The 72,089-nt window shown below is 36.7% G+C and overlaps 1 long non-coding RNA gene across 1 annotated transcript; it reads right to left on the bottom strand.

The window, feature by feature from the left end:
• Positions 1-20,840: 20,840 nt before the first annotated feature.
• Positions 20,841-52,195, bottom strand: LOC143402468 (uncharacterized). The gene is made up of 2 exons (XR_013091717.2): positions 51,946-52,195; positions 20,841-21,389 (listed from the first exon to the last, which is right to left on the bottom strand). It is a non-coding gene; the product is annotated as an uncharacterized LOC143402468 (long non-coding RNA).
• Positions 52,196-72,089: the final 19,894 nt, after the last annotated feature.

The raw sequence follows: 72,089 nt of genomic DNA, 5'->3' as shown, positions 1-72,089 counted from the left end.
GCAAATGCTGGGGAAAGAATTCCATGAACCCTGGATATGCAGGACCTATTTCATAAACCTTCCATGAATCCAGAAGCCAATGAATTTTTAGAGGTACCCTCAGTGGGTTTAGGGCTCTGATGCGGAATGGCTCTGGAGCCCCCAGGTGGTCAGAGATGTAGTTTGATGGCACCAGTGATGAGATCTGAGAAGTGTGAAGGATTGGGGTAGCTGATGCTGGACCAGAAGTTAAGAGCTTCATGTTCTGGTTCTAGCCCTTCCCTTAAATTGATGCAGATTTGTACTTCTCAAACTCTCTTTAAAAGACTGTCTTTTAAAGATTTCCAGTCCATTTTGGACTGATAGGAGGTCCTAATATATATATATGATTTATTTTCTACATGGTCCAAAAGACTTACCAAGCAAATTAAGTAATATTCAAGCTGATCTACACCCCATTCAATGAGGTAAGTATACTAACCATGGGCTAGGAAGCCACAGAAATATAAAATTTCTGTGAAATTTTAAGTGTTTCTTCTCATTTTTTTCTTATCTCATTATGGACTGGTAACAGTTCATATACTTGTCCCTGAAGTAAGAGGTCCTTAAGTTGTTTTCTACTCAGATACTTTAAAATGCTTATGGGGGAGAGCTTCTTATCTTTCAGTAACAGGGAAGCTTCCCTTATGGACCAAGGTTGGGGAATGGGAAGGGGACTTCATATTAGGGAACACTTTAGAAAATGGAAGCTGAAGTACTGGATGCTGGTTGTCATACAGCCCCAACTCCTCCTTCTTCCTTAATATTAGAACACAAAGTGTCTAGCTGGACTCGTAACTCCCAGAATAGAAACTATGTTTCCAAGATTTCTCACATTTAAATATGATCATGTGCTAAATTCTGGACAATAGGATGTAAGAAGTGGTGTGATAACTCTGGGAAATCTCCTGAAAGGGAAAAAATGTGAAATACATTTGTATGTGTAGCTGTCTTGAGAATGAAGGCCATTGAAAGTCTGCAACAGGATAGATGGAGCCTCAGTTCCTTTCAATGTGGTCCCAGGGTCCACAGCAGGATAGGCTGCTGATCTGAATGTATATGTGGCAAAGAAATAACATTCCATTGTTTTTAAAACCAATATTATTTTGGCATCTCATTTATTTGCCAAACCAAATCCTAAGTGATATAAGTGCCAATTTTAAAATCTTGATATTTTAATTAAAATACTTATTTAACAAAACATGGCTTATTTCCCTAAGCCATAATTTGTGGTGATGCTTTTTATAAAAAGCTGCAATTATCTAGGGCCAACCAGCAGAAGCTCTGAATACACGGTGGCATGAAAGTTTGACTCCCTCCGACTGCTTGCTTGGAAGGATTGTGCTTATAAGGTGCTGCTTTCCTTATCAATCCTGCCTCTTCCTGTTGTCAGTGTGCCTGTGTCTAGAAGGTAAAGCTGTACTCCTTTGAATTTTCTGTGCTTCCAGATGATTTCAACCTTGAAAGAAAATGTATTAAAACTGGGTTAAATCCATTCAAATTCATTGTGCCAGGCACTGAGCTGGTTGCCAGGGGTGCACAGTTGAATCAATAAAGTCTTTGCTCTCAAGTTGTATAAAAACCAATGTGGGTATTGTTACTGACATTAACAAAATATTCTTGGAGTATCAAAGAGGAGGCTATTACTTTTTCTGGTACTGGAAAAGCATCAGGAGAGGTATGAACACATTCATTTCTCTGGAGTGGGACAGATGTGGGACATTTCCAGAGAAAGAAGTGCTGATGAAGTCACTCCTCACAGGGACAGTGCTCAGGAGAGCCATAGCAGATAGTGCATGGCATATTGGAAGAGGCCTTTGGAAGATGTGGCTGGAAAGGAATGTTGAGTTTAAAGCCACATTTAGGACTTTAAATGTTTTATGTAGGAGTCTGGTCTTTGAGAGCAATTGGGAGACATTAGAGTGTTCTACTTGTTTATTTGGGTGTTTTTAAGCAGGGTAATGATGTGACAATATCTAAGTTCTTAGGGAAATAATCTGGAAAATACCATGAAAGACATCTTCAATGGGAAAAAGAATGGAAAATGGGTAATAAGCTACTGCAGTAGGATATGTCTTAGCATCTACCAAAATAGATGAAAGGACCAATATAGATGAAAGCAAGAGGACTTGGGAATTGGTCTGATATGTGGGATGAGGAAATGGGAAGAGCTAGATAGTTTCCATGTGGATGACTATATTTTAACTGATATAGGACTCAAAAAAGATAACGTAAGTTCCGGGAGAAGGGTCATTTTTGTAAATTGGGGCATGGTAAGACAATACCCAGAGAATATGAAGGTAATATTCTACAAGCATCTGTAAATTCCTATTATTTGCTCCTGAGGACATGTTTATCTTTTTTTTTCTCCTCAGTGGTGTCCTTCTTCAATAAAGGGTGCTAAACTGTACTGGCTGCACAGAAACAGACACATATTGAGTTAATGATAGAGTAACTCACTAATTGAGAGGTCTGGGAGGGAGATAGGGATTTAGAAGTCAGTGGCATATATGTGATGCTTGTGTCTGTGGGCGTTCATGAAATGGACAACCAAAAAGCACAAACAGTAAAAAGAGAATCTAAGAACCTTAGGAAATCTCTGCATTTAAGAATAAGAGAACTACTGAGAATGTTGCAGAAACAATGATAAGATAAAAACATGTTCCAGAAACACAGAGTTTCATGAATGTTGGTGAACTCTATTAAATACCACCAAGGAGGCAAATTTCATGGGGACTAAGGTCAGTAAATTTGGAATTATAAGTTTTAAAGTGCTAATTTAGAGAACAATTTCTATGAAGTGGTGATCCTTAAACTTTAGTATCACCTGAAGAGTTTATTAAACATGGAATGCTGAGCCATATCTACCTCCCGTCCTCCATTCTGACTTGCAAAGTCTGGGATAACTGTAATTTTTACAAGTTCTCAGATAATTCTGCTATTGCTGGGCCAGGACCATACTAAGAGAATCACTGCTACACAGCATCAGGGACAAACAAACTTTGGATTATTTTGGCATTTAGGATACATATATTTCTACAGGAAGAGTTATTGGAAATATAAAAAGTGTCCCCTCTCCTTACAAATTAAGACTTTCTTACCTTTATAGGATGCAAGCAACAAAACAGATTTTTCTTAACTATTTGAAAGCTGAGAATTTTTTCAAGGTAATCTCTTTGGAATGCTGTTTTGTGCTCTGTGTAAAAAGGGATAATAATAAAACTTATCACTAAATATTGTTCTTAGGTGTAAATGAAAGAATGTAGCAGAGATGTGATAGTATTCACTTCACTTTTTGGTGCTCAAATAATCACTGAATCTGATCATATACATTATTTATCCAAAAGCAAAATATCCTTTGCAAAAATGATTATATTTGATAATAATATTAACTACCTATACAAACCCCTAGAGTCCTCCAAAATATGTTTTATTTTATCTTTATTTTTAATTAATTAATTAATTTTAATTATGTATATGATAGCAGAATGCATTTTGATTCATTGTACACAATTGCAGCATAATTTTTCATTTCTCTGGTTGTACATGATGTAGTGTTGCACCATGTATGCAGTCATACATGTACCTGGGATAATGAAGACATTATAATACCATGTATTAATTATAAATTGAGCAAATGTCAAAGGCTTGATGACTATTTTCAGAGACAGAGAAATATAATGTCATATACAACAAAAGTTTTCCTTCTTTTAAATACGTGCTGTTTAAAAAAAAATTGGTCTCTTGAAATATTTTCCTCTGGTAACTTTAAAAATAAACATTTTAATTAATCATTTAACATTTACTTCATTAATGTGATGACTGAATATAAATCACTTCAACATGTTTGGGGAAAGATTGTGGAAATCTATTCAATAAAAATGTGAATGTTTGCTAAAGAATTTAACTTCTAAAAGCCAAAATAAACATTGTCAGTATTCTCTATTAAACAAATTATTTCTTTAAGTTGTGCTATGTTTAAATAATTAAACTCCACAAGAATAGGTAAATAAACCAGGATTTTGAGAAATTAAATTGAGATTTTTTACAAATTCTAATAGTAATTAGGTGAGTAGTGGTTATTGATTGTGTTTTTTTATGGTTTTGCAAGAACAATAGTTTGAATATGTGTCTGTATCTCAAGAAAAGGAATTATCATCTATGATAATATCAACTTTAGATCATGGTTCTTAGGAATAGGTAACGTACATAAAATTTTTAGAATGCTTGGAACTGTGTACAAATAATAATAATAATAACTACTGCTCTTTTTATCTGAAATTAAGGTCAACTCATTACTCTATTTTCCAAGTTTAGTCTCTATTATGTTTTCACGTAGTAGATATTAACAGTAGTCCCATTCTACACATGAGGAAATTAAGCCTCAGTGAGGTGAAATAGCTTCCTAAGCAATACAACTAGTGAGTATTGAAGTCAGGGTTAGAACCCCGGTCACTAGCTCCAGAGTGCCCTCCCTACAACAGCTGCTATAATACACACACGCAACCTCCATGTGTGGTGTGTACAGTATGTATGAACTTAACAGAAGAGTTAATGAGGGAGAGGATTGCTAAATATGTATCCATTACATCTAATTCTAATTCTAAGGATTTAGATACAAAGCATGCTTGAAGTTTGTTTTAATAAAAGAAATGCACCTAAATGGAGACTAATCAGATGGGAGGTTAGTAAAACATGCCAAATAAAATGTTACACACATTATGCAAATTACAATGCTGATAAGAGGCTTGCATCTAAAATATATAAGGAACTTTTACAACTCAATAATAAAAAGACCCCAATACAAAGCTGAGAAAAGGACTTGAAATGCAGGCATACTTTTATTGTGCTTTGAAGTTACTGTGATTTACACATTGGAATTTGGCAATTCAAATGTGGCAGCCTTTCATGGAGCAAGCTTATTGGGATCATTTTTCTAAGAGTACGTGCTCATTCCATGTCTCTGGGTCACAATTCTTGCAGTACTTTGAGCTTCTTCGTTATTATTATATCTGTTATGGTGATTTGTGATCAGGGATCTTTGATGTTAGTATTGCGATTGTTTCGGGGAATCTGGTGAAAGATCCTGTGGATATTATTAAAATTACAGCAAGGGTTGAGGATTGACTTTAATTTTGAATGGAGTCCTGTTGTGATAAAATGCTGACCACAGCATTGCAGAAATCTTTCATGAAAGGAAGGATCAATAGATGTGACAAACATCACCAGTTGTCTTGTTTTAATAACTTGTCACAGTCATCTTTTGTAACTTCCACCCTGATCAGTGAGAAACCATGAACATGCAGGTAAGACTCTGCCTTGCTAAACACGTAGATGACTTTTAACATTTTTTTAGCAGTAAAGTGTTTTTTAATTAAGATAGGTACATTTTAGATATTATTATTTCAATATTATTTCACATTTAATGGGCTGCAGAATAGTATAAATATAACTTTAAAATGCACTATGAATTTAAAAAATCATGTGACTTTTGCTTTATTGCCATGGTTTGTAAATGCACTCATAAGATATCTCTGAATTATGCTGATGATATTTCTCCAATGATATACAAATGGCCAGTAATCACAGGAAAAGCTGCTTGACATTATTAGCCACCAGGGAAATGCAAATCAAAACCATAATAAGATAGCACTTCACACCCTCTATGACTAGAATCAAAAAGAAAGAAAATATCAAGTGCTGGTGATGATATCAAAAGTTGGAATTCTCATGAACTGCTCATGTGAGTATAAAATAATGTGCAGATCCTTTTCAAAACAGTCTGGCACTTCCTTAAATGATTAAACATAGAGTCACCATCTGACCCAACAATTCCACTCCTAAATATATACTCAAAAGAAATGAAAACATATGTCCACCCAGAAATGACGTGCATGTGAATATTTATACCAGCTTTATTCTTAAAAACCAAAAGGTGGAAATAAGTCAAATAGCCATCAATTGATGAATGGATGACCAAAATGTGGTATGTAAATACAATGGAACATTATTTGGTCATAAAAAGAAATGAAGTACTGATACATGCTATATCATGGATGAACCTCGAAAGCATCATGCTCAGGATGAAAACTAGTCATAAAGACCATATATTACATACATCCATTCAAATGAATGTCAAGGACAGGGATATCTGTAGAGAGAGGAAGTAGATTAGATGTTGCCTAAGGTTGGAGGAGGTCAGAACAAGCATGTAGGGTGATGGTAGCTAAAGTATGTATATTAGGTTTCTTTTGGGGATGACTAAAATATAAAATTTACTGCAGTTATGTTTGTTTGTATCTATGAATATTCTAAAAACCACTGAATTTTATACTTTTTATGGGTGAATTGTATGGTACTTGAACTATAGTTCAGTAAAGGTGTTTCTAAAAATTAAGTATTTTTGTGTGTGCTGGCACCTGTGTGTGGGTGTTTTAAAGATGATTAATGAAGGCGGCAAATCCAAACAGTGCAAAACATTTAATAGCAACATAATTAAAATGCTGAAGATTAACAATAAAATTATTTTCATATAAAACATGTTTTTTTAAAATTCTTAGTTTTTCATTTTTAAGGCATTAACTATTAACTTTCTAAGTAGAAGAGGAGAAATTAATTTTCTCTCCCAACTCTCCCTTTTCATATTTGCTACTGATGCATTTCCTCTCTCATCTCCTCAAAATATAGTTATACATAAGTTTAGTTAGACTATTATTCAGTGTTTACATGACTATGTAAATACCAGAACAAGTGAGTTAACCCATTAAATGTCAAACCTTCCCTTCAATATACTTAAACACATTACATTGTCTACCAGACCCACATCCCTGAGCCTTTGGCCTGCTCTCCTCTGTGCTAGTTATTCTCCAGCACAGCTCTGTTTTTGAGCTCAAAGGAGAGTCATCGGTGTTTCCTTTTCTTCACTCCATTCTTGGATCTTGTGTTATCTGGACTTGGTGTTCCTTTTTTCTTGGTGCATCTCCTTAATTTAGGGGAATTTCTCTGTTCATAGTGTCCTGATAAAGAACACATGCAAAGTAAAATTTTTCAGAGCTTAAGTATTTGAAAATGTATTATTTTATTTCTGCATTTCACTGAGTGTTGGACTAATAAAGATTTTCAGGTGGAAAACGAATTTTCCTCCAAATTATTATATTCATTTTTAGCTGTTATATTCATTACTTATATCTATATTTTTCTCATTTCCATGTGGCTCTGGATAAATCTGATTTTCTGATTCTTGATCTTTTGGATATAGCTTGTCTTCTACTGAAAATTCTCTGATTTCTTTGTTCCCAGTAAAATTTCAGGCTGATATGCCTTGGTGATCATTTTGTTATTTATTATACTAATCATCAAATGGGCTCTTTCAATCTAGAAACTTGAGGACTTTGGATGTGAAAAGTTTTCTTGAATCACGTTGTGGATTTCTCCATTACCTTCATATTTTTTTCTTCTTCTAAAACTCCTTTTGTTTTGTTTTTAGGCTCCCTGAACTGATCTTTTAATGTTTCTTAGTTTTCTCTCATATTTTAGTTCATTAGACCCCAATGCTTTTCTTTCTTGGAAACTTCCTCAATTTATATTCCATTTTTTTTCTATAATTTTTGTTTCTACTATCACGTTTTGTTTTGTTTTGTTTTGTTTTTTTTTGCCAAAAATACTTTCTTTTTTTTTCTCGATGTTCCTTTAAATATCCTTTTGTTTTGCTTCACAAATATGCCATCTCTCTTATCTCATTGAAGAATTATAGATTTTCATATTTCAAACTTAGACCTAATAACATTACAGAAGAGACTGATAAAACTTAAGCTGGAAGATATATGATTGGATTGCAGTTTCAATGGGAATATTTAATACTCTATAAATAACAAGCAATATCTTTTCACTTACCCTATCTTATCTGCGACTATTATAAATTTTTTTTTAAAAAGTTCTCATCTATTGTATTATTTCCTCTAGGATGCTCTTTTTTTTTAAATGTACTTTCCATTACATCTTTCATTTTAGAAGTTTTTCTTAAATGTCTAGAGACTCCAACACCCAGATATGGACTAATGGGACCCAAAGAAACTGGCTTCCCTGGTGGCTATGTGGAGGAACCAGATAATACATCCAGAGGTGCCGGGCAGTTAATACCCCTTGGGGGGTAATCTTTGACTATGGAGCAAAAAACAGATGAAATAGCAGATAAATTGCTCACTTCCCCTCCCTCTTTCTCCCAATATCAGACTTTTTCAAGTTGTTATGGCTCCGTGTGGTCTCTCTGGAGAAATATCATGTGACCAATATTTCAGCCTGTGTTCTTGAGAAGTTGCAGTGAATTGGCCAGGCATCATGCTTTTCTTTTTCTCTGCCCCAGCTTTGCCTTTCTCACTGGGAGTGCACTTTCTCCAAAAGTGGCACCATATTAGTTTGCTTCAGGATCTATTGTCTAGAGCAAAGCTCCTCAAGTATTGAGGATATTTACTCAGGAAATTCAATGTTTATGAGAGTTCTCTGGGAAATTCCATAAAGTACAGAATCTGATTCAGGGATCTTGAGCTAGGGTCTGAGATATTGCATTTCTAACAAGTTTTCAAGTGATGCTAGTGATGATAGTTCATAAATCACATCTTCTTGAGTCACAAAGGTACAGAAAACACAAGCTGAGGCACCTGGTATGAGAAGAGTTCCGGTGATAACCCTTTGGTATGCCTTGGGTATCACAGTTACTAAAGCTTTTACCTATGATTAATTTGGCTGGGAGGTAGAATATGTAGCAGTAGAACACTGGGTATAAGTATTGTTGTATTAGATGGCTGCTAATGTTGGAAGCCTTGCTCCCGTGCCCCAGACCGAAATAAATAAATAAATAAATAAACTATTATAGGTGGCTCATACAGCTGTTAACCCTGTGCCATGTGTCATGGAAGCTTTAAAGAAACTTTATCTTTTGAAGAAGCAGGACTGACTGGGCTGAAATTCAAACCCTTAATTTTATTATAAGATGTTAACCCCGAGAAAGCAAAACAAAACATAACTATTTAGGCTCAAAAATGCAATGTCTAAAAGAGGGTTCTGATAGAGACGTGGGAGCCTAAAACCTTGGATGAGAATATTTGGGTGAATGTACCTGACAACCACTAACCTTCAGTTTCTCTGAATTCCCTGGCCATCAGAAACAAGTCCTTATTTCCCTCACCTGAGGAGTATGCAATGACTTCATGATTGAAGAAAGAGGACTACAGAAAATTTAATGTGTGTGATGAGGCGCACTGGGGGCTTCAGTCTCAGCTGCCATGTCATCAGTGAGATTTTGACATTTGATATGCTGCTTTTAATTTGGTGACGGCTTTCCTTTGATCACCAGCAGGAGGAAGAACCAAAAGCAATTTCATTTACATAGAAATAATAGCATTATACCCTTTATGTTTCCTGTCACAGGTATCAGATCTACATTGTACCCTCTTCCCACATATCTATTCCTTTTCCCCTTCATATACCACAGGTATTTTCTTTAATAAATACTCGTACAGATAAAATCTATCTTGGAGGGGATGGAAGGTATTTCTTGAATGATACAAATATAATGTAGAAGTAGGATTGATCCTACTTGCCATCATTTCCAATGATCCACTTACAAATTTTTTGCTTCCCTTTCTTGTATCCTTAGGCTCTGATAACAGAGTTCCTAAGTCATAGATCATGGGATACTTCCTCCAGGAGACAATGAAAAGTCCATTGAACTAGAAGCTGTGATTATCAGATGACCATTTTGTATTAGGCATAATAGTGTACCAACATCTAGGATAATTAACCCTGCTTACAATAAGGATCCTGGGTTGTGGCTACAAAGATGAGGCATAGAATAATTATGTATGGTAGCAAAAGAAGTCATTGGTTTGTCTATTAATGGTTCTGTGATGAATGATAAGTGTGAGTGGTCAACTCCATCAACCATAGAAAGACAATTTAGGGCTTAGACCACTCAGAAATGACAGCCTATCTAATTCTACTAAGACAGCATAATGCTGTCCAAGGATGAGGAGACTCTAAACTGAGGTAGAGTAGGGAGAAAGTAACCATTAACTTTACCTCCAAGAGTAACTAAAGCATCAAGGCTCATGGCTTAGATTGATAATCCTACTGAATGAAGTCTTTTTAGAAGAGTGCAACTGGCCATTATTTTCAAGAATGATACTTAACACTTATACTCTCAGAGAGACAATAAGGACATTTTGTTCTCATGTGCAATCTGGTTTTTGTGAAAAAGTGAGAGTAGATCTGATAGTTGCAAGGGGTGAACTGTATTAGACTGGTTTATATCCCAGACCTGATTTGTTTGATATTTTCTTTCCCCTGGTCTCAGGTATTGTCTTGCTTCCCAACTTGAGCAGTCATAGGAATGGCTTACACCATTTCTGCCATTGTAAGAGCCCCTATTGCTGATGCTTTTTGTTTGTTTCCTAACCCTGATTACCTCAGTTTCTTCTAAGGTGTGAAGACTGTTCTGCGATTTAACTGTTACGAACAATTTCTCTGGAAAAATCCTGTGACCAATTTTGGCAATACACTCTTAATATTTACTTCCTCTTCTTCCCTGCCTATCTTTTCTTCTTGCCTTTGTTTGCCTGGGGTTGTACTTGCTAATAAAGCATTATTTATATAAACTTGGCTTCAAGTTTTACTTTAAAGTATCACAGGAAGATTTTTTGTTTTAATTTTTGTTTTCCTGTCTCTTCTGTTTTATATTAGTATTTTTGAGGTACCAAAAATCATGTCTTGAATCAGAGTTTGGCAAATTTATTCTGTGAAAGGTCCAGATAATAAATACTTTTGGTTTTGTAGATGATATGATGATATCTATCTATTATAATTGATCAACTCTGCTGTTGTAATGAGAAAGCGTTTCCCATAACACCTAAACTAAGGTGCATGGTTGTATTCTCATAAAACTTTACTTAAAAAAGCAGACTGCAGCCTGGATTTTGAACACAGACCATACTTTGCTGACTCCTATATTAAATTAAAAGCAGCATAATATGATGGAAATCACTAAAATTTTGCAGAAAATAGATCCGTATTTGATTTCTTATGTACTACTGTATAATCGTACAAGTTACTTTATCTCTCAGGCTTGGTTTCCTCATTTGTTAAAATGGACTTTATAACATTTTGTTGTAAGAATTAGATGAGACAAAAAGAGCATATTTGCAAAATGCTTGGCGGAGTACAAATGCTATATGCATTGAGGCAATTGTTTCATTTAATATTTTTTTCTGAATGACATCTGGCATGTAACCCATAACCTTTTAGGAATTCAATGAATGCTTGTTGATTAAATGAAAGATAGAAAATCAGCAAAGCTTCTATTCATAATGAGATTTCCCTAAGCAGATTTTCCTAAAGTCCTTTCTGTGCTTAGTGTAAATGCACTGATCACCTGTGCATAAGCTAAATACTACACCTCTAATAGTAAATCATTAATTTGGGATTTTTCTATTCAATCAGTCTCATTATCTCAGTCATGTAAGTAGGTTTTCTATAACTCTGATCATTAAAAAAGTTGCTCCATCACTGCTGTTCCAATATGAAGCTTTGACAGGTTAAATGTTCTAGAATATAAAGGCTAGTTAAAGATCTTTCTTTTCTAAGTCTTCCACAAGTTTGAGAAAGCCTGGGCTATTTTTAAGACTTGTGGTATGTTATAGAGAAATGCCAAATGTAGTTAAAATAATTGTGGTAAATTTAAAAGTTTACATGGAATAAAATAATGATTTTAATACTCAAAATAAAATTAATTATAATTTCCTTTTTAATATATATTATCAAAAATCTAAATATGTAGCCCATCATGAACATGAGACTACAGTAAATGGACTTCAAGTTTCTACTCCCCTGAGCTTGACCCTGCTCAACTCATAAGACTTCTAACTTGTTGGCACTTTAAAGCATTTTTTAACAACCATTTTATGCTTCTGAGAAATAGTTCTGCAGTTCCATAAAGTGCACCTGGAAATATTGGTACATTTTGAATAATATCTTTCATATTTTAAAATTATATCTGATAACTTATGTCTATGGAAGAATGAGAAAAACAGAAACTCAGCCAGAAGAAATACTATAAAATGCAGTTTAAATTGCTATACATGAAACTGTGTACAGGTAACAAGGGGTATAATTCCACTTGAGGAATATTTTTGAAAATAAATATGTGTCTTTTATTAAATTTAAAGGAATGTTGTATATACAGAAGCAACAAAAGTATAATTCAGAAGAAACTTCTTAATGTGGGTTGGTATAAATCCTTGGAGGCCTCTAGAACTAGAATGCTTTACAATGACCTTTTATTGTGACTATGCTTATAACTTTGAGTAACGAAGATGTGGCAACTTAGGCTCAGAATCTTATAGACGAGGGATCCAGGAGATGCAGGGGCATGTATCCTCCTTGTGAATATATACAGTTGGTCTTTCTTCTAGCTATCAAATTCTAGCTCAACTAACTCCTGTGTCAGGCATGCTGCTATAAATTCCTTAAAAGCAGTTATCATTTCTTATCCATCACTGCATCCATAGTGCTTAGGACACAGCAAGAGCTTGATAATTACTTGTGGTTTTATGAGTATGCTATCACATATGATCCTTACACTCATCTGTGAGACATATATAATAAGCCTCATCTGTAGGTGAGAAGCTGAGGTCAGGAACTGATAAGTAGCAGCAATTAAGATTAATTTTGGGGTCAATTATGGTGAGATGTCTGCTAGACAAAGTATTATAGCACAGGCCTATGGAATTGGCTTGATAGGCTTTACTTACATTAAAAAAAGGCACAATATATGGAGAAGCCTGCTGGATATGAACACTCATCTGATGTCAGAACTGTGATCAAGTGGGTGCTTTAGATCCAACTGAACTTATGTTTTTTGAAATTATTGTCCCATAGTGTCTTTTCTGTATCAGGCACTGATGTACATTGGCTTAAATTGTTCCTCATTTTTATTCCTATAACATTGTCCTGGAACTTCTCTGAGTAACTGGAAAGTGTTACTATTATATTTTAATTATTTGGTTTTTTATCTTTTTTCACTTTTGTATTCATGTATTCAAAGGCAGAGATAACAAGAAGCAGTATGGTATGATGGAAGAAGCTGAAGTTTTACAGTTGAACAGATTGTCCTGTTTTGGTGGCAATGAAACTAAAGATTGATAACATGATTAATTTGTCCAAAACGGAGAGAATGAGAATTAGAATTCAGATTAGTATATTCCAAAAGCTAACAATATTCCTATTTTCCTTCCCCAAAGCACCTGAAAAGTGATAAAAGATCTAACTAAGTGATAGTGAAGTTATTTGGTCTCAATATATATTTGGATTCTTTCTGTTCTGGTGAAGACGTACATCTGGATTTACTGATGTCTCAAATTTTCACACCTTAAACCTGGGAAAAATAAATCTAGCAGTGGAAACAGGTATGAAAGAGTAACCGGTGTATCAGCTGCTGTGTACAGATGTTTGAAGATTCAATCTTTAATGCTTTAACCTTTCCATCTTTTGTGCTGTCGTGCTTGGCTTCCTGTAAGTGGTGCACTCAGATCCTAGTTGTAGTTTTGATTGCAGCAGCTTCTTCCAGATGGTGAAATCAGGCTTGTGTGGCTTGAAAAGTAATTCAAGACATGCTAAGCTAAGATAGCTTCTGGCCAGATTTGGCTTTGACTGACCATACTGCCATGTTAGAGCCTTCTTCTCCCTGAACATATGGCAGACACAGCTGTGGAGTTCATTAAGTGATGCTTTAAACTGGAAGTGAAGAGTCACATTGTCTCAAGGGACCCCTAGCAGCCTAGTCACCTCTGCAGCAAGAGGCAGGTGTGTGACTCCAACAGTGCCCCCCAAGCCCTCAGAGAGTACCCTGTGTTCTACAAGTTAGCCAATCATTTTACTGTTGATAACACTTCTGACCTTTGATGGACACATCTGTGAAGATGATGTGTGCCAAGAATTCCACCTGGAATGGATTGAAGGCCAATGTTTCACTCTGGATGCAGAACAGTGACCATGGAGACTGGTCCTTGCTGGGTGGTCTGGAGCACAATATTACTCCAGTTCAAAAGAATAAATTGGAAAATTGCCTACAAACACACTCATTAAATAGTCTAATGAATTCTAGAAAAAATTACTCATAAAGTGACAAATTCTAAAGACCTGGTATGCAATCCAAACATCAAAATAGTATATTTAAATCTATCATTTTGTCATTTGTCATGTATGTATAGCCAACCATGGATTAGGTACTATCCTAAACTGTTGAGGCTCAAACAAAAATGTGATACAGACCCTTCCCTCAAGGAACTCAGTCTAAGGGGAAGGCAGATATGTTAAAAGGTAAACCTAAAAGAAAGTGGGATGGTATAAAAGATTATTAAGCTGCAGAGGATGTTACAGGAGTACCAAGAAAAGGACAATGAACCAGCCTGGTGTGTGGATAAAGTTTCAGAGAGGCTTCCTGGAGAAAGTGGCTCTTGTGCTGAGTCTTTAAATAGAAGCTGCAGTGCATCTGACAATGTTCAGAGGGGAGGAAAAAAAACAGTCTATGTAGATCAAGTTGGAAAAGTAATGCACCAAGCCACAATGTGCCATGTTTGAGAATGTCCTGGAGGTTGTTTATGAAGCAGAGTCAGGATGATTATAATGTGTCTAGAAGGAAGCTTTTTTGTCCAAAATCATAGCCATATTGTTGGTTTTAAAGAGTTATTAAAAAGGGGGGGGTTCTAATTTTATATTATTTGCAAGTATCTATAATTGAGAAATAAATCAGGGCTCAGGTGATGAAATTTGAGTATACAATTATCATGACCACAAAATAACTCTTTGGTCTGTTTGTGGGTAAAGAAGCATAGGATGGGAATCACCTGTTTTTGTCAGGGGGAGACGGCTATAGAATTAAACTGAAATGTAATTGGGATCAGCACCCCTACACCTTTTTCATGGTAGCAATAATCTCTGTCTTCCTTTCTGGTAATATATATATATATACATATATATATATATATGTATATATATATAAATAAAAATAAATTTCCTATCTTGATCTGTGAGACAAGAGCAGTTTCAGAGATTTCTATTTGGTTTTTCGTACTATGTTAACTCTTATTTCATAGGCTTAGCCTCTAATGTTGGGGTAATTCCAAGTGCCTACTACATTGATTTCAGTTATAAACTAGGGAACTGAAGAAATGACCACTGGGGTCTGTAGACCTTGTGAGCCAGATTTTAATCCGAACTCAATATAATGCCTGGAATCTGCAGACCCTCATTCTAACAGAGGGGGATATGATGTGTTTTGGATCTCTGGCAACCAATGTTGACAGACCCCATGTCCAACTGTCCTTGACTTATCTGAGTATTCTTCTTTCCTCAGAGTATCCACTTACCCAAGACTGTAGCCATAGGTTCCTTTGGGAGATATTATTGTGGATACTTACTGAAATGTTGTAGTATTCATCTTTCTGAGATCCCTTCAGGACAAGGGGTTTGGGATCTGAAAATTATCTCAACTCCAGAAGCTAAGAGATTATAAACTTTAATTGATATGACTGTCCTCAGTCTCTTGTTCTTCTATTATTCTTGTTCTTCTATCTGCCTTTGTTCTGGTTGTAGAAGTTAAGCAGCTCCCTGTTGGCTACTATCAGGTATATTTTTCCCCTTGCAGATGTCATGTTCTGTTACTCATCTTGACTTCCTATGGGTCAAGCCCCTTGGCTTCCATTTTGACTTTGTAAATCCATATGGTAATTGCATCATTCTGGCTTCAGGTAGTTAAGTAGTCCTACCTAGCCTCTATTACTTTAAGGCCTCACCACCTCCACAAATACTAAAGAGTTTAACTCTGTGATCACCTCCTCTACAGTTAGCTGCAGCATGCAAGGAAGAGCCAATGTGAACTTTTTTGTTCTGCTCAGGCCTGTCTCTCTAATTTATTCTTACTGATCTTGGTTGCTGGTATGTTCTCTAGGTTTTATGTAGAACATAACTCTGGCTTCATAATCTATCCATTCCAACATATCCACTTCCCTCAGCCCCTTTATTTCTTCCTCTGTCATCATCCAGGGTAATCTAGGCTTCTTGGCATTGGCCATAACTTGCTTTAACTATCTAAGAGCTACTCTATCAGTGAGTTCACTATATCACCAAAGGTTCTTGCCATAGTATTCAATATGATACACTGAGAAAGAGTCTTCAATCCAATACATTTTTGTTTATTTTTATCTTACATTATGGATCCTTTCATCAACTACCTTTCACTATTCTGTGTCTAATCAGGAAATGGATACTACAGTTTAATATAAACAGGAGAGTTTTAAAGAATTTTTAAACTATGATAGAGCAGTAACTATAAAGATGTAAAATAGACTCTACAGTGAAACCTTAGGGCTGAGAAAATACTCAAAGAAGGAAGAGCTTGAAAGAGATTTCCTCCTCAATGTTTGGGTTTAGAAATCATTAGAGAAGGTATGGTTACAACTGGATGGCTGTTTTCTAGTTTTTTTAAGGCTGGAGTTGGTCTGCCATTGTCAGGCAGCCGGGTGTAGATGAGCTATGGTTGGTGAGTAAGCCTAGAGAAGAGTTCTGGGGTGCACCAGTGTTGACAATAGGGAGACACAGCGAGGTGTCACTGGGCTGCCTAGGCAAGGGCTGTGATTGTCAGGGGAAACTGTTTAGCTTCTGTATGTATCCATATAGGCACATGAGAATGCCCTTGCAGTAACAGAGCAATTCCTTATTTCTTCCTATCAAAATAGAGCTATGCTTCTTACAAGTGAAGAAATCCTTTCTCACTTTTCCCTGAATGAGAAGACACATGGTTTCAAAAATCTCAGGGGCCCGGGTGCAGTGGCACATGCCTATATTCCCAACATCTTGGAAGGCTGAGGCAGGAGGATCACAAGTTCCAATCTCAGCAATTTAGTGAGGCCCTAAGCAACTTAGCAAGACCCTATCTCAAAACTTTAAATAATAATAATAATAATAATAGTGAAAAGGGCTGGGATGTGGCTCAGTGGGTAAGCACCCCTGGTTTCAATCCCTAGTGTGAAAAAGAAAAAAATAAAAAGTCTCAGGGAACTCTGCAGAACCAACATCTTTAGGGTTATCCATCCAGGTGCCCCCATTTTCCATTATATCCCCAGCCAGGATCCCTAGCATAACAGGCATGCCTTGTGTAAATATCCAAGAACCTCTGGAGCTCTGAGCCTCAACAGTCTTGCTCAGTTGTTTGCCATGTCTGCTCTTCCACTTCAAGGGCTTAAGGCTTCTTTGTACACTCCCCAAATGGTGTTCTGGTTCTCATTCTTAGCTTTTAACTGTTTGCTAATGACTCACAGTTTCTCATCAATCCTCTGTAGGGCAAAAGAACAACTAGAAGTAACTAGTTACCTCCAATGTTTTACAGCTTTTGCTATTCCACATTTTTCAAATGTTGAATTATTTCATCTACAAGGATGTTTACCTCCACTCAAACATCTTCCCAGGTAACCAACCACAAGTGCTAATCTTTAGCAATTGGGCTTCCACCTTGTGCCAGGAACTATCTATGTTTCCTCTACTCTTCAGGGTGGTATCTTCTTTGTATTTGGGTGATGACTATGGCAATTTTGTGTTCTCATCTTATCACCAGATTTCCCAGATCACCCTCAGTACCACGTGCATTAGTGCATGCCTATTGAGAAGCAAATGCCAATGTGGAATTAGCCTTCTAAGAGATTTTTGGGAAGAAAGAGATTGAAAAGACATGTGGAGAGGCTTCACACCACAGTCCAGGTCTGATGTCTATGGTATGTAGGGGAAGGGAAGTCTATCGGGAAGGAGGGGGCTTAAGCTGCAGTGTGATTCCATGAAAAGTTCACCCAGGTTAATGGAGAGTCCTCAAGTCAACATTACCCATTGGAAGACCCCATATTTTGCCAAACCAGACCTTCCTGAGTGCACCTGTTGTGCTCAGTCACCGCCCAGGAGTAACCTGTGGGAGATGTGTGAAAACAGTGTAGATACAGAGAAGCTGTAGTGGTGGGGAATTAGCTAATTATGCAGATACGCATGGTACATTGCTCCCTGGGGAGCCAGCACCAAGGAGAAAACTTTCTAGCCCCATCAAGCAAGTGGTTGATGGTTCAAGCACTCTGAGACACTGAGAGCTTGAGGAGACAGAAAATAGATGTTTGGATCTGCAGCAACTTGAAGGCATGCTAGAGAAGAAACTGAGGCTTGGAGCCATCATGAAACTGATAGTGTTTTGACTTACCTGAGTCAGCAAAGCTGGATCATAAATTGCAGCAGACATCACATGTCATTACAGAGTCAGCAAAGGTGGGCACGGAACCTAGCATCATCAAAGGTGGGGATTCACCAACTGAGTTGTTATTTTTTGTGGTGCTGGAGATAGAAACTATGGCCTCATGCATGCTAGGCAAGTGCTCTACAACTGTGCTATATCCCCAGCTCAAGCTTACTTTTAAACAGTGATAGTGTTTCTGAGAATCAGACTCAGGAAGGTATGATATGGGTGAGTGGTTTAAAGTTTGGCATTTAAAATCAGATATACCTGGGTTTGAGTCTTAGTTTACTTATCAGTAAAATGGGGATAATAATAGTCCTGACCTTAGAGGAATGTGTGATAAAATCAACTAAAGTGAACATTAAGCTTTTAGCACAAAACATGACACATTGCACTCAAAAGATTTCCTCCATTAAATAATAAAAAAAACACAGTTAATTAAAGACAGAACCATTTTACAACTATACAGATCAAAGAAATGTGGGAGAAAAAATAAGAAAGATAAGCATGGGATCAAAAAGAATTCAATGATCACATTTTGTTGCTAGTAGGTTTCTTTTCGAAGACAAGTAGCTAGCATTTCTTGGTCCAAAAGATAGTTCTTATAACTCAATAACTGAATTTATAGGGCTATAGTAGTAAGGTAGCTAACTAAAATTTCTACTAACGGAAATTGCGTGCTAGTGAAGTAAGGCTATCTGTGCCTTCATTTCTTCAGGAATGAACTTCTCTGTCTGCTTCTGAGGAGCTCGCTGCCAAGATTAATTCAGCTGGAGCAAGAGGCTTGGGGGAGCAAGGTAGGTTTAAAGAAGGGGAGGGCAGAGAAAATCAGCTCTTATAATCCCCACTGGTTTCTTTATCAGAATTTTTTCCTTCTCAGTAAATGCTTTGGTGGTTGGAAGTGTGAACTCTGCTCAGATTTATATTTGGCTTATATCTACCAGAGAATATTTGTATGTCTTGGTTAAGTTACTATGCTCTTAGGCTTCATTTGTCCCTCCAAATCTATTCTGCAGCTTCTCTACCCTGCTCTGTATCCTGTAATCAAGTTTGCTTGCCCTCGGATTTTCAGCGGGGTTCAGCCAGGGGGAGATGCTTCAGGAGAGAGAGAGGAGAGAGGCCAGAGTATTTATTCTCTGTGTGACCCGGGTCACAGATTGGTAGTGTCTGTGTCCTTGAATCAAAGGGTTCAGCTGCTGTAGGCTGGTATTGCAGCGTTCCAGCCTGGGAGAGTAGGGACTTCCAGAGGTTGTTAACCCCTCATCATTGCTTTCTGGTTTCCCTTACCCCTACCCACAACTGTAAATTGTCTGTCTATTAAACTATCTTTATTTTGCCCTTTTGAACTTGCCATCTATTCTCTATTTGGATGGGTTGTAGCTGATAGAATTTTCCTTCATCTCTAAATCTGTTCCCTTATTTTTAAAACAGGGATAATAATAGCATTTGCATCATAGAATTCCTATAATGGATATTGAGGTAATAGACAAAATTCTCAGCACAGTGCCTAAAACATAATGAGTGCTAAATGAATGTTAGCTATCATTATTACTGTCGATTGTCATTTGAATTCAGGACCCAGCCACTGGAATTGAAAAAAGAATGCCAAGGATTGGGCTTTTGACCAAAACTTCCACTTGAGCCAGGATACATGGCAACATCTAAGATCAATGAAAGGTTAAATCTCACTGGGCTTATTATGTGGTAAGTCTGCTGTTTCCAATATTCCTATAATTGACAAACTCACAGAAGGATAGTGCTGATCATTATTACTGAGCATATTTATAAGACAAAGCTCAGTGGTCCTGCTGTTCTTGTATTCCTTGATACAAATTAAACTAATTTAGAGAAGGAATTCTCAATTAGTAGCATGAGGTAGAGGAAAAAAAATTCTTAAAGCGCATAAAAAGGCATTACCACAAATTAGAGATGCAAGGTTATTTCTTTCTAAAGACTTCATGATTCTTGAATATATAATGTATTGCATTGAAAAGAAAGCAATATCTCAAAATTAATGTAGCAATTTGTCCACATTATATCTGTAATCATTTTCATGACCTCACTGTGGCTTGGATCTGTTATTTTATGTGGCCATTTAGGAGATAATAGTCCTAATGGGGCTATGTTGCAGATTTTATCTCACCATAAGTCTCATAGCCTAGGGAAATGTTCTGCTCCATTATTTAAAACTGTACTCATAGCCTGATGTCCATTTTGCAAATTCATGCCAATGATCACAAGAGAAATGGAGAAAAAGCAGAGAGAGAGAGAGTATATGCTAATCAATTCCCACTAGTGGAAGAAAATTTCAAGTGCATGTTTTTCCAGGAGTGGATAGATAGTATTATTTTCCTAAACAAAGGATTTTTTTATGTGTGTATATATGCATGGAATAAAATGGAATCTAAAGAAAAAAAATCAATGTACCAAACATAGATTCTACTAGTGCACCATTAGTGTGTTACTATCCGGTGATTGTAACAAATGACCACAAACTGGGTAGTTCAAAACAAAAGAAATTTATTCTATCACAGTTTTTGAGGCTAGCAATCCAAAATCAAGTATCAGCAGTATGGTATTCTCCCCAAAGTTCCCTGAGGGGCAATCCTTTATTTCTTCCTCGCTCTGATGGTACTCCTTGGCATTCCTTGGCTTGGTTAAGATTGTGCCCTATGTTCTGTCTCCATCTTCACATGTCCTCCTTTTTTCTGTGTTTCTACTTCTGTATTCTTACAAGGATGCTAGTCATCCTGAACACAGGGCCCACCCTAACCTGGTATGACCTTATCTTAACTTGATTACATCAGCAAAGACCCTATTTCCAAAAATGGTCACATTACTGGTTCTGGGAGGACATGATTGTGTTTGGTGTGTTGCAGAGGGGGGTGGGTATCCAATTCATGACAGTGTATATCACCCTAACTACTCAAGGTCTGATGATGTCTTTGTGTGCACTTTTAGGCTCCTTTTTTCTTTTCTTCTTCCATTCTTGATTATAATCATTTTAGCCTTCTTTTTATATCTTTATTTTTGTTTAATTCATTTTGCTCACCTGGAGGAATAAAATATAAGTTACATCATATTAATGCTTACACAGTAATCTGTAGGACAAGTGGTTTGTCTCCCCTGTTCCCACTACAACTGCCTTCATATGGAGCAGACTCATATCCTCACTATCCCTTTGCTACATGGTAGAGATGGGATTGGGGAGAGGGATTTCAGTGAATTTTAACTCAGCAGGCTTCTCCACGTGTTGTTTTATAGTCCACCTCAAGTGAGATTCCCTTCAGGTAATTCCCAGTTCTCCGTTGCCATCCCACAACTTCTGCCTTCCAATGTTATCTCCCCTGCAGTTATTTCCCATAGGATACTCTTAGCAAAGTGACTGGCTTTTGTCCTCACTTAATATATTGATTTTCTAAAATTCCACAATTATTTCACATTTCTCAGCATATGTGATTAAAATATAGAATGTATGGACTATTTGGCAGAGAGGAAGCATAGAGACAGAGATAGAGAATATTTCTGCCTTTCCAGCCCTTCTCTGCTCAGTCTCTTCCTTCACTCTTCCTCATGCAAGGACATACTGCTAAGGTTCAGAGTCTAAATGATGGATTGATGTTCATGCCCATGCACTTATGCTGGGTCCCTCTGTTGTGGTCTAGATATGAGATGTCCCCCAAAAGCTCATGTGTGAGACCATGCAAGAAAGTTTAGAGGTGAAAGGATTGGGTTAGGTGAATTTTAGTCTAATTGGCACATTGGTCCTCTGATAGAGGTTAACTGGGTGTTAACTGCAGGCAGGGAGGGTATGATTGGAGATGGTGGATCATTGAGGGTATGCCTTTTGGGTATGTATTTTGTCTGGTGAGGGGATAGCTGTCTCTGTCTCTATTTCCCTCTCTCTCTCTCTCTCTCTCTCTCTCTCTCTCTCTCTCTCCCTCCCTCCTTCCCTCCCTCCACCCCCTGCTTCCTGGTGCAATGCTTCCAGCTGCTTTCTTCTTTCCTCCCCCACACTCTTCCACCATGATGTCCTGCCTCACTTCAAGCCCCAAGGAATGGAGCTGGCGATCAGTAGACTGAGACCTCTGAAACCATGAATCCCCAAATAAACTTTTTCTCCTGTGTTTTATTCTTATCAGGTCTTTTGGTCACAGGAGTGAAAAAGCTGACTAAAACATTCTTCATCTTGCTGCATATGCAGTGATAAGGCCAGAGGCAGTCTAGTTCCCTCTCAAAGCATACCTGAACTTCTTGGTCACTGCTTTGATTCCTGAACCATGTGGACTGGCCAAAAGGTGGTAAGAGCCTAATATGTGTGAGTGGTTGTGGACGAGAAGAGGCTTACTCCATTTAGTTATTTAGATGATTCTGCATATACAGTCCAAAATCAGTTTTACCTTCACTTTGCATTGGAGGAGATATACCTCAAAGCCAGAACTTTGCACTTTGCTTCCCTTTTGCTTGTGTGTATGTGTGTGTGTGTGGGTGTGTATGTGGGGGAGATGAACAGCAGGAATCTCTGAGGAGGGATGATGTTAGTTTTTTACAACCTTTAACCAAATATTATCATCATCCCAGCACTTCTAAAAAGTGTCTTACAAGGAATGTTTAAAATGATAGAGCTGGGTTTATGTATTGATTTTACTTATCCAAGTCATTCATTAGTTCAAATATTAGGAACATGGTATATGTTTCTGGAAGATCATTTCAAAGGTGAAACTATGTTACATGTTACTGGAGATATCTGGAGGATGTATTTGGAAAGCTTCCCACTTACATATTGCAGCAAAGTATAAGGAAAGAGAATGGAATTTGTAGCTGGCTTTGACTAATGTATTTCTAGCTGGTGATTAGACCTTAGTGCTTGTATCTCTGCATAATGCTTCATTTGTATGAGATATAACACTCTCTTAGAAACAGTGTTTGTGGAAGATTTCCTATTAAACTTATTCAGTGGCTAACTTAGAGGTTATGACAATATTTTACAACCCAAGTCATTAACCAAATAGATATTGAAATTTAATATTTTACCTTATCATTACATGTGTAAAACATTATTATAATTATGAAGGCTATCATTTATTACACAATCATTAATTAATAGAATTTGGAAATGTTGGCTTATTTCAAGCTAGGCCAAAGTGCACATTAAACTTCCAATACCATTGAAACCAGCAGGCTTTTAACTATCTTTAACAAGTTGGTTTAGCTAAAGTAAATGTTAAAATCCTGATATATAAAATTTTGACATAATGAAATCATTTCTCTTTTATAAAGGATAAGAGTATAATTTTTTTAAGGAACTAGAGTTTTAATTATATTCAATTTTAGTCATTTTGTTAATCACTTAATCTTTTTATTATTCCAAATGAACCCAGCTACTATAATAAAGATTATTAGAACTACATGTATATGTACATCCTCCCATACACACCTATCCAGCTATTAGAAATATTCTCTCACAGATAGGGTGCATTTACTAACTGTGAGTTTATGATATAGTTAAAAATGTCACTAAATTGACAAGAGAGAAACATATTTTCATGAGGCCATTGTTCCAGACCTTTAGTGTACTCTTTGATGGGACAAACTTGTACTTGCTTTTTCCAATAAACACTTGGTGAATTTGTTGCTCTGATGCCATTATTAAGAGTACAATAGGTAAGTATTACCTATTAAGGCTAAATTGAATGGTAGACTTCTTTTTAAAAAATTGTTTAATATTTATTTTTTAGTTATCGGCGGACACAACATCTTTGTATGTGGTGCTGAGGATCGAACACGGGCCGCACGCATGCCAGGCAAGCACGCTACTGCTTGAGCCACATCCCCAGCCCTGGTAGACTTCTTAAATGACTGTCATTTCCAAACACATACACATCTCCCATAATCTGCCAAAGACAGCATTTCCCAGTTTTATTTTACTTCTTTACTGCATTGTCAGTGAACTTTCAGTCAGCCCAAGGAAGCAGTGTCTATAAACTAGAGTTCAGGGGAGATTGCCTGAGGGAAATTAAAGCCCTCAAAAATTAAATACTTATCCATGGTGACCCAGAAAATCATTAGACCCAAATCCTCTGGCTCCTGAGAAAAGCCCTCTTTTTGCTTTCACTTTTGATGTTATGTGCCTCCCTGTGGCACCTTCTGAATATGCTTTCTCAAGGTGTGCTTTGGCATGGCTAAATTTATTGAGGCTATTAACTGGATCTTGAAATGCAAGTTCCACTTTTTGGTGTTAGGCAGATTCAGATGTAAAATCTGAACTGTATCCGTATGACCACATACCGACTTCAATCCTTTCGGACAACTTCAACTTAATATCACTGGAAATTCCTTGCATGGATCATGAACAACATGTGACCCCCCAAATTCTTTTCAGTTCATTATTACCTTTCATCTGTTCTGGAATATCTGAACTGGATGTTTTTTTCTACCTATAGCATCTCATTTCTTAACAATTTAAAGAAATATTTAACTGCATGAAAATGAAGTTCGTGACTGAAACAGAAAGAATATTCCAGGAGTGTTTACACTACTTTATCTTGATTTAATTGTGCAAGGTTAGGTAACAGCAAAGAAAAATCCACTGCTAATGAAACTGAAATTTTCCAGCCCACCCATTCCTTCTTCTGGGTCCTGTGCTACTGAAGTTCCTCTCATGGCATAAGCATTGTTCTTCCGTGTATCCATGCCTGTGTCTGTTAAGACCTTCTGTACAATAGCCTCAGAACTCTGGTTGCAATTAGAGTTTTGATTAGCTGTCAGTGATGTCATAGCCATGGTTATTTTAAATCCGCTGTGCTAAGTGTTTTCCTTTTCTTAATGTACTGTAGAAATTCCATTTCTTGACAGCAATAAGACACTTCAGGCAGTGTGTTTCAGGGCCAATATTGCACTTCTCATGGAGTTAAGACACTTGGCCTTCAGCCTCATGACTTATAACATAATCTGAGTTATGCTATAATCACCCAGATATATACATGGCCTGTTGTGTTTTATTGCCTAAATGGAACCTGCCCCAGCACCTCATCAACTGACAAGGTGGGAATATAGCCCCAAATGACTGTTCAGAATCCCACTGGGAGTTGCATTTGGTCAGATCTCCTTCAGCCTTTCAGAGGTTGCACTGAAACTGTGGAGGCCTTTCGTACATTTACCACGCAACAGAAACCAAACTCTCCAGCATCTCATGTCTCACTGCCAGACTGCCTAACTTACTTTGCCAAATATCTCCCCCTCAACACATTTACTGAACTTTAAAACAGCAGAACAGCATTGAATGAAGTCCAGTAATTTTTATAGGATATATTTTAGTCACTAGACTTTGAAGGCTATTCCAACATTAATTATAAAGTTTCTGTGTCTGGATAACATATTGTTAACAGTTATTTTGCAAGTGCTAATGGCAAGATGGAAGATTTCCAATAATTTTATTGAGGAAGTGGCAATTAAAATGTTGAACACTACAGTGTACATACAAAATAAAAATAACCTTGCAAACACTATACAATATCTCATGACAAAAATGGGAAAATACTATTAAAAAAAACAGATATGACTTTGCATCTGTACCTCACTTTTGCTTGAGATGGATTAAAGGGTCTAATTTCATTTGTTTGTTAATATTTCAAAGCAGCATAAAATGCTAGAATTCTGGGCTGGTTTGATATTGTTTACTACAACATCATGAAATGATTTTAGGACAAGTTATTATCCATATTTCTTTCAATAGCAAATATCACTAAAATGAGATCATTGGCTTAGTGTGACAATTTATGACTCTAGAAATGCATGAGCTGTCTTTTCTAAAGACTTTCAAAGCCTCATCTAGCATGGTTTTCCCTCTGGTGCTCTCTTGTGTGACCACCCATCTTCCAAACTCACCCACCGCAGTCAGCCAGCAGTTCTGGGTTGTTAGCCTGTCAGAACTTTGAGATCAGAATGATTGACAGCAGGAAGCAGCAGGTAGGACAGAGAGAACACTAATAGCTGTAGTGTGGAGGGCAAGACACAGGGCTGAGGGATGTGCCCAGGGTCACATAGCTGCAGAGCAGTATATGATGCAGGCAGACTCCAGGTTGAGCCTGTCTTTTTCACCACATTGTTTCTAATCACTTTAGAGTGCAAATTAATAATTGCAGAGTCAAGCCTACTCAAATCAAACACTGACTTTCTTTCAGGGGTTAGTTACTATCATATTTTGAAAGGGATTTTAGACCAAGAGTACAGCTGCTTTATGACCATTTTATTTTGTAGACATACACTTACTGCTATATGACAGCCTAGGTTATTTTTTTGTTTTAAATGGAAGAATCATGTATATTTTCTATTTTTATTTGAATCAATAATTGGAGTACTTAAGAATACTGGCTAATGAAATCAATTCTGTTGACCCTGTAATATCACTGTATGTGGTTTTCTTTAACATCCACATGGTATACTTCCCTTTGTCTTCTTTGGTGGACCATTTCTTAAAAACACCCTTTCTTCTAGAGGATCAAAAAAGAACATTGCAACTAAGGACTATTATTCTTAAATTTACAGAAACTGGCTATCCAGCAGTTTTTAACCCACTTTTGCTAAATCAAGGTGTTGTTTAGTTTAAACTTAAGAGCCAATATTATAAAAAGGAATAATTTTCTTCAATGAACTTCTCTCTTTTTTTAACATATGTATATGGAATTAATTAATTTAATTTCTGTTACTTTATTTACTCATTTTTGTGAAACTTAAATATTAAATCAGTTTATTAGATTATTCTTTAATATTTTTACAATAATTAATTTTAATTAATAAAATTAATATTTTATTAATATTTTAATAACACATAAAGGGTATATGAATATCAGTTAACTAATTTATTTCTGGGGATTTACAATATAACTTAGCAGCAATATTTCTTTAAGATGTCATTCTATGACAGAATTGCTCACGTTATTTATTTCTTAGTGAATATTCTTGGTTCAATTGGGTGTGGATATTACCTTTCCACCTTTGCCTCTGTGAAGAGATAGAACATTTTCTTTTTGTGCCCCATGTGTTATGATATTTTCCTCTAGTGGATGTTCAAAAAATGCTCATAAACTGGTAGAAAGCTGAGGATATGTATTTAATTCATCATGTAATATGATTATTTTCATATTTCAAGAAAGTAATCCCAATTCTTAATAAAAGTCTTGTGTTTAGAATAAATATATTAAACATTTGTTCATGTAAATGATGTTGGAATTTTTTTCCCACCTTATTTTCAAGACTGGTAACTAATGCAACCAAGCATGAAAGAGAAGCTTTTGGATAGGAACCAATATAATGGGTAGATGGTAAAGTGTAAGTCTAAAAATGCCATCCTTTTGTTTTTCTAATACAGATAGGATTAATTTTAAAATAAAAAGTTTTAAAGATAGATAGAAAATATACATGAATAGAATTTGGTTGCAAAAATGACCTTAGAAAATAAAGCTGTTTCCTGTTGGTGGGTTGGGTCCCCTGGAGCCAATTAGTGAATTCTTTATCTAAATTATGCATTAGGTCTTGAAAGCATTAACTTCCAAAAGATGCCCAATTTATTCCCAGAATGGGTAGAAGTACTCTGCTATTGGATGAGCTATCATTAAAAAGAAAGCAGAATAATTTTTACCTTCTCAGAAGTCACTGGAAAGAACCGTAGTTGTCTATTATTGACAATGAAAGTTTTTATGACTAGTATTCCAGAAATTTATTTTCCTTTTTCTTGATTCCCTCTGCATCCTGTGATTCTGTGGTTATTCTACGAAATATAAAGATCCACAGTTTGGAGTTTATTCAGTGTAACCAACGGGAGGAAGATCCTCTAGTGTTTGCTTCTTTGGGCTTTGAGGACTAATGGATCTAGGTTTGATTGCTGTCTCTGCTTTCCTACATATGGGAAGTTGGAAAATACTTAAATTCCAAGAAGTTCAATTTCCTTATACATATAATGGGGAAAATCCATTTGACTTGGATATTATCATAGGATTTAAATGAAAAGTATTTGAAAAGTCCCTGACACAGAGCTTACATACATGATAGCTTCATGAGATATTTCCTTTAATATATTTATTAGCTAGTTTGCACTAATTCATGTGTCCTTAGAAAGAATGCCTAAGGTCATAGAATATTGGGAGCAGTGGGGAGAAAACTTGAATCCATGCACAATCCTAGTTCCATCAGGACTTCCGCAACCTGAAAACAGAGCCACCCAGTAATTGGTAGAAAAGCAAAAGGATTCAAAGCTTTCAGGGCAATTGGAGGCCAAATCTGGCAGTAAATGGATGGAGCTGTAGAATATCATGCTAAGCAAGTTAGACAACCCCCCAAAACAAGGTTGAAAGTTTTCTCTGATATGTGGATGCTATTTTACAATAAAAGGCTGGGCTAGGGAAGAATACAGATACTTTGGATTAGACAGAGGGGAGTGATAGGAGGGGAAGGGGTTCTTGGGTAGAAAGGACAGTAGAATTAATCGGACCTGATTACTATGTGCATATATGACTTCCAGACCTGTGTGAATCTACATCATGTACATCCAGAAAAGGGAGAAGTTATACTCCATTAATGTATGATGTGTCAAAATGCATTGTACTGTTATGTCTAACTAATGAGAACAAATAAAAATTCAAAAAAAAATTTGAGGCCAAATGAAGGAACACATCTTACGTGCCAGCAATTAGAAAGAAACATAAACAAACAATAACCCAAAGTCTGAGATGATAGTTAATATTTACTGAGTGTTCACAATAGACCAAGCATGGTATGGAGTCCTTTCCAGAAACCCTCACATTTGAGCACCACAGTCAATGATATAGACTCAACTGTTATCTCATTTTATAAATGAAGAAAGTAAGGGGGCTGGGGTTGTGGCTCAGTGGAAGAGCGCTTGCCTTGAACATGTGAGGCAAATAAACAAAATAAAGATATTAAAAAAAAATATAGCTTAAAAAAAAAGAAAGTAAGGATGTTGCCCAAGATCTTTCTATGTGTATATAGCTCCCCTTTATTATATTTTTTTTCTAAGAAGAATAGTAAGATAATTACTGGGACTGAAAGTTCAGATCTTATCTTTAGGATGTACTAAAAATATGAGGAATCCTTTGTTTTTGTTTTCTTTGGTTTTATGAAAGGGACTCTTTTAAACTAATTAATTAATTTATTACCAGTGATTGAACTCAAGGGTGCTTAACCACTGAGCCATATCCCCAGCCCTTTTTATTTTTTATTTTGAGATGGGGTCTCACTAAGTTGCTTAGGGCCTCACTATGGTCTTGAACTTGCAATCTTCCTGCCTTAGCCTCCCTATCTGCTGTGTTTATAGGCGAATACCATCATGTGTAGTGAAAAGGACTCTATACCAATAATGCATCAATTTCATGATCTCATCAAATTATCTCTGAAGAAAAATTTTGAAGATTCTCTTACTGAAAGTATGCTAGCTTTGGCAGACTTCTAGATGGCTAACATGGGCTTTTCTGTAAAAAGCCGGGCATTTCACATTGTCTTTCACTTAGGTGTAGCCAGGTGACTGAGTTCTAGTCAATGGGATGTGGGTAGAAGTGACATGTATCATTTCTAGGCAGGTGTGTAGAATTTTCATATTATAAATTCTCTGTGCTCTTCTCTTTTTTTCCCACTCCACCCGCCCACACACACAATATGAATTGAACCAGAGGAGTATTTCAGTCTTGGAAGCTATGTGTTACAGCTGGTGAAGCCAGAAGATTGAAGGGGCCCATGATCCTGTGTCAGTCCTTGCCAAGGTGCCCCACATAATCAGGAATACACGTTTTACCTGTAATGCGTGAGCAGTAAGTACTTGAGCCACTAGAAGCTTTGTATTTATCTGCCATGGCAGCCAGAACACCTTAATAATTTTCTATCTTGTTTGAAGCTTGAATAGAATTTATTTTCTTTTATAATTTATGACTTATGAATATTAGAAGTACTGTTTGCTTGCTAATGTCACTGAAAATAAATGTTTATTTATTTAAATAAATGTTTATCTATCTGATTATATTATTATGACAATTATACTGACTGTTCTCTGCCATCCCTGAATTTACTAAAATACACAAACAGGCCAGTCCAGTTTCAATTTGTCTTTCACAGACATGCACATTATCTGCTCCCACCCCCACCAATCCCCACACTGCCACTGGAATTCTGCCTAAAATGAAACAGCAACAGAACAGAGGTCAAGAACTTGGAAGGATTCATATGCAGAAAACCAGGTACAGCTTGATTTAATATCAATATTTCACATGTTCAGAGAGCTGAGTTTCAGGCTACAAGATAACAGCCCATCATTTTTATGCCCTTCCATCTGTGAAAAGCTGTTCCTCAAAGCACAGTGTATGAACATCCTAGCAGCTTTTCATTTTAGGTATCCACATTTTTTAAAAAAATGAGGTCGTTTGATGCATAACCAGACCTCAAGGATAATTCAAATCTATGGAATTTTGGGGCCAGACTCATAAAGAATGCAGATTTTCCCACTGAAATATATTACTGGGGAAAGGAACAGAACACAAATCTTTAGCATAATGAAACCTGCACATATAAAACAAAGGTTATACCATATACTAAATGACAATGAAGAAATACGTATGCTTAAGAGATAGTAAAATGGGAGTCCCAGGGATCAAATAAAACTTTAAAAGGAAGTCAAAGATACAGTTTATTAAAGTGAAATATATAGTGCAATTGTGTTGTTTTGTTTAATGATGATGATGATGATGATAGCAATACAAACTCCATTAAACCAAGTCCCTTTATAAAAGCAGTAAAGCATAAAATAGAAATGGATTTATACTTTCTTATTTCTAACAGAATTCCTGAAATAATGAAAAGCAATAGAAGAACCAGGATTTTCTTCCCTATTCATCTTCCTGGCATTCCAGTGGCATTTTGGGAAGCATCATGTAAACCTTAGACCAGGGTTGTCAGGTGCTATCTCAGCAACATGGTAGGCCAAGAACCTAGCTTCCCACTAAGGCACCTCACAAAAATGACAGCCTTTACAACACTGGAGAATGCTGTGGCAGCACAAGGATCACTGAGTCTAAGGATATCTCTGGTAGCTCCAAGCACTGTAGATGGGATCATTGCCCCTTTTAGTATACTTTTGCAGTCACATTTTTCCATGGGAAGGCCTCTTTTGGTAAGTTGATGTGAATATTTTTTTTTCTCTTTACAATTCACAGAGGAGCAACTTTTCAGAAAAGTAGCACTTTTAAAAAAGTCATAGCTGAAACATTAACAACATAAAAATTCCAGGAAGAATACATTTAAAACGAATCATATTTCTTACAAAGTTCATCATATCTTTCATTGTTTGACTTGTATTATGGTTTGGATATGTGATGTCCCCCAAAAGCTCATGTGTAAAACAATGCAGAGGAGAAATGATTAGGTTATGAGAGTTGTAACCTAATCAACAGCTTAATCCACTCATATGGATTAACTGGGCAGTAACTGTAAGCTGGAGAGAGTGGGTCATTATGGCATGTTTTTAGGGTTTATGTTTTGTCCCGATTTAGTGGAGCTCTCTCTACTTCCTGATTGCCATGTCCCCAGCTGCTTTCTTTCCCTACCCTTCAGGCATGATGTTTTGCCTCACTCAGGCCCAGAGCAATGGGGTTCGCCATCTATAAACTGAGACCTCTGAAACTGTGAGTGTCAAATAGTTTCTTCCTCTTCTAAAATATTCGTGTCAGGTCTTTTGGTCACAGCTGTGAAAAAGCTGACCAAAGCAACTTGTACACTGCTATGATGTATGTTATTTAAGTGAATCATAGCATATTCTTTTCTATAAAACTTTCTGGGTGCAAGAATCTAGATGGCTGATCTGTTTCCTGAGTGTCCAATTTAGTTAATATTTCCTCAACACCTACTGGGTTCCAGAATTTAGCTACTGCAAAGCTGAAACAAACAAAACAGAGCAACTCGCAGTTATTGGGTATGCCATGAAATGTTATCAGGTGAGGAATATCCTTCACTCCATTTAATCTGCCACCGTAATGTACCAATGAAAAATGTGGGAGAATGGGGCTGGGGGTATAGCTCAGTTGGTAGAGTGCTTTTCTTGCTTGCACAAGGCCCTGGGTTCAATCTTCAGCACTACACACACACACACACACACACACACACACACACACATACACACGTGAGGGGAAACAGTGGGGAAAAAAAGTACTATTATATTACATAGAAGTTGTTGGATGAACAAACATTGCAAGCAATGAAGAATTCTGTTCAAATCCCAAAAGGCATGAGATGGTACACCAGCGATGAGATTCTCAGCATGAGGGTTCAGCTGGGAATGTTTGCAAAAGCCTGATGGTTAAGAATCCTTAATGTGCAACTTATTGAAGAGATTCTTAAGTAGAGAAGTTAGGAGGATTTTAGCCCAGAACAGTTCGTTGTAATGCAGAGAATGAAAAAAAAAGGGGGGCAAAATTAAGGGTGGGCAGAATGGTGACATTTGTACTTCCATTTTTCCCCCACTGAGGATATTTCAGAAGAGTGAAATTTTATGTTTTGTGGAAGGAACCATTATATATAAAACATAATGACATTTTTTCACATATTAAGGGCCTACTATAATTGAAATTCTACATATGGTGTTTTGCTTTATCCTCAAACATGTTTTGCAAATATACTGCATTCATTATTTCACCAATACATTTCTCTGGGAAAAATTCCCATTTCATTGACGAGGAAATGGAAACTCTGAGAATTTAAAAGTCTTGTCGAAGATAATACAATTCTATGAAGTCAAGGAATGAGTTCTAATTATGTTCTGAACAAGCAAAGCAGAGGTAGATGACATCTGTGACCTTCCAGCTAACGTCATTGAGATGGATAGTTCTTGAACATCTGTCTTTTGGAAAGTCTTATTACTTTTGTAATCCCCACTTAGTATTTGGTAAACATTGGTCAGCATGGATTTTGTCTCCTCATATTTAGAAATTAATTTTGCAATTGGAGTCTGTTCAGATTGTGCTGAACTCTAAGGGAAAATACCAGTGATAAACGTAGAAAATCTCTCTTAGGTTACTAGCAGCCTCCACAGAAGATCTAAAGAGACTGTGTAGTGCTATTGCACAAACACATCTTTGGTATTGATCTCTGAACCACACGTTGATTGCTTGTCTTGTGCTACATCCTGCCAACATCCAGACAAATGAGAGCAGGTTTTGTAAAACTGAACTGAATTTCTTTTCTTTTCTTTTTTTTTTTTTTTGCCTTCAGTGTAGCACCATTTCTCATATACTTGAGGCTGACATAACTTTGGGAAATTTGCCAATCAATTGTTCAGACTTTTTTCTTTGTTTTATAACCCATAGGATATTACTGACCAATACAGGAAAACATCTGTTATAAGCTTAAAAGTTACTAGGACTTAATAATAGATGGTCATCCTGTCCTTTTTGTTGGCACTGAAGAGTTGAAGATTAATCAACCCAATTATCTTTAACTAATTATATTCATGTAGGGGTTGATGCTTCAGTTTGTCTATTTTTTTTTTTTACAATGTAAATAGGATGATTTGCCTAACAATTCTAGAATTTGGAGTGGAGTGGGGTGGTGGTGGTTAACAGATCCAGCACCACTCTTTTCACTCCTTAGCAGAGGGTTGAAGTTCAGCCAGAGGTCTTGGATAATAGGAGTTTTTAGAGGATATTTAGTGAGGTCCCTATTGGAACGTTATCTATATTGCAAACAACTGTACATCATTTGGTAATCACGGGCAAGTTTCAGTTTGGGAAAGGTCTCATGCTGATTAGCTTTATGTAAAGAGTAGAGGTCACTGTTTTGAGGATGCCAACACGCTTCTATCCCATCAAATCCCACAAGTCAGGCAGGATTATCTAGTGGAGGAGTGGGAGGTAGGGAAAAGGGAGAGAAGCTCTGGAGCCATCCCTGGACACCAGGAGGTTTTCACACCCTCTTCTTGGCTTGGACATAAAGTGAGGGGGTGGATCTGTAATCTCCAAGGTCTCTTAAAGCTTTAACACGCTCTGCTCCTATGCTCTGTCATTTGTTCTCTCAGTGTGAATGTGGAACTTGTGCTGTCCAACCCAGAACAGTTGGAATGGTCAGGGAACATTATCCAGCAGGGCTACCTGCTGCTGCTCTCATGAAGACTGGGCAGAATTCTCCTTGCCCTTGCATTTGGGTGCAGCTGGTACCACTCCACTCCTTTTAGCTAAAGGGAGCTCAGCTGGAAGTCCACAGGTCTTGGCAGCCACAATGTTTGTAGGAAAGGTTTGGCCATCCAACCTGGGCTGCAGCTCTCCATTTTTATAATTTTAGTTCTTAAAACAAATCTACCCTGGACTCTTAATTTAGGGGCTTTCAAACTTTTGGGACACAATATATAGTAAAAGAATTTAAAAAATATATAAAAATTATATATATAAATTATATATATATGTGATACAGATCCACATATAAACATAAAATTTATACCAAATTTTCACAAAAATCACACTTAGCATTTCCCATCTGATACAGTCTGATATTTTCATTTAAAAATTTTATTTCATCTTAAAAGAAATTCTGGTTCTAATATCCTTGATGTCATAACTCTGTGTAGATCACAGATTGCAGTATCACAAGCATTATTCACACTGTTTTAATGAATTAGCTACTGTTTTTTTATTTTTTGGGAGGCGGGTGCGGTTAGTGCTTGGATGGAAATAAGGCTTTACTATTAGGCAAGTGCTCTACCACTGATCCAGGCCACTGAATTACATACTTCCCCATTTCATTTTCTCTTCTTAAAGAAAATATTAATCCTCTAAAGGTAAGAATGTTGCATGAGATACTGCAATATTATTGCATCACTATAAAAAAAAAACTATCCTGTATCATCTGGAGGATTGTATTATTTAGGTTGTGGAATCATATTGGAGACTTACAGAACACTTTCACCTGGTACCCAAATTTTATTTTTAGGAAACAGGTGGTAACAAGGTTCGTCATTACTTTTGGTATCCCTTTCAATTCTTACTTAGTTATGTTTATAGAACTCAAGTTATAGTAAGAGAATGTTTCCATGGCTAGGCATATATTATTGTGTAAATCTTTAATCTAAAACGCTTAATTTCTATTCATATTTGCTAACTGGATTGCAGCATGTCTTTGTCTTCATACCTCATGTTTCTAAGGAAAAATGTTCACTGATTTTTAATGATGGTTAGTTGGTGTTCACTTTTTTAAAAAATATTTTTTTAGTTGTAGATGTACACAATATCTTTATCTTTTATGTGGTGCTGAGGATAGAATCCAATGCATCACTCGTGCTAGGTGAGCTTTCTACCTCTGAAACACGACCCCAGCCCCCATTGGTGTTCATTTTAATGATATTATTATATACATTCAGAAGTTCCAAAGTACCTAGAAAAAATTCCCATTGTTTTTAATTTGTTCTTTTTAGTTATATATGATAGTAGAATACATTTTGGCAAATTATACATAGAGTATAACTTATTCTTGTGGTTGGATGTACATGATGCAGAGTTACTCTAGTTGTATATTCAAATACAAGGCTGGGAAAGTTATGTCTGATTAATTCTAGTGTCCTTCCTATTTCCCTCCTCCATTCCTTCCCTTCATTCCCCTTTGTCTGATCCAATGGACTTCTATTCTTCCCCTCCCCACTCTCTCTTGTTTTCGGTTAAAATCCAGATATCAAAGGGAACATTCAGCCTTTGGTTTGGGGGGATTGGCTTATTTCACTTCGAATGATATTCTCCAATTCCATCCATTTACTGGAAAATGCCATAATTTCATTCATCTTTATGGCTGAGTAATATTCTATTGTGTATATGTACCACATTTTCTTTATCCATTTAACTGTTAAGGACACTCAGGTTGTTTCCATAGCTTGGCTATTGTGAATTGAGCTGCTATAAACATTGATGTGGCTTCATCACTGTAGTATGCTGTAAAATTCTTGAATAACGTCAAACTAGGTATAGGAAAAATAGCCAGGATTTCAAACTTCTAATAAAATTCTTTATATAAATAAGCCCATTTTATTCTAATGCATTTGATAATAATTTTAATGGAATGTATTCTGGATATTAAAGTTTTTCAGCGTTATGAGAGAGTGACTGGTTAGTTATGTTAAGGAAAGAAAATATATAGGATCCTTCTGTGGACTTTTCCAGAACCACATGCTGTATTTTTTAACCTTTAACTCACCACTAATACATCATTTGTTCATTTTTGCATTAAGTTGTCCACAAACACACGTGGAGTGTTTATCATGTGGCAGGCGATGCACTTTGCAAATAAAAAAAAAAAAATGAGTTGAAAGCATCTAAAGATACACATGCTCTTGGTCCTTAAGAAGCTTGTTATCTTCAAAGTCATTATAGCCATTACCTGTACTATGTGTGAGAGGAATTGAAGTAACCAATTTAATAAAGTCAAATTGTTGTGGCAAAATTCTGACACTATTTAAAAAACAACACATCTAAAGAAGCTTTGAAAGCAAAATCCAACAAACTTCAAATAGAAATATTAATCTCTAGGAATTTAAATTCTCCACTGAAAAATGATGGCTACTCAAGACCTCTCCTAAATATTAATGGGAATAAGATGGGAAGCTGTGAAGAGAGTGGAGCACAAAGGGGAATATATATATTGGGAGCCTCTGTAAAAGAGCAGAAATCCTTTGTCTTGGAGTAGTTATTAAGCACCCATGATTTCTTATTTTAATAAAAGTCAGGTAAAATTGTAGATCGTAGCTTTGCCACAATTAACCATTGTCTACATTGGTATGTCCTGAAACCCTGAAAACTGGCCCCTGCAGATAATATCACCTGACGACTCCACTTGAGTTTGTTTATTTATTTTATTTATTTAATAGGAAGCACTGGTAAGGGTGGCAGGGTGGCAGGCAAGAGAGAGTTGAGGGTGTTCTTCCCCTCCCTAGTTATTTCAGCACTGTTTTTCTGTCCAAAGCTGGTATCTCTCCAAATACAGTCTCAACAAGTAGCCCCTACCTAGGGCTCCAACTCTCTTAGTGAGTTCCAGTAGTGCTATCTCCTTTCCTGGAACTTTCAGATTCCCCACTCCTGCTAGTCTGCGGATGCTTTTGTGACCTTGCCCTAAGCCTTCCTCCACCCAGATGAAAAGTGTCATTGAAATGTCTTCATTTGGGCTGGGGATGTGGCTCAAGCGGTAGTGCGCTCTCCTGACATGCGTGCGGTCCAGGTTCGATCCTCAGCACTACATACAAAACAAAGATGTTGTGTCTGCCAAAAACTGAAAAACAAATATTGAAATTCTCTCTCTCTCTCTCTCTCTCTCTCTCTCTCTCTCTCTCTCTAAAAAAAAAAAAAAAAGAAAGAAATGTCTTCATTTGAACCTCCCAGGGAACTCTATTCTCTGTAGGTGCACTAACTAAAACTTGCTCTTTCATGTTAGGTACAATGAGGATGATGGTAATAGTGATGATCACTGTTGTCATTGTTATAATTATCAGCTATTTCAAAACCCTTTTCAGTTCTAGTTCTCTATATACTGTCCAGTGTCCTACTTCTCTATCTTTCTAATAATTTCAGTCAATGAATATTGTGATGCTTGGTATTAGGTTATCGGGCTTAGAAGAAATTTTGAGGAGTAACTATTTTCTTGCTCCAAGGCATAAGACATGTTTCAAAGACAAACAAAAATTTATGAATTGGAATATAGTAGCATAAGCTCAAGGATAAATTTTTCTAAGTGTGAAAATTACTCAGCACAAAGAATAATGTGTCCATACTCATACCACTTAACTTACAATTAATAGACAGGAATAGGGAGGGGGACAAGGATATGGTAACCAAGGTACTACAACTCAACTTGTGACTACCTCCCTAAACAACCCTGATCAGGTGTTTAGGAAATAGTCACAGGTGTATGGCAAATGGACATAGCAATTTTCCTATGAGCTGGGTCCTGGTATGAAGGCTCTGAGCTATGATTGCCCAACAGCTCCATCCCTGGCACCTTCCCGAAGCCAAACTTGTGAACTACAAACTGTAAGGGCTATTATCTTTGACTTGTCTTAATTAGCTCCAAATACTTTGACTCTGGTATATTAGCATTATGTTACTTGTGTCCATTTTTCAAAATGAACCTAAAAGAAATTATGTTTCCAGGGAAGGAATGTTCTTTGAGATACTCACTACATTTTTGTATTAAAATAATCTTTCTTTTATGAATGTACCAGCAAGGTTGATGATAATCAAGGTTAGTACAGCTATTGTCCTCATTTTAAAGAGCCTAAAGCTGAGGTAGAGTGGTTAAGTGTCTTTCTTGAGGATCCAAAACTATTATCAGTGGAGCTGGAATACAAACATAGATAGTTTTGATACCTATCCAGTGGATATCAGGAACAGGTCCTTTTTCCTGGTGTTCAACATAAAACTCCCAAGAAATCCTGAGGCAAGCATAGAAAGTAAGTTTTATCTAAGAAAGGGACAGAGACAGACTTCTCCAAAGAAATGGCCCCCAAAGCTGGGTGTCTATGGGAGGGGATGCATCTTGTTGCTTTTTACTCTCCAGAACCCCTCTTTTTAAATTATTGTCCTCTCTTTCTTCTCCATGTACATGTCTGAGGGCAGGAAGGAGCAGGAGCATGGAGGTTAATCTTAGCAACCCATTGTCCTTTCTTTGATAACCAGGCCTCATTCTCTCTTGACCCCCATCATTCATTACCTACACAGACTGTGGGACCTTTGCCCCGGCTCAGTTTGCTGAGAAATGTGATATATCCTGTCCACTTAGGCAAGGTGGAACTGCAGGCACATTGCTTTTTGGCAAAGAAAGTATGTGGGGGCTAGCACAGTGGGCCCATTTTATAGAATCATCCTCTTAACTTTGTGTTCCCACCATTCTCATCTATATGTCTCCTTACGTTTGGACTCCAAGGGTCAAACTTTATTGTCTTCTGATATTAGTTTGCAGTTGGTTTTTGTTCATTCTCTTAGGGAAACTTTACTTCTCTAGAAATCCTAAAGAACTACTAGGCTTTGCTCTCTATTCACTGCGACTGCTGATGTATTGTACATAGGCCTGATGGAAGAGGATAGAGTAGGCAGGTGTGGAAAGCCCTCCAGAACACTGAATTTCCTGGGGGCGGGGGTCAGCACAGTGATGGACTGGCAGGGCAGGTGAGAGTGAAGTGACCACAGAAGCTTCCATGATCATTGACCGTGAAAGCAAAAGGGCAGAGGAGAGGTTTTGTGGCTCTCATGGTGGGGTATTATCACCTTAGTAGTATTGCTGCACCTCTCACAAAATACACTCTCAACATTAGAGAGCAAGCCTCCCCCAAGGCAGCACATGTTGAGAAAATGTGGCTGTGGTCCAGGAAGCTGTTTCCAGAAACCACACCCAGCCCAGGGCCCTTACCCCAGCTGGAAAGTCTGGTTATTGTTTGGATCAGCTCGTAAGGTCCCTGTGGGGCTCCTCTGCTCCGTCTGATGGTAGCAATAGAGCACAGCTCTGGGAAGCTGGGTCTCTCAGGCTGCTCTATCCCTTGCCTCCTATCTGGCAGTGTAGGCTTGTCAGGCGTGATGGTGTGACCCTAAAAGGCTAAGGTCTCTGGCTCAATCTGTATATGCTCCAGAAGTTTACCTTAATAAAGTAAAGGTATTCTAGGGGAAGCTTTTACTCGAGTTGGGGCTTGAGGGAAATTTAGAAGCCATGTACTTCCTTTTGCCAGCACTGAGAAGTACATCTCCACTAAACCACAAGTAAATGAACTAGAAACCAAGCACAATATTGTACAAAGACATAAATCATCAAACCAAGCACTGCATACATAGTGTTAGAAAATCCTCCTGGTCAATCACTATTTCTGTGTGTCACAAAAAGGGCAATACTTACCTGGACCAGTGCCTACATTGCATATAAGTGAAGACAGTTCTTTGGTTTTCAGTTCTGAGCTGCTGCCTGGGGATCAAATCTAGCCATTCCATGTTTTTTTTTTTTTTTTTTTTTTTTTGTCATGCCAATAATGCACTGCTCAAAGTTGCTCTTCTGTGTTTGGTGTTTTCATTCTGCAGCATAACACGATATAACACAATGCTTGAAGTTGTTCTTTAATGTGTCTTTATTAATAATAATAGCTACCATTGACCAAGCTCATCATTAGCCATCCTTGCAAGGAATTTGCAAATCTTTTTACATTTTCTTATTATAACAACTCCCATTTTATAAAATTCCTGTTTTATGACAACGAAATGAAGCTAAGGAGTTGTAAGTTATCCAAGGTCAGAGGTCAGGAGCAGAGTCAAGAGTTAAACAAAGCAGATCTTTTTTATTCTAAGCTCTTCTTTTTTCCCCCCTATACCAGGGGTCTCCCTTTTTAAGCAATTATTCTTCAGGCATGTTCATTTATTGCACTTTTTGCTACATTAGCAGCTACAGAGGTATCTTGCCACTTTCCTGCTTCACAAGTACTGTTCTGTATGGGCTGAGCCACAGGTTCAAGCCTAGACTGTTGCTGCTCAGCAGATATTGGTAGAGATTCCAGATCCAAGGCCTTAGAGATTTGGTTCTTCCAGTCTGGGATAAGTAGGTGCTGGAAAAAATTATTCTTAAAATTGCTTAAAGCAAAATCTTTTCATTTTGTAACTATGAGAAAGTTAGTTGAAAGTATTCTAGTTTGAGAACCTTTCTATTATGGAAGGCATCTTGATTTGCACTTCAGTTTTCTGCCAAATTTGGCAATCTGCTCTTATGGTAGCAGAATTGGACTTCTAGATCTGTAAAACCAAAGGAAAATTTAGATATGCAGACAGTTAACTGAGCTGGGTTGGTGTTAGTCTTCTTCTTCAGCATAAACTGATTTCCCTGAAATGCTCCATTTCTTTTTTTGTTAGAGCAGATAATCTAGTTATTAGTTTTGAGACTCCTTGATACAGTTTAGATCATGCTCCAGTGAAAGATTTTACTATAAAATCAAGGATATAATCTAAATGCAGATTTCATATACATTTTTGAAATTTATTTCAACAAATATTTTCTGAATACTCACCAGGTATCAAACTTGTCCTAGGTACCGAGGTGAAACTGTGGACAAAGTTGATAAAAGTTTCTGTGCTCACAGAACTTACATCCTACTTTGGGAAGAGAGGCAATAAAGAAATAAGAAAGATACATAGTAGGTTGGATAGTATAAGTATTATGGAACAAAGAAAGTCAGGGAGGGACAGGGAGGAATGTTGGGATAAGAGGGATATAGCAATTTTTTTTTTTTTAAACAGAGTTGTGGGAAAGCCTCACCCAGTGTGACATTTGAGCAAAAACATGCAAGAGCTGAGGAGTGAGCCCTGTGGATATCAGAGGGAAAAGAATTACAGGCAGAGGGAACAAATACTAAGAGTCAGAGAATATGTCTGACATGTTGGAGAGTAGGCAAGGTGGCCTGTGTGGGTAAAAGCAAGCAATGAGAAAGCAGTAAGCATTTAGGCCAGAGAAGCTACAAGTATACAAGGCCTCATGAGCCATGGTGTAAACATTGGCTTTTGCTCTGGGTTGGAGAAGTCCTCAGGGGGGTTCTAAATAGAGAGGAGGCTTACATATAAACAGAATTGAGAATAAGTAGTATGGGGAATAGAGGATAATGCCAGTGCATTCATTTTCTTTGCTAGATAACAAATTGCCAAAATAATTAGCATCTTAAACCAACATCCATTTATTATCTCACAGTGTATGGGGCCAGCCAGGTTAGCCAGGTCTTCTTAAGAATGGGTCTAGGCATTACCCAGGGCTCAAGTCTCATCTGGAGGCTTGACTGGGGAAGGGTCTGCTTTCAAACTCACTTGGTTTGCTGACAGCATTCATATTCAGCTGCCAGCTGTATAATGTAGCTGTCTTAGTGGAAGAGAGAGATAGAGATAGAGATAGAGGAAGAGAGAGAGAGAGAGAGAGGTGTGTGTGGGGGGGGAGAAGAGACCCCATAGCAAGTCTGTTAACAATAGTCTTTCATAACAACATGATCATGAGAGAGACATCTCATTATCTTTGTTATAATGCTTTGGTTAAAGGAAGCCAGACTCTATGTACATCCAAGGGAAGGGAGATTCCACCAAAGTGTGAATGACAGGAGGTATGGGATCATTGGAGTTGTTTTAAAGTCTGTTAACCACAATTAAGAAAAACTAATTAGGACACTTCAGACAAGAAATCTGAGAATTAGACTAAAAGAATAAAACAATATATATCAAGTAATCTTTGTTTCTTTGGTGCTGATAATGGCTTGCATTTGATAAGCCAAAGACTTCAAGCAATTTCTCTGGGCATTTTTTGGCCTCACTCATTCTCCCTAGTTTCTCACCATCAGGCCTGTAAAGCCCTTGCCTGAGTGTTCATCAATATTCTCCATTCCATCTTGTCTGAAACAGAATGTACAGTACTCCAATCCTCCTTCCTTGATCAGCACTGCTCCCTGAAGCTATGTGGGGCCTATGTTGGCCATTCCTGTGAATCAGAGGGCAGGGCCCAATGTGGTCCTCTGAGACTCCTAAGTTTGTGCGTCCATCCTCCTTAAGATTGATGGCCTACTCTAAATCCCATTTAGTAATTTCTTCTTGGACCACTGAGGATTGATGGTTTCATGTTTTTCCTAGTGCTTCATCCTTTGGCCTCCAGGTATCCTCGGACCAAATCCTCCCATCATCCTGGGAATCTTCTCCACAACTATTTTTTACATTAAGAGTACAAAAATGTCTAATTGTTAATAAACATCAAGATATCACGTAGAAAAGTTTGCCTCATCATGTCTAGGACCCAGACTCAAGGTTTATTGAGATATTTTTGTAGAGCTAATAGATGAAAAAGATATAATTTTTCATTTTAACTTTGCAGGTCTTCTAAAGTCACATCTCTTCCATATTTTGGCCCAAGGCTCTACTGTAATCTGGTTGTGCTTATGTGGTTCATCACTTACATTAGTGCCATACTAAAGCTTTGGGCCAATATTGTTGTTGGGGGTGTGAAATAACTTGAATACATCTGTTCTTTCCTCAGTTGGGGCTAGAATTTTTGTGAAGCCATCTGGCTTTCCCACTCCATAGCCTCTTGTCTTTCCACCTAATATACTGATTATTTTAGTGTCTCTGGAATTCTGTGGCATTTCTTCATCATTCTCTTTAGGGAGGAAAAATACATGACTTCTCTATTCATGTAGCACTACTCCTGATCAGGAAGTCTCAGTCTGACAGCAAGCCTGTCAGGCCATCTTGCCCTCTCTTCTCTTCCATCTGTCTTCTCAAATTCTTCACACCTTTAAAATTTCTTGGAAATGTTTTATTGTTCACCTAGTCTGCAGACCTAATTGTCTTATGCCCACATACCTAGTCTGTAATCTCAGCATAGAGACTGCTCTGTCTTATAAAAACCTCCCTCTGCTTGCAGTTCCTTATCTTCTGTCATCAAGAAAATCTCTGACCCCTTCCTTTCTATTCCCCAACTCCCAGTCTGTTATTCCCTAATCACCAATTGAATGATTATTTAATATTTCCCATAAACACACAAGGCTCAATAGGATACACTGTTCCAAAATCACCACAAGGTCTTTGTCCTGAAGGCTTCACGTTATGATGTCACTCTGGTTGCTATCAACACATTAGGATGGTAACCTCATGTTGGCTTCACGCATGAGCACAGTCCCAGAGAGCAGCATTTCTTACAGATTTTTTTAGAAGGGTCATGTAAGTCATTTAACTCATGTGAGTCAGAATTTAGGTCCTTCTATGAGCAGTCTGTATTAAGCAGACCTGCCCTCTTAGGTCTCCTCCTAGCTCTGTCACTCTTCTTCCAGCCAGAGAGCCTCCAGGTTCTGTGAGTCATCCTTCCCAAGTTAATAAGGCTTAAATATCATTTTGATAAAAGACAGGGTAAGTTGTTACATCTAGTTCACTTAATGCTTAGTGTGGAAGTCCATTGCCCCAGAGTTTTCTAGTTCCTGACATAAACACTTCGTAGCTAAGCATATGGAACCCTGCTTGATGCATAACTGGGCATCAAATAGTGCTGAATAACAAAAGGAAACTTTTATAATGAGATCTTCAAGAGTCAGAGAAAGGGTGTGAGCTTTCTAGTCAATAAGACTGATATTTAAATCACAGCTTGCTATGGGCATGATTTTTATTTTCTCTTAAGTCTCAACTTCCATTTTTATAAATAGGGATAATAACACACCCCATATGGCTCTTGATAGAATGAAATATATGAACCCACTTTACAGAGTGCCAGGTCCCTAGTGAGCCTTCCCCCTTTTGAAGCGGGTAAGGATCTTTTGAGAATCAGAGCACATCTGCTAGGCTGTACACACCAGCTTTTCACAGAAGAGAACTGACAATGTGCTTGTTTGGGCCCTTTGGCCAGGGAGTAATGTAGATTCAGAATTTTTCCTGTTGTCCTTCCATTTCAACTAGTCTTGGCTACACAAAAGTAATAAAGCTATAACACTTTATATTAGCTTCTGTCATATTCATGAACTATGGAACCATAAGATTCTTAGATCCACCTGGAATGAATACAGAGGCACCAAGGAAATTAAAATAAACAAACGAATAAATAAAGCAACATAGCTAGAAGCCACCAACAGGCTCAGACTTGACTTACTATTTACCTTATTTATGTGACAAGGATCTTACAGGTGATATCCAGGAAGCCAAGAGCCATTTCAGTGCCGCACACTTGAGGTTTTCTGGGCCTTCCTAGTTTCTCCCTGTACACCTTCCTGTACCAGAGGTGTCTATCTCCTGTACCACAGAGTCTGTGGGTGTCAGAAAAGAATGGGTATGTCTGTGGAGGGGTCTGACAATAAATTTCATTCAAGAAAGAGTAACATTTAAAGATGAATTAATTATCCATTGATTTGTATCCTATTTAATACTTCAACATTCCATGTTCTCTGCACTACTTTGCATTGTCACATTATCTTGGAAGTATATACTCCAGGGGAACTTGATCAGCATCCTAAGTACAATAATTTAGGTCACCAAATGACCTTCAGTTCAGGTGGCTAAAAGGGTAAGAGAAAGGGTATGTATGGGCTTTCCAGTCAATCAGACAAACTTTTGAATCACAGCAAATTGGAAAAAAATATTATTTCTTGTTGATTTTTTTAAAACCAAGAAGTAAATGAATAATCTTTAAAAGAAAAATGGAAGCAATGGAACTACATCTAGACTCATTTTGGTGTATTAGTATTTTTTACCAATTTTTAAAGAACTGATATCAGTTGTGTGGGGGTTTTATTGTATTTTCTTTTCTAAAGTGAATTGGCTGTAAATTTATTTTTAAAAATCTTGATGTATATCTGGCTTTAGCACAAAGAAAAGAAAAACAATATCCTTCTATTTGCCATTGTGTTATCTTTAAAATAAATAGTCAAAATTCTACCCATGTCTGAAATTTATGTGCTGTGTGTTATTTAGAAACAGTTGCATAAGAATGTATAAGATCAGAAATTTACCAATAAAAAGAAAGAGAATTAGATCAATCCTCTGTCTAAGGGTTAAGAATATAAATGATATATGAACTTTTAGATGACTCTGAGTATGTAAGACAAATTCTATGAAATTCGTCACAGCTTCAGAAATTAAATAATCTAACATTTTGGGATGTTGTAACTGCTGATATATATTTTTAAATAAAAGTAATACTATTTCTATCTGAAAGAATTTACAACATTAGCATTGATCATTCATTTCCTTATTTTGATTATGGATAATACTTATTTCTGGGTGTAGTAAATATGGATGTAAATGACAGATAAGGATAAGCATGTTAACTGTGCATGCTCCCAGAACAGTTTTCTGTTTAGTTTATGACAATCCTCTGACATTTAGTGCTAGCCTGGTTTTTGGTGTTACAAGTTTAGAAATGTTCAAATTAAGGGGAAAACAAATCCACTGGGTGAAGGAACCTCAAAACCAAAATCCTCAGCTTGGGGAGTAGAGTAACTTGATTTAAAAAAAAAAAAAAACTGAAGGTTTTTAAAAGGACTTTAGGAATAAAAGTTAGTGTAAATTTGAGGACTTTCCAGGTTCAGCCTAACAATTCACAAAGAAAAGAATAAAAACAAGAGAGTAATAGAAAAAGGTCATGAAAAATCAATCCCATTTTATCACTAGGGTCACACCAGGATCAATGCCATATGACATCTTCCCTATTTAAGTCTTCCTAGAAAGCTGGTCACAAAAATTTCAGTTGTCCCTTGCTGGATGGAACAACTATCAGTTAGAAAGTCCTTTCTTATATCTAATCTCATTTCCTATGTTCCATCTTAGAAACCATATTTTCTTAGGGTAAGTTTTTAGTGTAAATAAAAACCAACTAGATTCCAACCTCTACTGGATAAGGAGAAGGTACTGAAGAGAAAACAAGTTTAAGAGATGTTAAGAGCACATTTTCATAGGTGGTGGATTTTTCCAAATACTCTTGCTAATGGATTCAGGCTCAAGATCTTATTTCAGGACATATCTGGTGTCTGACACCCCTTTGTGTGCTTATTTATAAGCCAGCAACTCCAAATACTATGTATTAGCTACTATCTTCACAGGATCCATTCAATTGATGTGAATTTTTGTGTGTTTAATACCAATAACAAAATAAGAATATCTAACTGGAAATATGCAATTACTGTCATGTTCAACCTCTAACATAATAGAAATATGGATTAGGCACGTACTCATGGGGTGGGTTTTGGGTTCATGAAAGTTCTGAACTACTCTTCAATCGTGAAAAATATTATAAATCAAAGACGAAAAGAAAACATTCAAGTGCAGCCTTGGGGCTTTGTGTTCTGCAATGGCCTTATCAATATGCTAACCTGTCTAAGGATAAATGCTTCACATCTGCTATACCTCACTGGCATATTCATGAGAGAAGCATTACTGTCTCCAAACTATTTCTGTTCCTTCAGAAAAGACCACAAAATATATGTTGATGCATAACTTCATTCTATAGAGAAGAGGCCAAAAACTTGTTTTCAAAAAGATCCTCTAAAATTTTACATCTATTTCATGCATCAGTAAAGAAATGTGCATCATGTGCTTCCATTTATTTTACCATTAGTTCACTGATCTTGCATCCTATAGGGACAGAAAGCCAAAGTGCCTTTGTCTCTCAAGATCCTTACTTAGCCACTATGTCTTCTCTTCTAGCATTGTTTTAAAAAAGTCTGGTCTCACAGGCTCTCTGAAGTAAAAATAAATTCAAACTTAATGACACTGTCCTGAATTTGTGTTGATCTTTAAAATTTATGAAGTGTTTTTACATAATCTTATCTGATTCTCACAACCATTCTATGGGGTTAATCTCACAACCATTCTATGGGGTTAATCTCACAACCATTCTGTGGGGTAAGAAATTTTATTCCTATTTTACAGATATGGAAACTGAGACCAACAGAAGAAAGGCTTCATTACTTGCTTCAAATTACCTAGTTAATGACTAGCAAAGCCAGTCTGAAACTCAAGTTATCTGGATCAATTCAATAATATCTTCCTACATTGTCCATGCTGCTTGTGGTATGCACAGTTCTAAAATAACTCCTGATTACCTTCATTTGATATAACCTCTTCTCTTGGAGTGCCCCTGGAACCTCTAAATATGATGAGATATCTTGCCTGTGCTTAAGTTACCTTATATGACAAAAGAGATTTTGCAGATGCAAGTTCCTAAATCAATTGAAAGAAAGATAAGGAGATTGCCTGAATCTGCCTAACTTCATTAAATGGGCCCTTGTAATCTGGGTCTAGAGATCAGAGACAGGAATTCATAGATATCAGAAACAAGGATTTGATGTGAGGCAATTTCTCTGTTGCTGGCTTTGAAGATGGGAGGTCTTCATGGCCAGGAATATGGGCAGCCTCTAGGAATTGAGAGCAGTGCAGACACACTGACAGCAAGGCAAGGAGCTCTCAGTCTTACAACCACAGCAGGAGGAATTCAGTTCAATTAATAGCCTGAAAGAGTTTGGAAGTGGATTCTCCCCAAGCCTGCAGATGAGAGTTCAGGCTGGCCGGCATCATGACTTAAGCCTTGCAATGCTGTGAGAAGAAAACCCAGTCATACCATGCTGAACTTCTAACATTCACAGCTGGGATACAACAAATCAACATTGTTTTAGGTGCTAAGTTTGTGCTAATTTATTTTTCAGCAACAGAAAATGAATAAACTACCACTTATAAATATTTATTGAATAATTATAAATGCAAGACACTAATTTTTATTTCTAATCATTTTACTTCAAGCCCATGTCTAGGAAGGTTAATTTTTTAAAAAAGCAGCCTAGTGCTATATAAAATACTATTAATACTTTTCTTTATTAGTGGAAATACAGAGAATTATCATCTCTGTCCTCTCAAAGATGTCTCTTATCCTGACTGATAAAATGGGCTGGGGGAGTGACATGTCTCTTTTGGAATAATGACTTTCATTCTCTACATTTTCTTGTGCTGTCACAGAAAATGCTAAAGCTCTAGATGAGAAAGCAGTGTCACACATGTGGGTAGCACCTGTCACCTAAATCTGGGGGCAGAACTTCCTGCTAATCTGCTTTGGGCATATCTACCTGACTGACACATTTGCCTGGAAAGTACTGGGCAACATATCACACTGCTTCATGAACACTGTCTTCTACCTTTGCTACACGCTTGCTAGGGTATATATAGTAAAAGTCGTGCCTTCTGTTCCCAGGACATTTTTCTGAGTACATTAGTCATTTGTGTACCAAGGAACTGAAATGAAGAAATCATGTATCTTAAATATCTTAAGGTGTTCCTGTTCACTAGATTTTTCTGGAACACATTAACCTAACTTGGAAGAAGAAAACTGCATCAGTAAGTCAATTATTATGCAAGTTTTCATATTTCAAATTTCTGCAAAAGTTCCAGAAAATAGGCATAAGTGGTAGCTAAGTTAAAGAAGCAATTTTTGGTTTTATGGCAGAATACAGTCACTGATGAAGGTAACAAAAAATCTTATTTTATTTGCAACTATCCTTATAATCATTCATCAACTATCATTTTTAATTGTAGCAATATTAGATAAATACTTCCTGTTAAGACAGATAATTGTTAAGGTTTAAGAATTTTAAGTGAACTAATGTTAATCTCTTTAACCACATAAATATATTTTGGGGAGGATAAATTCCATGTAATTGCTAACAAGCATGGGTCAAAGTGATCATGTATTGAAAACATTATTTCAAGAAGTTTTGATACAAAGCAGAGAAGCTACATGATATTTAAGCTCTTGGTTTCCAGGGTCATTCTGCCATCACTATTTCTTCATTTGTCAACTAATCAGATGATCAACTTTTTAAGATTTTTTTTTCATCTGCTTGCAAAATTTTTCAAGGAGATTTTTTCCAAACCAAACTAGAGGATATTTTTGGAAACTTCATATTTCTGGAAACAAAACAATGGGCTTTTTCAAGTTTACTTTTCTTCAAGTATGGAAAAGAGAAATAAAATTTATGTGTGATTTGATTTTCCTCTTTTCTGTGAAAATCAAGTTTTTGTATTTTTACTTATTTCTGAAGGAATTAAAAGCTTAATATCCTGCAAGATCTCTCCCTCTCTTTCCCTCTTGTATTATAAAGTCAGTATCTTGAATGGAATTATGATTTCCATGGTAGAGTAACTTAGTAATGAAATAAATGTAGGTTTTTAATTATGAAGAATTATGTTCCTTCAACTTCCATTGAAGTGAACATCTGGAGTTGGGAGTGATCCTTACCAACACTGGTGTCAAGGCCTGGGTTAGGAGGAAGTGTGCACTGGAGGATGCAGGGAAGCTAGACTACATAAAATTAGTACCTGGAACCCTGTGAAGTTTTCTGTGCCACCCCATTACCATATTCAAGTTCTTCATCAGCTTGTTATTTTCAAACTAACACATGATTTTTCCCTTAAAAGAGCAATTTTTCTCTTCAGAAAATACACGCAGCAACTAATTCCAATCTGGCCATGAAACAAGAGTGCCATTGAAGGCATAAAAGTGCCAAGTTTTAAGTGCAAGTTTTTTTTTTCTTTCTTCTACAAAAGAAACATACATTTAGTTATTTCTTTATTTAAAGACATGCCCGCCCACAAACATCTGAGAAACATCTGTAGACAAAATGCCAAAATGCATAGTCAAATTTTGACTCACACCTCACCACCCACCAAGACCCCTGTCAACTCACAATAAACACCTTTCTAGCATCTGCCCCAGAGAAAGAAACGCCACATTACCCAAAGGTCAGAGCAAACAGATGTCACTTATTGCAGACCCTAATCATATCCATATCCAACCTTAGGAGACTTGCAATGAGAGCCAACTTCTGGAATAGGGGTTCTTCCTTTTGGAGACACTCATCCCTGTGTCCTCCCTCCCTCTGACTCAAGCAAGGGAGGCCTCAAGAGGGGCTGTCCCTGGAGGCTGCCCCTGCATGCTGCTGACAGAGCCCATGATTGAGCATTGGGGTCAGGGACTTCTTCATGGTTGGCCCACATCTGAGCAGTCTTCCTGCTTCTCATTCTGGCAGGCTTGCAAGAATGAGAGCCAGTGTCTGCATCAGCTTTCCTGGTTGTCCATGGAAGGCACAGGACTGCTCTTCTCTGCTCTCGTTTCTCTTTGAACACATCTCCATACTTCCTTTTGTAGCCCTCATCATGTCCAATGGCATCAGTTTACCTTACTGATCCTCAAGAGACTGAGTTTCAGAGTAAGGAAGGAAAGGAGAGAAGAGGCAAAGAAGGAAGCAAGCAAGCAAAGAGGGAAGATATAAAATTTATGTGAAAATGTTTAAAAGATAAAATTGGTGGTGGTGCAATTTATTTTTCTTCCTAATGGATAAAGAACATGTGATATATATCTATATCTACATATTTATGTATTTTATTATATTATTCTATTATATTTTATTTTAAAAATATGTATTTAATACTACCCATCTAGAAAAATGAAGGGAATATTGTCATTTGTGACAACTTAGAAGAATCTGGAGGTCATTATTATAAGTCAAAAAAAAAAAAAGCAGGCACAGAAAGACAAATACTCCACAATATATGTGGAATCTAAAAAAATCAACCTCGTAGAAGCAGAGAACAGAAGGGTAGTTACCAGGGCTGGAGTGTGGGGGAAAATGGAAAGATGTTAAATGGTGGAAAATTTTAGTTATAAGATTAATACATTCTGAGGATCTAATATGTACCATGTTGACTATAGTTAATAATATTGCCTTAAATACTTAAAATTTGTTGAGTAAATCTTAAGTGGTCTCACTGCACATCACCCACAAACACATACCCCCTACACACTAAGATAACTGTGTGAGATGATAGATGTGTTAATTAATTTGATGTGGTAATCATTTTATAGCATCTACATTTATCAAATCATCATGCTGTATACTTGAATATATACAATTTTATTTGTCACTTATGTTTCAATAAAACTGAAAAGAACTCTGAATTTTTTTTAAAAAAAGCAAAAAATTAAATAAAACTATCATAGCTCACTTTTCATAAAAATTTTCAGCCCCAGGCTACCTCAAATATACATGTACAGGTAGGGCTCACCTTCACCCATTTATTCAGATAATCCTGGCCATCATGTGAGTCAGTGTTAGGAGCTCCATCTTCTCAGTGATGGTACCGGGAGAAGTTCTGCTGTCATGATCCTGGAGTGGTTCCATATGCTCCATGAAATCTTCCTTCTCCATTCTTATGACTGAGCATCTGTTTTCTGTTTTTGTGTGGTAGGGTTTTACCCACTTGAACTAGGGTCTTTTCCTGCTCTGACCCTTCAACCACAGATTGTAGCCTCCTGGCCAACTCTTCTAACTTACTTTCCCCTGGAGTTTGAACTCCTCTCTGGTTGGATTGTGCTCCAGTAATGACAGCAGCCAGTTCCACAGATAATCTATTTCTGCCAGGGACTCCTTTTATATTATTGGTAATTCTCACAAAATAAATAGCACTGTCCCTTTTTGCAGATATATATATACACATACACATATGTATACCACTACTCAGAATCAGATATTTAATGCCTTAATCAAGGCTGAATAGATAAACCAGTGGAAAAGGCAGTTGTCTCTGATTTCAAAACCTCTGACTTCCCACCCCATTTCATTGCCTCCTCTCTGGAACATGAAACCATTCACCCACCATTCTCAAGAACCTCCTCCTTCGGAGATGCCAGAGGGGTTGCTACACCCACTTCAGGGGACCCCAGAGTATCAATGCCAGGACTGTATAGACCTGACTTTAGCGACTATAGGAGAGGCTGGATTTTCCCTGGCCTGGTTCCACAGAGCAACATTACTCTCTTCATATTTAGAGTCACTTTTAGATGATATGATGTTTCTATGGTAATCCCACAAAGTTTTAGCATCATCCCAAAGGTTTCTTTAAATATATTTTTTTTCTGATATGAGAAAAGGCAAATGTTCAAAAGTGTAGGTTTGTGGGAATGTTTTTTTTTTCGTACAAACATAAGCTTCCATCAAACCTTATGACATTAATAGTGATTTTTAAGAGAGTCTAATTTCATTTGAGTTGATTAGTAAATTTTATGGAACTTTAACAACCCTGAGTTTAAATTATCCTATTGAAGAATAGTGAGTTTTCTCATTTTCTTTTATTTCCTGTCCTCTGAGTTCTTCAAATAAAATCTATCAAATAGAATAATAATTGAACATCTCTGTATACAAAGTACTGATGTTTATACAACATAACCATTTTTCAAATATTCATTGGTAGACTGATATCATTATAACATTCAACCAAGTTTTTAATGTGTTTATTGATCAATTAGAAAAATGAGATCTGTCCTTTCTGAATGATGAATTTCTTTAAAAGTATTGAGGAAGTATCACCTTGTTTGTTCAGATGTTTCCTCTCCAGATCCACAACTATTTAAAAATTATTTATAGGTTTGTCAGCATAAGGCTTTCTCTCCATTTCATATGGGATTTTCTAGGTCTTTTCAGTATGGAGAAAAACTTGTATTATAATTTGTTGGTAAAATATAGGTAAGGAAATGCTAGATGCTACAACAAACAACCCCTGAACGTATAATAATTCAAATAGAAGTTTACTTCTTATTCATATAAATTCAAGAGCAAATATGTCTTATTGGCAGATAATATTTTTCAAGTCGTGATACAGAAACTCAGCTATTTCCTTTTTGTGCCTCTGTCATATTTAACATAGCCAGTCATGCAAAGAGGAAGCATCACCTTTGTTAGCATTCTAGTACATGGAATTCAGTCATATGGCCACATTTAACTAAAACGAGGGCTGGGAAATAAAGCCTAATTGTGGGTCTAGAGAGAAGAGGAGATGAACTTAATGATCCCACCTATGTGTTCAAAAGTAGACAGGCCTGAATTTGAATTCTAGTTGTACAATGAATTCTTCTATGACTCTTTGCACTTCAGTTTCTTTGCCTTTTAAGAGATAACAAAACTTCTTTCAGCAATTGTGTTAACCTTAAATGGAATAATGAATATACAAGTGATTAATACATAGTATGGTTAGTTGAATCTGAAAGGCCACAATGCTTTCAGTCTCCAGCAACCTTTGTGCTGTCAAGATGTACTTCCTGATATTTTGAAGTTTTAGCAATGTTTTACAAATGCATACATGTTTCCTGAGAGATTGGATTTGAAATGTTCTCACTACAAAAAAATTCTATGAGGTGGTTTATGTTAGTTTGATATAACCATTTTACATATTTAAATACAACAAAACATCACAGTGTACATTATAAACATATACAATTTTTGTCAATTATTCCTTAATAAAGCTAATGGGGGGAAAATGAAAAAAAAATCATCATTTGCAAATATATCTTCTAGTACACCTTAGTTTCAAGTTATTCCTAACAAAATTTTACAGAATGCACTGAAAAGCTGATTTTTTTTTCCTATTTTGCCTTATTTGATTTGGTGAATTGGTCCACTTTGGGAGAAATGGAAATAATAGCCATAATTTAATTCAACCATAATGATGGCTTTCAGATCCTGCGTCTGCCAGAATGGGATGAACTCTTGAATTCTCTTCAAAAGTGTAAAGGTTGCCAGTCCTAAGTGTTAAACATTCATGAATAACTCAGGTTCAGAAAGACATTTTGCCTTTTCAAAATCACAAATCAAACAAAAACAAAATCTTATCATAAACAAAAAGAAAGATCAGGGTTATGTTTTGATAGGCTGTGCAAATCATATATATTTACCTCCTTTTGGCTTCCCCAGATATAGTTTATCCTTTGTGTTTCTTTTCCTTTTATTTATTTGTGTTTTTTTGTACCAGCAGCAATGGATTTCTGCCAGAACTGAACTCAGCCGCTTCCCTGGGAATGTTGTCCAGTTGCTAATTTCACTACCGGAACTGTGTTCCCTTGCGTTCTGGCCTATTTCCACACATGCCTCCACTGGAATAAAGGGTCTGACAGTTCTGTGGATAATGGTAAACATATGTAGCCAATGCTGTGCAATTGCTTTAGAGCCAGAAAGTATTAGTAGGTATTTCAGTTGTTGGAGAAAGAAAATCAGTGTAAGGAACTTCATCAGGCACCAGAAACTCAGAGAAAATTACATGTTCATGATTTTAATGCACAGCAAGAGTCTTCCTTCCTTCTTTCTTTCTTCAATCATCGACTAATTATAAATGAAAGCCAGATTATTATAACAACCTGATTCCAAACTTTAAAGCTAAAAGAGGAGAAAGTTGGGTTGAAGGAGAAAAAGAACATTTCAACTTGTTTCTTTTGGATAATATTCCCATTTCAAGTTAGGCCTTTTGCTTCTTTAAGTGTACAAAAGAACTTTGACTTCCTGAGTACACAAGGGACAAATTACATATTGTGATGTCATTGCCTTGCAGCTTTCTCATACTACCAGGTTCATTAGTCATGCTGTCAATGTTAAGGAGTTATAGAAAAAAAATTTTAAAGAAACATATTATCTCCATATAAGAATAAATAATGATTTTTCTTTGGATCCATTTATTCAAAATTGTTTCCTAAATTACAGTGAAATTTAAGAAAGTGGTCTTATTCTCAGTAGGTCAGCTTATATCACCAGTTTGATTAAAAAATTACAGTAATCTGTATCTTATTTCCCACATAACTTACTTATTGGCTAGATAACTTTGACCCATCTAAATGTTTTATTATTCTATAATATATTTTGATAATTGTAGGGAGATATTTTTATCAAAATATAGTGCAGTTACTAACCCACCAGGATTCTTATCACTGGTGTTAAGTTGATATAGGTATCCTTTGCCTCCTTTCCATTTCTGGCCAACACAGCTTAACAGTTACCACTTCATTTGCCTTGAAACCATCTGACATCCTTTACCTTCTGTTTTATTTTCCTGCCCTCTGGATGATTAGAATTCCTTCCAATATAATGAGAAAATTTCCTGACTCAGTATCTCTAAGATGGAATATAATGGCTCATCTCCTAGGGAGGAGCTTTTCTACCTCACTTCAGAAAAAAAAAAAAGCTGAGGAACCAACTGCAAAGACTCAATGCAGAGAATATCAGAGATTTTTTTTTAAGAGCATGAAGAATATTCTACTTGACTACAATTGAATGTAATATCAAAATACTCAGTTGTCTTAATTCCATGAAGGCTAATTGAATTTAAATAAAGATGTTGACACACTAGACTTGTTAAAATCCAGTTATATGGTGTAAATGAACCAAAACAAGTAGGACCATTGGAATTCTAAACTAGGCCAGTTACTTTGGATATACAGATGGGATGGAGGATAAGTTTCAGAACAATCAGATCATTTCTGCATTACCCAATATTCACTTATATCAAGGCTTCTCAATGTTAGCACATTGACTTTGGCATTGGATAATTGTTTAAAATGAAGGGCTGTCCTGTGTGTTTTAGTTTATTTAGCAGCATCCTGGGCCTCTGCCTACTAGATAACAATGGTGCCATCATCCAAATCGTGATAACCCAAAATATCTCCAGACATTGTTATAGGCCCTTGGGAGATGGTTAACAAAATTGCTTCTGGTTAAGAACCAATAAGTTATACAAATCTATTTCTGGAGTTTTGGAGATCTGAGGGATCAGGCAGTGGTCTCTGAATTTATCAATGGTGATCCAAACCATGTTAGTGGTGGCTGAAATACTTGATTATTGGGAAAGGTGAGAAAGACTGTGAGGTATGTAGGGTGAAGCTACTCTCAAAACAAAAAAAGCAAGCAAACAATCCGTAAACCATTTCACTTTCTTTTTCTGACCCCCATGAAAATACATGGTTTGCCAGAGTGGGAATCTCTAGTGATAACCTGAACCTGACAATCTATTACACACTATATCTCCCTAGAGCTACCAGCATATAGATACAGGGATAGTTAAGACAAATTAAGTTCTGAAGTACTTTCACAGACCCAGGGTTAAGAGGTTCCCTCAGCCACCCTGTAAGGTAAGATGGCCAGGTGTTCTGGTTACTCTCATTTCTTGGGCAAGGAAACAAAGTTTCAGAGTGGTTAGGTGATTTCTTCTAGATTATGTAAGAAGAGTTTGGATCAAATTCAGGACCTTTCTTATTGTTCTGTGTCCTCTAAATATGAAAATTAAACAGTGTTAGGTGGCATATGCTTATGCCATAAAAATATCTGCTAACCGATCCCATGAGCAGAGAAAGATAAGCATCTCCTCCATTGTAGAGGAGGAGATACCAGCATGTGTCCGCTGAGGTGACCCTTCATTATGGTGCCACGGGGCTTATGTTGAATACTTATCAGTTGAGCTATGGCAGCATGTTCTCACCAAGAATAAGTAAAATAATATTTAATTATCTCCCCTTTAACATTCAGGATTTGGATCTGGTTTGAAGGAAAGGAATCATTTTCTGAACTGTGACAATGCTTTAAACAACTTCTTGAACTCATTTAGCTGCCACTGCCCCGGATCCTATTGTTTTGTTTTTGACATCATCAGATTTTGATCAAAGGGTTCACAAAAATTAGAAATACAAAGAACAGAGCATGCTGTGCGTCAGCTGCTGGTAGAGAACAGATTAAACAAATGCCAGGGTTTATCACAGGCCTGGGACTAACCAAGCCAGCAGTTGCAAATACAGCCAATCTTCAGATAATTTCAAATCCCTTTTTATTATCGATTATAAAAATGAAACTGGGTGCTCAGTATATTAATATGCATTCCCAGACATAGGATAACCAAAAGAAAAATACATTCATGCCACATTGTTTCTTAAAAATAATTATGTAATAAAATGACAAAATAAAGGATGTACTTTTTCATGAATTCTGAAATGATTCCACCTGTGTCATACTCTCTCATGATAATCAGATAGGGCCATAAAATCTCATTCATAGAAGTTTTCAAAATATAATATTTTAATACAACTGGTGCATGTTCTAATTTTTTAAAAACTTATATGGGGAAGAAACTAGAAACCATCAATAATTTCTACCTCTAAGGAAATATACTCTTAATTTTGGGATATTTTAATTTAGCATGATTTCTATGTATTACACATATATTTAATTTTAAATTATTTAATATCTGATGTATATGAAATGTATGAAGTGTATTAATAAAATGATATCATGCATCTACAAGTCATACCAGGATGAAGAGAGTTATAACTTGGACTTTCCTCTGTGTTTCTCCCTTACCGTCTGCATACTTTTTCCCTTAATCCCAATTGAAGGGAAATCTTCTCTCCAAGAGGTTCTTATTTGGGGAAAATTTTATCTCCCTTGGGACACTTTTGGTGGTCATAACTTGGGGGATGGCATTGATGATGGCATCTAAGGATGTCACCAAATATCCAACAATACCTTAGGTCATCTCTCACAACAAAGAATTATCTGCTCCAAAATATCAGTAGTGCCAAGGTTGAGAAACCCTGTTCTCCTCTTAGTGTTGGATTTAACATGACTCTGCTTAAAAACTAGTTTTGTCACACAGACAGCCTTCTAATAACATGTTATTACATAACAAGTAATAACATTGCTTTCACTGGTTTTGGAGTTTTATAAGAATCTCATTTTGCTATTCAGTAGCCTGGGATTTTCTTTCCGTCTTACCAGGAGTTTGTGCCTAACTTAAACAACAAGATACAGATTTTGCTTTTATCTACATTTTTATCCAGCATTCATTATTTGCTAATGTTTGCAAGTCCAGTGGGTATTAAATGATAAATGAATGTGATCTTAATTTAGGTTTCCTGAATTATTAGCAAGATTTGGTCTCTTTTTTATAGGTGTATTCTCAACTCGTGTTTCATCTACTCTGAGGATCTTACTTTTATCTGAAGTTTATTAGTGCTCTCAATCTTATTTGTTGGATGAAAAAGCCTTCCCTATTGGTTTATGACATTTCCTTTATTATATAATATGTTCTTCTATATACTAGAATCGGTTTCAAAGTTATCTATTTTGTTTTATTCATCTGTCAATTCTTTGCCAATATCATGTGGCTTTAATCATCAGAGTTCTTTATTATATTTTACTGTATGATAAAATTGTGAGTCTGACTTCAATATCCCTTTGTTCAAGATTTTATAAACCATTCTCATCTCTATATTTATTACCTAGATCAATGTTAGAATCATTTTCATTAAGCTAAAAAAATGGCTTCAATTTTAATTGGCAAATGAGAAATTTATTTTTAATAGTCTCCTTAATGAAACATGACATGTCTTCCACTTCTATCTTCCAAATTATTTTATGGTTTATTTTATAAAAGTAACACTTTTCTTTTAGTATTTTCCTAGTTATTTTGTGTTTTAGGTTACTATTGTGAATGAAATTTTCTTACTAGTTATTGATCACACAAACAACATTTATCTCATATATTCATCTTGTACTTTACCACTTAACTGTCTCCCTTGTTTCAATAATTTTAGTTGTATCTCTTTAGTTCTGAGACTTAAATAATTCCACGTTTGTAATGATTTTTGTCTTATATTTATTCACACCTTTTATTTCATAGTGTGGCATTACTGCCATGGCCAGAACCTCAAAACAAATATAAAACAGTAAGACTAAACATATTTTGTATATTTTTTAGTTTCTTGGGCACACCGCCCTTGCTTTGCCATTGAGTATGGCACTTTCTGTAAGTTTAATGAATATTGCGATTTCTAGTCCATTTCTACTTTCCTAATTAGAAATGGATGCAGAAGTTTATTAAGTGCTTTTTTGACATAAGCAGTATTGGAAAATATCAGACAATCAAGTGTCTCAACAATTACATAATGTGTCAAGTCAGGCAGACTATGTAGGTTATCATGTGACAAAAACATGTATGTCTATTTTTAGCCCACTGAAAGACATTTGGATTGCTCTTGCAGGGCTGGTAATGCTCCACTTTTCTGGCATAGCTGTCAACATATCCTTGTGATTTTCCAGTATTGACCTTGGCTAGCCAGCACCCACGTCTTTCTCCCAACTCTACCTCTTCATTGCTTGACTGTATTTGCTGTTCTCCAGGACTAATCCTGCATACACATGGTTTAAAAAACCTTCAGCCAGAAATAACATGATGCAATAGTCCAAAATGACTCAAATAGAAATTGAAAGATAAGATTTTAAACGTATTTCTATACCATTGTTTCAACTCAGAGTGCTCCATATATCTGGTTCAGTTAATCTACTGTTCACTTCCATTTTTTGAAATGAAGATAAAATATTAAGTCAGATTTTCCATTGCATACCATAATACAGACTTTATATTATTTGTTTATTTATTTTAAATTTTTTCTTTTTGTGGTACTAGGGATTGAACCCAGGGGCATTTTAATCACTGAACCCCAGCCCCTGCCATTTTTTATTTTGAGAGGGTCTCATTAAGTTGCCCAGACTGGCCTCAAACTTGCTATCCTCCTGCCTCAGGTTTCCAAGTCTCCAGATTACAGGTGCATGCTAATATACACAGCCTTTTTAATTATTTAAACCCTGCTTATCGTTAGCTAAGTTTCATTCCATGGGACTCTCTTCTGATATCTACCCTAAATGAATTACAAGGAAAAAAGTGCTCATATAATGTTAGATATCATGTTAGAAAGTTGCTGATAGCTATCTTGTGATAACTTTTCTTCTTTTGAATCATTGTTTTAAAAGAAGAGATTATGTTTTTGCAACATTTTAAAATTTTATGTTTTGTGGACCTCTTAGTTTCTTCTCTAAATGACTTAAGAAATTTTTCTGCCTCTTAGAAATTTACATCAGATGATAACTTTATTAACTTTTCTTTCTGGTTTGGAAGACCAAAACTATTTGTCCAAAAGCCTGGGACCATGAACTAGATATTAAAAAAATGACATTTTTCATTTTGCACTTTTAACCTTTAAAAAGAAATTTCCTCTTACTTAGAATCTTTCACTTCCCATCTCAAAACAAAAAAATTACCATCCATCTTCATTTCTTTTTTCTCCCTCCCACAACAAACATACATACACCTGAATGCACAGCAACTAAACATTTCAAAGTCTTATTGACCAGTTTTGAGCACAAGTAATTTTAGGCAACATTTGAAATTATGGCACAGAAGTAATGCTACGAAGGTTTGGCGTCACTGCCAATTGCAAATCCTGACTCCCTTACTTGCAGTGTTGCTTAATTACTGACTCATTTTTTTTTAAATATTTATAATAGGGAATTGATTCTGCTAAATATTTCTAATAATAGTGTCACTTCAAGGAAGTTTTGTGAGAATTAAGTTGAATTACATAAAGAACTCAGAACTTTTATCAGCATGGCAAATGCTTAATAAGTGCTGTTTATTTGTATTATTATTTTACACTAAACAAGTTGGCTTTGAAGGAGAGGAAGGCAAGCTTAACTCATCCTTTAAATGTCTTCAAGACAAGAGCATGGTGCTAAAACATCATCCAATATATATTCTAACTTCTAGAAATTAAAGTGTTAACAGAAAAAATCTTGAAATCATGATTGAGAATGTTACACATTAATGCCTATGCCCAGGAAAAGCAATTACACACATGAAAAAAGATATGATGTACTGACATACTCCTGTTTCAACAAAGAATATTTCCCAGTGATATGATTCGTTATGAGCTCTACACCAGAGGGAGAAACAACACAGGTTTGTTCTTAGCTTATTTGTGGGGGTGGGCAGTTATCTGCCACCTACTAATGATGCTCTTCAACTATCTATATCTATAAAATAAGTTAAGGATGGCATTCAGATTTATGTAAAGGAAACCCAAAGTACAGCAGCTTGGCCACTGGGGGACTTATTTTTCCCCAGTAGTAAGAATTCTGTTGTAGGTCATTCTGAGCTGGGTTGGGGGTTCCAAGAATCAGTAGGAACTCAAGCTTCCTATTTTTGCTCTTAGCATACAGCTTTTATCCTCATGGTTGCAATATGGTCCCTTCATCTCCAGGTTCACTTTGAAGTTACAGACAGGAAGAAGAAGATGATGATAGGCAATGTAACTTCTGTTTATCCCTTTTATTCTACTGTCTGTAACTTCTGTTTATCCCTTTTATTCTTCTCAGTTAGAGCTGTGTCCCATGAACACCCCTAAGTGTGAAGGCATCTGAAAAGGTGTTTAGCCAGGCACACTGCTACCTGGAACATAGTAGGGCATCTTTGAAGAGTAAGGAGAGAATAAATACTGGGCGGGCACCCTGATGTATTGCTGTATGTATCTTATCTCATGTCAAACCAACAAGAACTGCCATACAGAGGTATTATCATCTTGGATTATGGATGAGAAAAGTGAGGCATAGAGGGTTATATGAAGATTAAACCACTGTGCTAGAATTTAGGTCTGACTGATATTAAAGGTAATGTTCTGGAACAGCTATGCCATATCAAGCCCTGGTGCTAAGACAGCACAGGAGCCCAGTGGCCCCTCCTCAATTCCAGTGCCTAGGCAATGAGACTCAGAAGCATTCACTCACTGAGACCAGGCACCTGACTAGGAAGTAAGGCCAGGACCTGAAAGAACCTCCCTGCCTTTTGCTCCTTGGTCACTCATGTCCAGATCCTAGCCCCCAAGAACCACCTGGGTCTCTTTTCTGTGCTACAGTAAAATTTGTCAAAATAAGTTCCATTTTAAGATTTATTATTTAGTTGTCACTTTTTTCTCAACCTTCTTTCTTCCCTCTCTTCTCTGTTTTTAGTTACTGAGACGTCACAAGGTACAGGCTCTAGAGCCATATTATTGGGTTCAAATTCCAACTCGACCTCTGACTGACCTTGGGCAAGTTTCTTATTTTATGGACCTTGGTTTCTTTGATGATGAAATTGTTATAGTACAATGATCACTTGGAGATAACACAAGGACTGAATTAATTTGTATGTATAAAGCTCATAGAAAGTTTTCAAAACATCAAATTTTGTTATTGTTTTAGATCGAATTCATAGGTGGACATTTTGTTTGTGCTACTACCTGTAAACACAACGTACTGATTATAGGTGTTCCATTTGATGGGTTTTTACACTGTGTACATCTATGTAACCACTACCTAAAACAAGATACAGAACATTTCCATAATTACTGAAGGTTCGCTCATACATCTTCCTGGCAATCTCTCCTATCCCAGAGAAAACCACTGTCTGACTGTACCACCACAGAAGAACTTTCCTTGCTCTTGGACTTTAAAGTAAAAAAGGATCAGACTTTACTTTCTTGTGTCTAGTATCTGTAGCTCCATACAATTCATTGAGATTCATCATGTTGCTGAATGCACTAGTAAGTAGTTCAATCCTTTTTTTAAGGAGTAGTATTCCATTATTACCCTACAGCAATTTGTTTTTTCTTGGTTATTCTCCTATTGATGGAAAATCTGGCTGTTTCCAACTTTTAGCAAGTCTGAATAAGGTTGTCACAAACATTTGTGTATAAATCTTTTCATGGATATATATTTTCATTTTTTTCTTTTATAAATGGAGGGGTATATGATGATTAAATCACAGATACTGTGCTAGAATTCAGAATTAAAGGTAATGTAGAATCCTTGATAATAGGATAAGTGTAAATTTAATTTTCCAGAAAACTTTCTGACAGTTTCCAAAATGGTGTTACAATTTTACACTTCTACCCACATGATATGAGAAGTCTGGTTATGCAATATACTCACTGACATTTAGTTTTGTCACATTTTTATATTTAAATCATTCTCATGAGTGTGAGATGATATCTATTAAAGGAATTGAAATTTTCATTAAAAACCATAAAACTCTGAGCTCAGATGATTTTAATGATTATATCAAATAAACAATCCTTAAATATTGAGTCAAACAGGGTGAGAGAACATGTCAGGTAGATCTAAGAGTCAGTTTTTGTTTCAATCAGCATTTTTGCTGCTGTGACCAAAAGACCTGACAGGAACAATTTTAGTGGAGAAAAATTTATTTCGCGCTCAAGTTTCTAAGGTCTCAGTCCATAGATAGCCAACTGTATTCCTTGGGGCCTGAGATAAAGCAGAACATCATGGTGGAAGAGTGTGGTGAAGGAAAGCAGCTCAGGACATCACACCAGAAAGCAGGGGGATGGGGTAGAGGGGAGGAGATAAGAGAGCCTGCTTTCCAGATACAAAATATATACCCCAAAGGCACACCTCCAATGACCCACCTTCTCCAGCCACACGCTACCTGCCTTCAGTTACCATTCAGTTAATCCCTACTAGGGGATTCATGCAATGATTAGGTTAAAACTCTTATAACCCAATCATTTCACCTCTGAACTTTCTTGAATTGTATCACACATGAACTTTTGGGGGACATTTCACATCTAAATCATAAGAGTTTCTTAACAGGTTTCAATCATTCCTTCCTCATTCCCAGTCCAGAGATTCATACTGCTACCAATTCCCAAGACTTGAACCGATTCTGGGTTGTTTGTTAGTTCTAAGTGGATTTCCCATTGCTGGCTTAGTATTCCGTTACTTAATTCCTCCTTCTCCATCATCTTTCCAGGTTTTTACATTTTGTTGTGACCATCTCATCTCCCATTTCCCCCTCTTTTCAATTTTGTCTTTAAAAGAAATTCCTTTACTGTTATTTTTATTGGGATTTAAGGAGGGAATGAAACTAGATACAGTTACTCAATGCTGTCTCTCTGTGTTTGCAGCCTCTCAGGTGCCCCTGGTTTTGGTGAAATTCTGAGTTCTAGTTAGGGAGGCCATAGAACAAGGGCTTGGAATGCAGGCTCTAGGGGAAGTCTGGGTTTGACTCTTCCCTGAGCACTTATAATTGATGTGAGTTGGTGTGTGTTACTTAGCATTTGGTGTCTCCATTTCTTCATATGTGAAGGAGAAGTAATAATAGTACCTGCTGCAAGTAATTAGAGGATTAACTAACACAGAGATCACATCTAGACAGTGTCTGGAACACAGAAAAGTCTTCAAAGGTATTAGATGTCTTTTCTGTTGTTATTCAAACTAGTGTGAGAAAAGGCATTCTCTCAGAGGGTAAATAGTGGCACTGGTGTATATAATCCAAGTAGAAGCTTTAAAAACGGCTCACAGGTTTCAATAGGAAAATAAAGTGTTTTAAAACTTTCTTATTAATTCTATTAGTGCTTATTTGATCCAAATTTATTTTTTGTACCATGTACAAGTAAATCATATTACAAAGCTTGCTTATTCTATTTTAGCTTATTCATTTGAGTTTAAGTTGATTTTTACACCATTCATAAATGAATATGTAGCAAATAATTTAGGAGTATAAAGATTATTTCAAAGGATTATTTCAAAGGTTTAGTTTTAAGAGAACATACCAATTTACTGACTTTTTAAGCATGATTATATAGAAACAGATAAATGAGATTTTTATTCATTACAGCAGGTATAGTAATAATTATCTCTTAGCAGTCAATAGAGAATTTGTTTTGAGCTTTTTTGATCATATAAAAATGTAAAACAATAAGAGAGAAATAATCTTAGTAAGATGATAATTATTATTCCCACAACCTATAACGACAGCCTACTCAGACACATAGATAATATGATATTGAAGATAGATGACTCTTAAATATCCTAAAATAGGAAAGGTTGTGAACATATTTGCTAATTAGATTTCTATTTAATCTTAAAAGCCAGTGTTCTGAACTAAACACAGCTGCCTACTTCAGCTATCAACTGGGTAAGATGCAATATGTCAGATACTAAGGTCAGCTTCCGGGGTGAGAGGGATCTGGGTGATGGAGAGGAGCGGGCAGTGTTAGCCCTGAAGTCAGGAAGAGAAAGAACAAATCCAGCATGAAGAACCAGCCAAATTTGAGCAAAGAATATACAAGAACAGTTAGCTGAAACCCAGATCCAAAGAACAGGCAAAGAGGGAAAGTAGGAAGCTTATGGGGGCAACCAGGGCAAAGATACATTAGATGTGTTTTCAAATTCAGTGGTCTGATGCTACAACTGTGCTTCTGCTATCTGAAAGGGTAGCACGGCATCTGGTGGCCTAAGATATTGCCATCACATGTTAACCCTTTAGTTAGCACAGGATTGTTCTCTTACAAGAGTATTACATGAATAAATGCGGCAGTTTTCCCACACTATAAAAATTAACTCCTGCTCTATGAAGAGTTAGGTCATCTGAAGAATTGTAAAGGCCTCAGCCAGTTGCAAACCTTCTTATACATCACTTAATTTTACTATTGTTTACTCATGCATAAAATGAACCAATGGCCATAAAATGTTGTGAGATTACTTTCTTGGGAAATGTAGTCATTGCCCATTTTTGCAAACTTTAAGCTAGTAATTTCTGTCTCATCCATCCAGAAATCATAGAATTCTTTATACATTTCATCTTTTCCTTAAGCAAAGAAAATCAAAACTCAAAATACCCCAATCTTATTAAGTGTATTTTCCCCAAAGTCATTGGAAGTAAAGATTGTAACCCAAAGCTCCTTCTTACATTCTATCTATGAGGCTTGAATTTAATTTTTAATAAAATTTTACCAAAATTGAAAAAAAGCACATGAACATAGTTAGACTCCAAGTTGTGGATGGTGTAGAATTGCTAAAGTTCCCTGAGACAGTCTGTGACTGGGGTCTATGGTTAAGAAACCACAGATGACTAAGTGCATTCAACAAATGCCAAATGTGATTGAAACACAGGGGAGGTGACAAATTCAGTTTGGTTCCCACTGTTGTTTGGTCATATCCATTTTAGTGAAATACAAGAACCCTTTGGTCTCTGTGAAACACTCTTTTATTCCACATTTTTAAACTGCTCTCCTGCTCTTTACCACAAATCCATTGTGTCAAAGGAAGTTGAAGAGGCAACAATCAAATGATCAAACTGTGGCACATCCCCGCACTCACCCAACTTCTTTTGGCTTACTCAAGCTTGGGAAGCCCATTGGTACCATAATCCTCTTGTGCTTCCCTTGTGTCCTCATAGATTATACCTCTCCAGCCACTCTCCAGCTGACTGGCACAGGAAGTGACATCACAGCCAGTGCTAATAAACATAACTGCATTTATAATTAAAAACAAAAAACAACTATCATTTCGTGACAGCACATGATGTACCTAGAATTTTCTCTTCATTATCTTTCCCTCTCTCAAGAACAATATTGGGTAGGGAATCATAATGACAACAAAGTTAAAAACATTAGTATTTTGAAGGCACTGTACTAAACCCTTTATATACACAACACCAACAAATACTTATAACAAGCCCATGAGATCGATATTACCTTCACTATACTAATGTCGACATGAAGTTCAAAAAGGTTAGGTAACTTTGCCTATGGTCAGAGCTTGTGGGTAAAGGGAGCTAGGGATCATATCCCAGGTTGTTGGCCTTAAGGCATCTGTTTTTGTGCTTTATATGCTTTCCAATGAATGCATAGAGCCACAGAACAGTCTCCAGCTAGACTCTACCTTCTTAAGGGTTAGGACTCCATTGTTCGACTCTGTGACCTCCACTGAGCCTAGTCCTACACATTATGAACGATTAGTTCTGAGAAAGCAGCAAAATAAAGAAGGAAGTACGGGGATTAAATCAGAGCATACTACCTTTGAATCTTGGCTCCATTCTTTACTAGTGTCGCATCCTTGGAGGTGTCTTCAAAATTCATATCACAGAGGGCTTCTGTGCAGAAAGCCATGAGGCATGTGAGTTTGTCTCATGTTGCAAAGCAAGCACAGAGGAGGAACTGGTGAAGAGTGGGGTGGGCAGCCATGGCTGAAAATCTTCCAAACCATCTCCTGTCCTGGCTTGGCTGTGTATGGTGTATAACCTCCCTGAACCCTAGCCTGTTACTTGTAGAAGCTGGAAAATAACACTTACCTCATGGGCTCAGTGTTTCAAAATGAACCCCATTTAGCACACTGACTCACTGATTCAGTCAGTCCACAGTAAAGTCTGAGAATCTGTTTTCTAATCAGTTCCCTGGTAATGCTAATGCCCCTGGTCCAGGGAGCCTACTTTGAGAAACACTGATGTAGACAGAGAAGAAAGGAAGGAGCAAGTACATGGCCAAATATAATATAATTTCGTTAATCAAATATCTTTAGAATGAGCATGGGAAATTATTAAAAAAAGGAAAGCATGATAAAATCCAAGACAAACTATTAGGACTGAGAGGCATGTGTAAGAGAGTCAAAGATAATTTGATAAAACTAATCAACCAGTGTCCCAAGAAATAACATCCAACTGCTCTCCAGATGTCCCATTCATAAGAGAAAGATGAAAATGTGCCCTATATCCAAGAGGTGAAAATACTGTGTAAGTAAATCTACACAGATATCACACACAAAAACAAGCACTTGTGCTTTTAAACCTACCTCTGAAATGAAGGTTGTCCTTGCAGAAGCCAATGCCTCTGTTCAAAAGAATATGAACACCCCTGCCAGCTCCAGCTGAAGTCAATGCCATCTTCTTCTCCAACAATGCTTCTACTGTTTCCCTTGGAAGCTAATCCAACTGGTTGGCGACCAGATTCTGGGGTTGTGCCTGGAGCTGTGTGAAAGGTTTTGCACGTTAAAAGTAAAACTGGTGAACCAAGGCTTTTTGACAGCTTTGTGAAGTGTGAAAAAAAATCATATTTCTCTGGCACAGTTTTATGAGTTTTTGTCTTGAGCAAGAGGGAAGCTTTGCCTATGAAAATGGAAAAAGGGTCATACAAATGACCTCAGCAACTGGCAACCTAATTTGAGATCCAGTGAATTCCAAAACTGAACAACCTCACCCCTATTCTCAGATTTTTTGTGTAACTGCACAGGCGTTTTTCTTTGCACCAAGGACACCAACCTCCTCAATTTTCTCTATCAACTGCAGCTGCTGGGGCCAAAGAAGCCCAGTTATGAGGATCTACATAAAATGCTGCTGAATAGAGAAACTGACCATGACTCATTACTATACAGAACAGGATGTTGCAAGGATTCCTCCAGAAGGCGCCATGTTTGCGTGGAGAGATTATTTGGCTAGACTGAAACATAAATTAAGGGTTTAATAGAGGCTCAAGAGAAAGAAATTCATCTACAAATCTTCTGTGATGATGTTAATGAAAGAATGGGAAGACAGAAAATCTAACCACAGAGGGATCTGCTCTTTCTATCATTTCAACAGGCAATGTACCATGCAGCTAACCAAGGAGGAGCCTCAGGGGCCTCATCTGAAGTCTTTGGTGAGAGGCCTGACCAACATGTTCATGTAATCATGTGTTTTTTAATTTGTCAGCTTTTAAAAAATTAATTGTGATTTATTTTCTTATTCTAGAAATATTCACTTTCTTAACTACTTTTGCTTGTTTTTCCTCAAGGAGGACTCTCCAAAATTGTATAAACTTTAAGTCTCCCCAAACCTGAATCTTCTCCTTCCCCATGGTGTCTATTACTTACAGTGTTTAAGCTAAAAAATAAACAGACAGATGATAATATTTCCTGGACTAGGTGACTATATTAGTATTCTAAAGCTTCCATAACAAAATATCACAGATTGGATGACTTGAACACCAACCATTGGATTAGGACTATCATATGACCTCATTTCATATTGATTACCTCTTAAAGGCCCTATTTCCAAGTACACTAACACTCTAAGGTAGCGGGGTTTATGGATTCAACACATGAAATCTGGGAGTGTTTGTCCCATAATACTCCACCCTCTGGCTTACAAAAAAAACCACATAGTTCTTATATGAAAACACATTCACCCCATTTCAACAGCCCAAAAGTTGTAATCCACTCTAGCAACCACTCTAAGTCCAAAATATCATTTCTGTTATCAATAGCACTTCATTTTTGACCATTAGGACATTAAAACTTTGGGGGGAAAGGCTATGTTTCTCCCAGTACCCAGATGCTCAAGCCTGGAGCTGCCATTAGTTACTGGCCTAACAGGAAGAGGCGGTGGGCTCAGACTCTGTTGGTAGTTAAAAGAACAACTTACTGTTGAATAGTTCAACTCAACATTTGAAGTTTACACAATTATATTTTCCTCTAAGAATTTAATTGGCCTGGTTTATGACCCCATGCCAGCCCCAGAGGGCTGATTTCACAAGCTGGGTCATTACTTAGTCCCTACCCCAATCAGCAGGAATCTTAGACATGCCAGTTCATTTTCCACCAGAGGGTCTCCACATGCCCAAGAACCCTGAGGGTCCTTCATGTTTATCCAGCTTAGCCTCTACCTCCAACATTGCTGCTTTTAATGTCCAATACCCCAAACCCACAAAACTACCCCAAAAGATCAAGGAAACCAAAGGAGACTTATTGGTGAGGCAATTAAAATTGCAAATCTCACTTTGAGTTGGCTAGATGAGTCACCGAAAAATGAAGAGAGATGCTGACCTTTCCATATCTCCCATTGGTACCGTTTTACCTTAGAGACAGAATGTATGTATGTGTGTATGTTGTGAGTGGGCAGCCAGTAGACTGTGGCAAGTACACAGAAAATTGTGAAGAGGTAGAACAGAGGTAGAAAAATACAATTAAACTTACTTCATGAGACAGTGAAATCTATCATGCCATATAGACCACACACACTCACACACACACACACACACACATGCATACCACATCTACATATTTACACACATGCACATTTGCTGCAATGCAAAACAAAACAAGCAGAAATGAAAAACAAAACTTCATTTTAAATGTCATAGGTCCACTATGAATCCTAAAGAATGTGCCTGCATATAAAACTATAATCCATGGTTGTTAGGTTATTTTTCCTCTTCATTTACACAGTGGGTACCAAGTTTTTATTACTTTGTTTATTCATTTAACAAGCATGTATTGAGTGACACTCATTTGCCAAAAATATCCTGCTAAACTCTAAGGATTCAAAGAGGAGAAAAATATAGCCTATATAATAATGTACTGCAGGGAAACTTACACTTTTGTAGGTCTTTTCAGTACTTACAGGATAGTGTCAGAACAGGCAGTGCTGCCTGGCCTGGGGGGATATAGGGAATATTGTATGGCACAATAGCTGGGTTCCAGGGAGAGGGCTCAGGAAGAGCAGCTGAGGGGAGTGTCCTAAATGCAGGGAGGCTCTCCACAAAGATGCCTCTCATAAAAGGGAAGTTAGTGAGAGACTCAGGCTTGCAGAGTGGAAGTTGGGTGCAGCATACAGTAACAAAAATACACTCAAAACCCTTCTAGAGGTTGGGGTGACTTTTAAGTACAAGCTTTCCCTCTCATTTTTGTTATCTTTCTGGAGAGATTGAAAAGCCTCAGGGCTGACATAGTATGGTTTACTGTAAAAACAAGATCAGTAATTATAAACTGTCTGGGGACTCTTTCTGAAAGAAATAAGTTGGAAATGAAGTTCTTCTATAAAATCTATATTTTAGATATGATTTATTTCACCAACTGGAGATAAATAAATTCAGATATAGATATTCCTGTGTGGTATATTTGTATATGTTTATGATGGAGAAAAATTTACACTGTAGATGCCAATTCTAATCACCTGTTAGGTCAGAAAAGGTAATTTCTTAATCCACCTAACTAACAAATATAATGCAGGTGGAAAATATACACATTGGTGGGGGGTTGGGGACAATACTCCTTAAGCAAGATCAAGGGTATTTTGTTAGTACCCAAAAACATCAGCACACATTTTTAATATACTATATTCAGCATTACTTCAATACAAGAGTTCTATGTAGACTAGTAATCTAGAGTTTAGGGTACAATTGAAAAGATGTCCATAAGGCCACCCAAAGTCTAGTGCAAGCTGGGACTTAATTAATGTGTTGAATAGATGAATTAATTCCAGGTACTTGAGTACTTCTTTACACAGAAAGTAAAGTAATTTCTCTAAAGACTTTTCTGGGCACTAAGTTAAATTCAAATGCTGATTTAGCCTTAAAAAATGTATTTTTAACCATATATGTCCACTGACATTTTGAATCAATAGTGTTCAAGAATAAAATAGAGAATAATTCTTGAGGGCTTTTCTCATGACATTAGGTCCAGATCTCCTTGTATGCAGGATTGGATTTTTATTTGGCCCATCCAACATAGGTGTTTTAGGCAGTCTCCTTCTCTTTTCCTGCACAAAGAATGTTAATTCTGTTTCCATGCCATTGTTCAGCTGAGTCCCTCACCTGGAATGCCCTCCCTGCCTCTCGGAATATCTAGGGCCTACTAACCATCTCACAGCTGAGTTCTGCCAGCCTGGAACTCTGCTTCTTTTCCCTATGTGGCTTTCAAATGTACTTTTCCTCCTACTGACTTTAAGAGTTTTTTTGTTTTTTTTTTTTTTTTTTAGTT

The sequence above is a fragment of the Callospermophilus lateralis genome, chromosome 6, assembly GCF_048772815.1.
Source record: "Callospermophilus lateralis isolate mCalLat2 chromosome 6, mCalLat2.hap1, whole genome shotgun sequence".
Lineage (NCBI taxonomy): Eukaryota > Metazoa > Chordata > Mammalia > Rodentia > Sciuridae > Callospermophilus > Callospermophilus lateralis.
Note: the sequence above shows the minus strand (reverse complement) of the source record. Positions and strands in the feature narration are given on the sequence as shown.